At 49.3% G+C, this 68,074-nt stretch overlaps 1 protein-coding gene across 1 annotated transcript; it reads right to left on the bottom strand.

The window, feature by feature from the left end:
- Nucleotides 1–7,468: 7,468 nt before the first annotated feature.
- Nucleotides 7,469–60,309, bottom strand: zgc:162989 (uncharacterized protein LOC100037351 homolog). The gene is made up of 4 exons (XM_038784255.1): nucleotides 59,932–60,309; nucleotides 19,098–19,178; nucleotides 17,587–17,619; nucleotides 7,469–7,782 (listed from the first exon to the last, which is right to left on the bottom strand). The coding sequence occupies exons 1-4, from the start codon at nucleotides 60,109–60,111 to the stop codon at nucleotides 7,714–7,716; spliced, it is 363 nt and encodes a 120-aa protein (XP_038640183.1). The 5' UTR covers nucleotides 60,112–60,309; the 3' UTR covers nucleotides 7,469–7,713.
- Between the last annotated feature and the right edge of the window lie 7,765 nt (nucleotides 60,310–68,074).

The following is a 68,074-nucleotide window of genomic DNA, read 5'->3' as shown; positions in this document are numbered from 1 at the left end:
TTGTCGTCCCTACCTTTCTCGGTTGTGTAAGTGTACCCCAACTGGACCTGAACCATTTCCTCTTTGAAGGTTGCCCAGAGATCCGTGATAGCTATCAGGCGGCAGTCCTTGATTCCAATTTACCTGGGATGTGCTGTTCACACCCCAAAGAAATTGACACAAATTTGTTTTTTTTTTACTTTGCCCTTTTCCACAGCTAACGTAAACCTTATACAAAGAACAAAGAACAAAGAAAATTACAGCACAGGAACAGGCACTTTGGCCCTCACAGCCTGCGCCGATCCAGATCCTTTATCTAAACCTGTTGTCTATTTTCCAAGGATCTACTTCCCTCTGTTCCCCGCCCGTTCAAATATCTGTCTTGATGCATTTTAAATGATGCTATCGTGCCCGCCTCTATCACCTCCGCTGGCAAAGCATTCCAGGCACCCACCACCCTCTGCGTAAAAACCTTTCCACGCACATCTCCCTTAAACTTTCCCCCTCTCACCTTGAAATCATGACCCCCTTGTAATTGACACCCCCACTCTTGGAAAAAGCTTGTTGCTATCCACCCTAACCATACCTCTCATAATTTTGTAGACCTCAATCAGGTCCCCCCTCAACCTCTGCCTGTCCAACGAAAACAATCCTAATCGACTCAACCTTTCTTCATAGCTAGCACCCTCCATACCAGGCAACATCCTGGTGAACCTCCTCTGCATCCTCTCTAAAGCATCCACATCCTTCTGGTAATGTGGTGACCAGAACTGCATGCAGTATTCCAAATGTGGCCTAACCAAAGTCCTATACAACTGTAACATGACCTGCCGACTCTTGTACTCAGTACCCCGTCCGATGAAGGCAAGCATGCTGTCAGCCTTCTTGACCACTCTATCAACCTGCGTTGCCACCTTCAGGGTACAATGGACCTGAACTCCCAGATCTCTCTGTACATCAATTTTCCCCAGGACTCTTCCATTGACCATATAGTCCGCTCTTGAATTAGATCTTCCAAAATGCATCACCTCGCATTTGCCTGAATTGAACTCCATCTGCCATTTCTCTGCCCAACTCTCCAATCTATCTATATTTTGCTGTATTCTCTGACAGTCCTCCTCGCTATCTGCAACTCCACAAATCTTAGTATCATCTGCAAACTTGCTAATCAGACCACCTATACCTTTGTCCAGATCATTTATGTATGTTACAAACAACAGTGGTCCGAGCACGGATCCCTGTGGAACACCACTAGTCACCTTTCTCCATTTTGAGACACTCCCTTCCACCACTACTCTTATGTCTCCTGTTGCCCAGCCAGTTCTTTATCCATCTAGCTAGTACACCCTGAACCCCATACGACTTCACTTTTTCCATCAACCTGCCATGGGAAACTTTATCAAACACCTTACTGAAGTCCATGTATATGACATCTACAGCCCCTCCCTCATCAATTAACTTTGTCACTTCCTCAAACAATTCTATTAGGTTTGTAAGACATGACCTTCCCTGCACAAAACCATGCTGCCTATCACTGATAAGTCTATTTTCTTCCAAATGTGAATAAATCCTATCCCTCAGTATCTTCTCCAACAGTTTGCCTACCACTGACGTCAAGCACACAGGTCTATAATTCCCTGGATTATCCCTGCTACCCTTCTTAAACAAAGGGACAACATTAGCAATTCTCCAGTCCTCCAGGACCTCACCCGTGCTCAAGGATCTGCAAAGATATCTGTTAAGGCCCCAGCTATTTCGTCCCTCAATTCCCTCAGTAACCTGGGATAGATCCCATCCATTCCTGGGGACTTGTCCACCTTAATGCCTTTTAGAATACCCAAAACTTCCCCCTTCCTTATGACGACTTGGCCTAGAGTATTTAAACATCCATCCCTAACCTCAACATCCGTCATATCCCTCTCCTTGGTGAATACCGATGCAAAGTACTCATTAAGATTCTCACCCATTTCCTCTGACTCCACGCATAAGTTCCCTCTTTTGTCTTTGAGTGGGCCAATCCTTTCTCTAGTTACCCTCTTGCTCCTTATATACGAATAAAAGGCTTTGGGATTTTCCTTAACTCTGTTAGCCAAAGATATTTCATGACCCCTTTTAGCCCTCTTTATTGCGCGTTTGAGATTCGTCCTACTTTCCCGATATTCCTCCAAAGCTTCATCAGTTTTGAGTCGCCTCGATCTTATGTATGCTTCCTTTTTCATTTTAGCTAGTCTCACAATTCCACCCGTCATCCATGGTTCCCTAATCTTGCCATTTCTATCCCTCATTTTCACAGGCACATGTCTGTCCTGCACTCTAATCAACCTTTCCTTAAAAGACATTTCAAATGTGGATTTACCCTTAAACAGCTGCTCCCAATCCACATTCCCTAGCTCCTGCCAAATTTTGTTATACTCGGCCTTTCCCCAATTTAGTACTCTTCCTTTAGGACCACTCTTGTCTTTGTCCATGAGTATTCTAAAACTTACGGAATTGTGATCGCTATTCCCAAAGTAATCACCGACTGAAACTTCAACCACCTGGTCGGGATCATTCCCCAATACCAGGTTTAGTATGGCCCCTTCCCGAGTTGGACTATTTACATACTGCTCTAAAAAAACTCTCCTGGATGCTCCTTACAAACTCTGCTCCATCTACGCCTCCAACACTACACGAGTCCCATTCAATGTTGGGGAAGTTAAAATCTCCCATCACAACCACCCTATTGCTCCTACATTTTTCTATAATCTGTCTCCATATTTGTACCTCTACTTCATGCTCGCTTTTGGGAGGCCTGTAGTAAAGTCCCAACAATGTTACTGCACCCTTCCTATTTCTTAGCTCTACCCATATTGCCTCAGAGCTCGAAACCTCCATCGTGCCCTCCTTGATCACAGCTGTGATATAATCTCTGACTAGTAATGCAACTCCTCCATCCCTTCTACCTCCCTCTCTATCCTTCCTGAAGCATCTATACTCTGGGATATTCAGTTGCCAGTCCTGCACTTCCCTCAACCAAGTCTCAGTAATACCAACAACATCAAATTCCCAGGTACTAATCCAAGCCCTAAATTAATCTGCCTTACCTGCTACACTTCTCGCATTAAAACAAATGCACCTCAGACCACCTGTCCCATTGCGTTTATCATCTCTTCCCTGTCTACTCTTCCCCTTCGTCACATTGAGTTTATTATTTAGTACCTTACTGGCTTTAGTTGCTGCCTCTTTACTGACCTCTAACTTCCTAATCTGGTTCCCATCGCCCTGCTACATTAGTTTAAAACCTCCCCAACAGTGTTAGCACAAGCACCCCTAGGACATTGGTTCCAGTCCTGCCCAGGTGTAGACCAGGTGTATACTATAATCATTGCTGCTAAATGTTCCTCCGCTGACACTTAACCCACTTGACCCACCTCCTTCCCCAGAACCGTTTTTGGCAATGCCTTTTTCAGCATTGGACTGGAATCATTCTGATCAGGAACATTCTCCTGAACACACCTCTCCCTCTCTATCCTTTACATAATTCCTACCCACTCAATAGGCAGGATTTTTCAGTCCTGCCCGCCACCAGGATCATCCCGCCGAGTGTCAATCGGATTTTGGCTGTCTTGCCAAATCTCCCGCAGCGGGTCCTACCATGAGTAGGCCAGAAAATCACAGACTATATTGGGATAACTAATTCCCCCATTACCGATGAGCCGATTTTGCACATTTCTATAATTTCCCTGCAAACTTGCTCCTCCATACCAATGTTTTTCAAACATTTTTTCCCGGGACCCACTTCTACAAGCTGGCCGACCTTCGGGACGCATGCTGGCCATCCTTTGCGACTGATGCCAGCCAACTTTCATGACGCACCATTTTTGCTTACCTTTAATGCGACAGGTGAGCCTATTTGGTGCTCACGATCTCACTTGCCTTGTCATTTAGTTACATTTCTGCTCAGGACTTCAGCTGGTGATTCAAGTTCTCGCTGCATCCTTTGAAAAAAATCAAGAGTTTTCCCTTGAACTTGCGAAGCTTAGTCTTCAAATGCCTTTGAAGTTTTGAGGATTTTAAACTCATTTGCCAGTACTTCGCTGCATATAACATACATTGGCTTTGCACCCTTGGCACAATTAACTCAAGGGATCATCTTTACATTGCTTTGTTCCCGATTTCAGTTTTCCTCTTTGTTTAAAACGATCCATTTTCAGTTCTTCACAGTCCCGTTGATTTGCTTGCTTGCTTGCAGGTAGAAAATGGAAGAATCTCTCCTTCGTGATTTCAAGCCAAAAGCACGCATGTACAGGGCACGTGACATCAGTGTATGTTCTGGGCACATGATCTGCTCTCTGCTGCCACGTTTGGCCGGGAGACTGCACTGTTCTTTTTTTAAATTTTTATTTTAAATTTAGAAAGCCCAATTCATTTTTTTCCAATTAAGGGGCAATTTTGCATGGCCAATCCACCTACCTTGCACATCTTTTGGGCTGTGGGGGCGAAACCCACGCAAGCACGGGGAGAACGTGCAAACTCCACACGGACAGTGACCCAGAGCCGGGATCGAACCTGCGACCTCAGCACCGTGAGGCCGCAGTGCTAACCGACTGCACTGTTCTATTCAAAAGCCGGTAGTGGCCTTCGTTGTCAATTTAAAAGCTGGTCGCAGCTTCTTCTGTGATCGGGAATACCACGACAGATTGCTCTGTGACCCACCTGTGGGTCGCGACCCACAGTTTGAAAAATCCTGCTCTACATCATCCCCAGTAGTTCATGGCCTATAGAATACACTTAATTGTGTAATGGTGCCTGTACTTAACTTTAACCAGATAGATTCTGTCCTTGACTCCCCTAGGACTGCTTAGTGAGGCAAGGGAGGAAATAGCAGGGGCACTGGCAATAATGATCAATTCCTCTTTGGCCACAGGAGATGTGCCAGAGGACTGGAGGATAGCCAATGTGGTACCAATATTCAAGAAGGGAGGAATGGATAAGCTAGTCAGTCTAATTTCAGTGGTGGGGAAACTATTGGAGGCAATTCTGAGAGTCAGAATTAATCTGCATTTGGAGAGTCAGGGATTAATCAAGAACAGTTAGCATGATTGTTAAGGGCAGGTCATGTCTGACCAACTTGATTGATTTTTTTCAAAGATGTGACCAGAAGGGTAGGTGAGAGAAATGCATTTGATGTAGTCTACTTGGATTTCAGCAAGGCTTTTGATAAGGTCCCACACGGGAGACTGATAGCAAAGGTCTCCATGGGATTTAAAAATATATAAATTTAGAGTACCCAATTCACTTTTTCCAGTTAAGGGGCAATCCACCGAACCTGCATCTTTGGGTTGTGAGAGCGAAACCCACACAAACACGGGGAGAATGTGCATACTCCATCGGACAGTGACTCAGAGCCGAGATCGAACCTGGGACCTCGGCACTGCAAGGCAGCAATGCTAACCACTGCGCCACCCATGTATCTATGGGATTTAAGGAAATCTGGCAAATTGGATCCAAAATTGGCTGAATGGCAGGAAGCAGAGGCTGATGACTATGGGGTGTTTTTCTGGCTGGAAGCCTGTGTCCAGTGGGGTCCCGCAGGGATCAGTGCTGGGGCCCTTGCTGGCTGTGGTTTATAGAAATTATTGAGATATGAATGTAGGGTTGATCAGTAAATTTGCGGATGAAAATTGATGGGGTGGTAAATAGTGAGGAGGATAGCATTCTATTACAGGAGGATATACACGGGCTGGTCTGATCAGTGGCAAATGGAATTCAATTTGGATAAGTGTGAGATGATGCACTTGGGTAGGACAAACAAAGCAAAGGTCCTGGGATGCACCGAGGATCTTAGGAATCTTGGTATGCATGTCCCTTAAGGTAGCAGAGCAGGTGGATACAGCGGTTAAGAACGCATATGGTATACTTGCTTTTATTAGCCGAGGCATAGAGATTAAGAGCAGGGAGGTTATGCTGGAACTGTATAAAATGTTAGTTAGGCCACAGCTAGAGTATTGTGTGCAGCTCTGGAATCCACATTATAGGAGGGATGTGAAAGCCCTGGAAAGGTTTGAGAGGAGATTTTCTAGGCTGGAGAGTGTCAGCTATGAAGAGAGACTGGATAGACTTGGATTGACAGGAAGAAACTTTTCACCTTGGTGGAGGAGTCAATGGCCAGGGGGCATATATTTAAGGTAAGGGGCAGGAGGTTTAGAGGGGATGTGAGGAACAACATTCTACCCGTAATATCCAGTGGGACCTTTGATTTATTAACTGGCAGCATTGGGAAAGGGAACAAACCTGTGGCAATTCTGTCATGTGAGAGTACCTTTAAGAAATGGACGTTTAAGCAATGTACCTTTAAGAAATGAAGCAGCTCATATTACTGAAGTGATGTCAGAGGGGGGAGCTGAGCTGAGCTGAGATCACTTCTGTTTTTAGTTTCAGTTTGAGAAAGCAGCTGAAAAGTGCCTGGCTGGTTTGCTGTGAGCTGTTTTGAAAGGAGAAAGCCAGTTTTGAGAAAAGAGCTTGGGTGTGCCTGTGTTTGCAGTAAGCTGGATCTGCCGGAAAGAATATCTCAGAATCATTTGGGTGATTTAAACTCATAATAGTAATGTCTTTAACCTGATGTGTTTCTGTTTAAAGGTGTTAAGTCTTTTGAGGTTTGAAGGAACATTTTCAGGGATTATTTAGTGTTGTATTATTTTAAGAAAGGGGTGTTAAGGGATCCAATGTTTATTTAAGAAGGTTAAGTTGAATTCATGGAATGAACATTGTTTTGTGTTTAAAAACCCACGTATCCATAATTGTAGTACCACGCCTGGAAAACAAGCCGTGTGCTTCAAAAGCAACAATACATAAAAGTGGGGGTTGGTTGAACGCCATGATACATTTTGGGGTTCAGAAAACACCGCTCCCATAACAATTCCTCGAGCTGACACATGCTCACTGCCTCATTATGCAATCTCCATTTCATTCAGTCGGCCTCTCAGACCTCCCTGTTTTGGAATTTTCTACATTCGTCCGTCATGTAGCTTTGGGTTTCACTCATCATTTACATAATGAACAATCACGCATTTCTCTCATGCCTTTCATTACCGTAGGACATCCCAAAGCGAATGAAGCATTTTTGACATGTAGTCACGGTTATAATGCGGGAGACACAGCAGCTAATTTACGTGGGAAGCACCCACCAACATTATTACTTTAATAACAACCAAGTAAGTTAATTTTTTAAGTTGTTGGATTGGGGGGATAAACATTGACTCCCGAAATATTGCCATGGGATCTTTCACCATCCATCTTTGAGTGGGTAGACCGGGCCTTCGTATAATAATTCACCCGAAAGATGGCACCTTTGACAGTGTAGCGCTCCCTCAATATTGCACTGGGAGCGGTGGCCTGGATTGTCTGTGCAAATCCCTGGGAGTAGGACGTGAGCTAGAGGCCCGCATTTGGAAAGGTGTAAAGCACCCAGAGGTTCAAAGCTGACTTGGGCTAAACAGCAGAGCAGAAATTACACTTACATGTCACATTTTATTAACATTTAAACAAAAAAAAATCCATAAATAACCACAGACATATCTGTCTCGCTGTCTGTTTTCTTTTTAAAAATCCGCGAGTTTGACCCACAGCCTGACAGCTATTTCAGTCCTGCGATTGGTCCCTTTTTTGACCAAAACAAGGGGAGGGCAATCCTTGCCTGACCACGTGCTCTGCTCAGCCTCTGCGACTCCGTTCCATTGGTAGTGGTACTCGGTGTCATTTCTTCTGCGAGACTGTCATTTTCCGAAGGCCCTTTATTCTGATGAGCAGCTCGTTAATAAAATCCTAGACCAGGATGGGGTAAACAAAGGGGAAAAAAGTTTTATTCTCAGAGCTTTCCTTGTCAGTGGGAAGTGCCAATGTTTCTACTGCAGCAAAGTAGTTGGAGGGAGGTGGACAAGAGGACACAGCAAATTGACAGGCATGAATAAATTAAACTTAATTCTCTGCTATGTAAAGTCAATCTCCTCTAAATATCTGCTGCCCAGACCCTAATTCATGGCACGCCCTTTTTTCTCCTTGCCTCCTGCACTCGCTGACCCTATGTTGACGCCCACAAACAACATCTTGATTTTAAAATTCTCACTTATTTTCTTATCCTTCCCCGGCTGTGCCCCTCCGATACTCCGCAAACTCCTCCATCCCCACAAATTATTGCAATGTCTGGATTGCTGCAATCCTGACCTCTTGACCAACCCTTCGCTCCACCATTGGCTCAGCCATGGAATTCCGTTCCTAAACTCCGCCTCTCTTTCATCTTTCAAGACCCTCTTTAAAGCCCATCTCATTGTCCAAGCTTTTAGATACAACTCTTAATGTCCCTTTTCTTTGGCACACTCTCAACCTTTGCCTGATGGGCCAGGATTTTCCTTTCCGCCATTCGAACATAGGCCTACAGCGATTTCAGACTCAAACTCTTAATTTTTTGCAAGCAGGGATTCTGGCCCTCACCCGGGAGGAAGTCCCATCTCAGAGAGCTGGCTCTTTAGTACCTGCAGTGCCAGAAGCTGCAGCGGACAGGACTGGGTCTGCAAGCAGTCCCCCGGAGTCTAGGAATAAAGTATATTTTGCTGGTCTCAGGGTGGAGAGGCCGGGGGCGGGGGGGGGGTTGCCCAAAGTTAAAGGGGAGCTGCTGACGGAAATAATGACTGGCTACTTCGGGTCTCAATTGGGGTAAGGGTGGACAGCCTGTCGGAGGCCGCACCCACCCCAGTGTAAAATTGCAGAGAGGTTGGGGTGGATGGGATCTGAACGGGAAGCCCACCCAAGGAATTTTATACTCAAACCCCCGCCACGTGCATACAAACGCAGCGGAGTGTAAAATCCTGCCCATTGTGTCCCTGAAAAGTACCTTGGCATGTTTTACCTCATTAAAGATGCCGTGTAAATGCAGGTTGTGGTTTATTATGATCATGTAAGTCTGAACACAGTGGGTACTCACCCAGAAAGTGGAAGGTGAAGAGACAGGTCAGATTTATAACTGTTTTAAACAGAGGCCGACAGGATACTATCGGGAAAGTGAAGATGGGTATTTGTGTTGTCAGATCTGTCAACATCTGTGATGACAGACAGAAACAGAGTTAGCATAGTCCAATATTCTATTGTGTTGTCAGATTTAGATTGATATTTGAGAGAGAAAGGCACAGAGACATGAGAGAGAGTGAGTGAAAGTGAGAGGAGGAATCCCCACCCACCCCTGCCACCCACCCGGAGGGCCATACTTTCTGGCGGCGGAGGTGGTCCACCATTGGCCGACAGCGGGATCAATATCTCCAGGAATTTGGATGCCCACACCTCCGCCGCCAGGGTGCCTACCATAGGCAGGGCCGAAAGATCCCAGTGGGAAGGGAGGGTGAACTTCCTGTAAGCATCACATTCTTTGGTCCTTGGCCGTTCTATATTTCTACAGCAGGTTTGTTATATTATATAATTTTATCTTACATTACGAATGGCCTCCTTCTGCACTGTTGGGATTCTATAGATTACGTTACACTTTTATACTATTGTTACGTTACATGTTTTGGCCTCACATCGATCCAAAGACGTGCACTGAAGTTAACAGAAAATGCTGGCAAGAGAAGTAAAAATAAAATTTCCAGTCCAATGTGACCCTGAAGAATATTGGACTGTGCTAACTCTGTTTCTGTCTGTCACCACAGATGTTGACAGACTTGCTGAGTTTTTCCAACATTTTCTGCTTTTGTTCTTGATATCCGCAGGGTTTTGCTTTTATATTAGTGTGCTGATATTCTTTGATCTTGGTAACCGTTCTATATTTCGGCAACAGGACTACTTACGTTATACATTTTAGCCTCACATTGATGCAAAAGTGTGCACTGAGGTTTCTTGGGTTGCCTATGTTTTGCATTTTAACGAGTGGCAACAGGTTGCCTCCAGGGGGCAACCTTGTGCCATTTTAGCTTCACACATTGCACCGCCTCCGATGGCATTGTTCTTGTACACAGCATTTACAGCACAGAACCAGACCATTTGGCTCAAGACAACCTCCCTCCCACCTTCCTTCACATCAGCATACCCTCCAGCTCCTTTTTCCCCTCATGTTTATTGAACTCCCCCTTAAAAGCATCCATGTCATTGGCCTCAATACATGTGTTATCCAGTGGAGCTCTGAGGAAAGAAGTTTCTCCTGAATGCCTTTTTAGACTTTTTTTTAGTGCCTCTCTGATGGCCCCGGTTTTGGACTCCCCACAAGTAGAATGATCGACCATATCGAACTCTTTCATAATCTTAAAGACTTCGATCCACAGCCTTTTCTAGAAAAGAAGAGACCATCCTGTTGTGTGGTTCCTATTAGTTTGAACCCTTCTGACATTATACCTTTTTTTCCATCTTCCCTGTTACCTCAATATTCTTTTTACGATATGAAGTCCAGAACTGTACCTGGTACCCCAAGTATGGTATAACCAAGGTCTCATACACACCCCTCGACTTTGATAATCTAATAATACTTTATCTGTTTCTTATAAAAGCTGTCATCTCCTGGATGCAGAGAAACGTGAAACCGGCAGTATAACTTCCCACCTTACTGCCAACCTAATAATGTTACCATCAGGATTGTTGGAGTCAAGCTGAATTGACATGGGTGAAATTATAGTGTTGGGAGGAGAATATCACTCCCAACCAGATGCAGGATACACAACAGTGGTCTCTTTAACTCTGTCCCAACAATAGGTAGCTCAGTAATTAGCCACTGTCCATGAAGGGCCACCACTGACCCCTCTCTCCCTTAGAAAGAGAAAGATAATTGATGATTTAGCTTGAGGGACACCACTCCACATCAAGTGTGGGGCAAGGTAAGGAGACAGGCCACCTTGAACTACCACAGCCCATACAGGCATTGAACCCATGCTGTTAACATTCTGCTCTGGACACTAGCCATCTAAGCTAATCAGTCCCGCAATGTTAACAATATGGGCTTAAAGAAATAAAGACTTGGATTTATTTAGCAACTTTCTCAGCCTTAGGGAATCCCGGAGAACCTTAACGATGGATTACATACATATGGACCGGGATTCTCCGATCCCGCGGCCAAGTTCTGAAGCCGGCATCAAAAGCGGTGCGAGCGACTTCAGCGTCAAAGGGCCTGCAGGCCCAGGCATTCACCCCTTCCTACGGGGCTAGTACGGCGCCGGAGTAGGGTCCGCAGATGCACGCCATGGCCGGCGCATGTCCGCGCATGCGCACCACGGCCGACGGGGGTCCGTGTGGGTTGCCATCTCCGTGCCGGCCCCCGGGCAATATGGCGGAACCCTACAGGGGCACGGCGCGGAGGAACGCAAGCCCCCCAAAGAATTAGCCCGCCCGCCGATCGGTAGGCCCCAATCGCGGGCCTGGCCACCGTGGATGCCCCCCACAGAGTCGGATTTGCCCCCCCCCCCCCCCCCACCAGGACGGCCCCCGCAGCCAGAACTCCGAGGTCCTGCCGGGTAGAACCATGCATAACCCATGCTGGCGGGACTCAGCCGAACTCGGCGGGCACTCGGCCCGTCGAGGCGCGGAGAATCTCTGCAGGGGCCGCTTTCAACAGGGCCCCGACCGGCTTGGCGGAGATCCCACAGGCACGATTGGCACTGATTCCCAGTCACCGGAGAATCAGCGGCTTGTTTTCGGAGCAGCGTGGCGCGATTCCCGTGGCCCCCCCGCCGATTCTCCGACCCCACGCGGGGTCAGAGAATTCCGGCCATGAAGTCTAGTCACTGTCATAATGTCGGGAATCCAGTAACCAATTTGCATACAACTTCCCACCAGCGGCAAAGAGATAAATGACCAGATTGTTTACTTTTGGTTGAGGGATAAATATTGGCGAGGACTCCCCAGGTCGTCACATGGTGCCTCGGAATACTTTGCCTACCTCATGGACAGACAAGAATTTGTCTTAATATTTGATCTTAAAGATGGCATCTGCAAAAATGTAACATTCTCTCAGTACTGCATCGGAACATGGGAAGTAGGAGAAGTAGGCAATTCAGCCCTTTGAGCCTGCTCTGCCATTCAATCAGATCATGGCTGATCTCTTCCTGGCCTCAAATCCACTTCCTTGCCTATTCCCTATATCTCTTTAACATGTTGGTTTTAAACCAGAAATATATCTCTCTCCTTCTTGAAACCATTTAATGATTCAGATTCCACCGCACTATGGGGCAGCGAGTTCCACAAACTCACCACCCTCGACGAGAATTAGTTCTTCCTCATCTCAGTTATAATTTTACTGCCTCTCAACAAATATCTGTGTCCTCCCGTTCCAGATTGCCCCAGAAGGGGAAACATTTGGTCTACATTTACTTAATCAATCCCTTTTAGCATCTTATATGCCTCAAACATATCCCCTCTCATCCTTCTAAACTCCCGCGGGTATAAACCCAAACGGTTTAATCTCTCATACGTCAACCCTTTCATCCCCGGAATCAATCTGGTTAACCTCCTCTGAACTGCCTCCAATACCACCACATCCTTCCTCAAATCAGGAGACCAAAACTGGACACAATACTCCAGATGTGGTCTCACCAACACCCTATACAATTGCAACAAGTCCTTTTGCAATAAACGCTAACATTTCATGTCTTTTAATTACATTACTGTATCTGCATACTGACTTTCTGTGATTCATGAACAAAGACAAACAGATCCCTTTGCCCAGATGCATTTTGAATCTGCTTTCCATTGAGATAATAATTTGCCTTTCTATTTTATCAGCCAAAATGGATAACCTCACACTTGTCTGCAGAAAACTCCATCTGCCAAATCTTGGCCCAATCTCCTAGCATATCTAGATCTGTCTGTAAAATCTGTATCTCCTCTTCACTGCCTGCTTTCCCAACTGTTTTAGTATCATCCGCCCCCCTCCAGTCCCAGAGGCACCAACTTCCCCCGCCCCCTCCAGACCCAGGCGCACTGACCTCCATCCCCCCTCCAGTCCCAGACGCACCGCCATCCACCCCGAGTCCCAGTCGCACCGACCTTCCCCACCCCAGTCACAGACGCACCGACGTACCCCCTATAGTCCCAGACGCACTGACCTCCCTCCACAGTCCCAGACGCATCGACCTACCCCCTCCAGTCCCAGACGCACTGACCTCCCCCCTCCAGTCCCAGACACACTGACCTCCCCCACCCTCCAGTCCCAGACGCACCAACCTCCCCCCCACTCCAGTCAAAGATGCATCAACGTCCCCCTCCCTCCAGTCCCAGACGCACCGACCTCGCCCCTCCAGTCCCAGACGCACTGACCTCCCCCACCCTCCAGTCCCAGATGCACCAACCGCCACCCTCCAGTCCAGATGCACTGACTGCCACGCTCCAGTCCCAGACGCACCGACCTCCTCCCTCCAGTCCCAAATGCATCGACCTCCCCCCTCTAGTCCCAGACGCACCGACCTTCCCCCCTCCAGTCCCAGACGCACCGACCTTCCCCCCTCCAGTCCCAGACACACCGACCTTTCCCCCTCTAGTCCCAGGCGCACCGACCTCCCCCCCCCCTCCAGTCCAAGATGCACCAACCTCCCCCCTCCAGTCCAAGATGCACCAACCTCCCCCCTCCAGTCCCAGACGCACGGACCTCCTCACCTCCAGTCCCAGATGCACCGACCTCCCCCCCCCCTCCAGTCCCAGATGCACCAACCTCCCCCCTCCAGTCCCAGACGCACCGACCTCCCCCCCCCCCCTCCAGTCCCAGGCACACCGACCTCCCCCCCCCTCCAGTCCCAGACGCACCGACCTCCTCCCCTCCCTCCAGATCCAGGCGCACCGACTTCCATTCCCCCTCCAGTCCCAGACGCACCGCCATCCAACCCCCCACCCCGAGTCCCAGTCGCACCGACCTTCCCCACCCCAGTCACAGACGCACCGACGTACCCCCTATAGTCCCAGACGCACCGACCTCCCCCCTCCAGTCCCAGACGCACCGACCTCCCCCCTCCAGTCCCAGACGCACTGACCTCCCCCCTCCAGTCCCAGACGCACCAACCTCCCCCCTCCAGTCCCAGACGCACCGACCTCCCCCCTCCAGTCCCAGACGCACCAACCTCCCCCACCCTCCAGTCCAGATGCATCAACGTCCCCCCTCCCTCCAGTCCCAGACGCACCGACCTCCCCCCCCACTCCAGTCCCAGATGCACCGACCCTCCCCCTCCAGTCCCAGACGCTCCGACCTCCCCCTCCAGTCCCAGACGCACCAATCTCCCCCACCCCCCAGTCCCAGACGCACCGACCACCCCCACCCTCCAGTCCCAGAAGCACTGACCTCCCCCCCCCTCCAGTCCAGATGCACTGACCGCCACCCTCCAGTCCCAGATGCACCAACCTCCTCCCTCCAGTCCCAGACGCACCAACCTCCCCCACCCCCCAGTCCCAGACGCACCGACCTCCCCCCCCTCCAGTCCCAGACGCACCGACCTCCCCCCTCCAGTCCAGATGCACTGACCGCCACCCTCCAGTCCCAGAAGCACTGACCTCCCCCCCCCCTCCAGTCCAGATGCACTGACCTCCCCCCCCCTCCAGTCCAGATGCACTGACCGCCACCCTCCAGTCCCAGATGCACCAACCTCCTCCCTCCAGTCCCAGACGCACCAACCTCCCCCACCCCCCAGTCCCAGACGCACCGACCTCCCCCCCCCCTCCAGTCCCAGACGCACCGACCTCCCCCCTCCAGTCCAGATGCACTGACCGCCATCCTCCAGTCCCAGAAGCACTGACCTCCCCCCCCCTCCAGTCCAGATGCACTGACCGCCACCCTCCAGTCCCAGATGCACCAACCTCCTCCCTCCAGTCCCAGACGCACCGACCTCCCTCTTCCAGTCCCAGACGCACCGACCTCCCCCCCCTCCAGTCCCAGACGCACCGACCTCCCCCCATCTCCAGTCCCAGACGCACCGACCTCCCTCTTCCAGTCCCAGACGCACCGACCTCCCTCTTCCAGTCCCAGACGCACCGACCTCCCCCCACCCCAGTCCCAGACACATCGACCTCCCCCCTCCCTCCAGTTCCAGACGCACCGACCTCCCCCTACCCTTCATCTCCCCCCACCCTTCACTTCCCACCCTTCCCCGCCCCTCCCCTCCTGCTCCAACCTCCCCAAGTCCCAGACACAGTGACTCCCACCCCCAGTCCCAGACACACTAAGTTCTAACCAGTCTGAGTACTGGCACTTAAACAACCTGCATGGGAGTCATGCAGTCCATTCTGGGTCTGATGGATTATATAGTTGAAGAGGGGGGGGGGTGGAGGAGGTGGGGCAGAATAAGAGGTCAGGGATAGGTCGGAGCTAAGGAACAGGAGTAGGCCAATCAGCCCCTTGACCTGTCCCGCCATTAAATTAGATCATGGTTGATCTGTGACCTAACTCCACATACCTGTCTTTGGACCACATCCATAATATCTGCTCAACAAAATTCTATCTATCTCAGATTTTAAATGAACAACTGTTCTAGCTTCAACTGCTGCTTGTGGGAGAGAGTTCCAAACCTCTACCGCCTTTTGAGTGAAGAGGTTCTTCCTAATTTCTCTCTTGTCTTTCCCTGTTAATATATTAATCCTTCGATCAGATTACCCCTGAAGCTCCTAAATTCGAGTGAAAACAGGCCTAATTTGTGTAATCTCGTAATTTAACCCCCGTAGTCCAGGTATCATTTTTGTAACCCTGTCACAGCACTCCAAGTGGGTCTAACCAAGATTTTGTATAGCTGCAGCATAACCCCTCTGTCCTTATACTCCAATCCTCTAGATATAAAGGCTAGCATTCCATTAGCCTTATTGATTATTTTCTGCACTTGTTCCTGGCATTTTAAGGATCTATGCACCTGAACCCCCAAATCTCTTTGGACATTCAGTGTACCTAATGTCTTTCCATTTAGAAAGTACCCAGTTCTATCCATTTTTCATCCAAAATGGACAACCTCACACTATTCTTTGACAAAGAGTCACCCAGACTCAAAACGTTAGCTCCTTTCTCTCTCCACAGATGCTGTCAGACCTGCTGAGATTGTCCAGTATTTTCTGTTTTTGTTTCAGATTCTAGCATCCGCAGTAATTTGCTTTAACCTCACACCTGGTTCCATTAAATTCCATCTGCCATAATTTTGCCCATTCACCTAGTCTGCCAATATCTCCTTGCAATTTTGTGTTATCATCTAAGCTTTCTCCAATACAATAAACTTTGTATCATCAGCAAATTTGGGTATATTTTCTATGCCATCATCCAAGTCATTAATGAATAGTGTGAATAATTGAGGCCCCAATACAGATCCCTGTGGCAAACCACTGGTCACATCCACTGTGGCACACCACTTGCCAATTAGAGTGGTTAACCATTATCCCACTCTCTCGTCACCTGCCACTCAACAAATATCTACAAAGATGTCATGGACAGAGAACAAAGAGAGAGTGTTAATGGTGGCATTAAGGGCTAAATAAGTCACCTCAGTCCCAGACACTCTGGACCACCCCCCCAGTTCCAGACACACTGGGCAGGATTCTCCGACCCCCCGCCTGGTCGGAGAATTGCCGGGGGTCAGTGTGAATCCCGCCCCTGCTGGCCGCCAAATTCTCCGGGCCTCCAAAAGTCGGCGAGGCATGAGTCGCGCCGCCCGCCCCGGAAAATGGCGGGGACCGGCACGACTCAATGGGCCCCGGGGCTGCCCGAAGTCTCCGGCCCGTGATGGGACGAAGTCCCGCTGGTTTTTTTGCCAGTCCCACCGGCGTGAATCAGACTAGGTCCCTTACCGGTGGGTCCTGGTGGCGTGGGCGGGCTCCGGGGTCCTGGGAGAGGGGGGGGGGGGGGGGGGGGCACGCAGGGCGATCTGGCCACGGGGGGGGTGCCCCCACGGTGGCCTGGCCCGCGATCGGCGGCCGAGCCTGTGCCGTGGGGGCACTCTATTCCTCCGTATCGGCCGTGTCAGACTCTGCGATGGCCGACGCGTAGGTGACCCCCGCCCTGCACAGGTGCGGGGATGATGTCAGCAGCCGCTGATGCACCCGCGCATGCGCGGACTCTCTCCGGCCAGCGGAGTCCCTTCGGCCCCGGCTGGCGTGGCGCCAAAGGCCTTCCACACCGGCCGGCGGGGGCGCAAACCACTCCGGCGCCGGCCTAGCCCCTGAAGGTGAGGAGGATTCCGCACCTTTGGGGCGGGCCGACGCCGGAGTGGTTCACGCCTCTCCGTCCCGCCGTGACCCCCCGCCCCGCCGGGTACGGGAGAATCCAACCCACTGAATCCACCCCCCCCCTCTCCCCTCTCACTCCCTCCCCTCCTCCACCCAGACACACTGATAATGTTCTGTAAGGAAGGAAATCTGTCACCCTTCCGCGGTCTGGTCAAAATGTGACTCTAGACCCACAGCGATGTGGTTGACTCGTAAATGCCTTCTGGAATGGCCGAGCACGCCACCCAGTTCAAGCGTAACTAGGGGTGGGCAATAAATGCTGGTCCAGCCTGTAACGCCCACAATTAATTTTTTAAAAAACACACTGAACCATCCAGTCAGTCAGTCTGAACCACACATGTCCCATTTTGCTGTTCCTATAAGTGAAGTCATTAAGAGGGAGAGAGAGGTCACTGAGTAGAAGGTTTCACTTACATCTGTAGGTTTACAGCATTCGTGTAGCATTTCCTGTGAGAAAATAAAACAAAATGGCCAGTTTAAAGCATTGACAAGAGTAAAGATAAATTAAAAAGATCAGTTCACATTCAGTGCCACTCATCTTTACTACAGCCCACTTTCTTTCTCACAGCTCAGCTGGGCCAAGCTGCCAAGAACCATTGCAATATCAAAATCAAATGCTTGTCAGTTCCCTTTGTGTGTGACACCAGCACGTTTTAACAGGAAATAAGAAACAGGGTAAATCCCAATATGGTGATGTGTCACCTGCTCTTTATCTTTGTATCATTAAGCAATAGTTCTGTTCGATGCAAATTAAATGAGCCCAAGTCTTAATTACAGAACTGTTAACGTTCACCTTATTGAGAAATAAAGCAGCTCATTAATTGGTGTCTCTTCAATTACTCTCAGGTTTGCGAAGAGAGAAATTTAAGACATGCACATTGTGTTCCAGCTCTCTCTCGTTGAGGGTGGTTCAATAATGGGCTGTGTGATTCAATTATTGTAAAATTAATATACCCCTCACTGGAGCAAGTAACACCGCTGAATCCTAGAAGGGAGTTGGGTGGATCCACATTTGGAACTGGGCCTTTAGCCAGAAGACTCTGGGCTAAATTTTCATCACAGAGCCAAGCAAACAAGGGCCAGGTTTGTTTTCAGGTCAGAAACCTGCCTCAAGTGGAGGAGGGTGGGGGAAAGCTGATTAAAGTTCCTTAATTGGCATTCCCTGTCCAGTGAAGGGTGATATGCAGGCTCTCGAAGCTGGAGGGCCAATCAGAGGTCCTCCAGCTTCAGAAGAGTACCCTTGTGCAGGAAAAAGTAATTTACTGGGAGGGTTCCTTGACAGGAAGGTGTCCTCTCAACCACCTTTAATTAAAAACACACTGAAAATGTAGCTTCGGCTACCACTGTGCGGATAGGGCTGAGCAATCCCTCTACAGATTTGTCAATGGCTATACCTCCGAGCCCAGGCTGGCTGTAGAGCCTGTAGGTCTGCTTGAAACACTGCCTGCCCCCCCCCCCCCCCCCCATCACCCACCCGACCTGCGCTCGTCGCCAGGCAGTTGATTGCCTGCACGTTCCCCCAATTACATCAGGAGATTCCAGTTGATGTTGTTAACTTCCCAGGCCCTGAATGTGCCCCTCTCAAAACTGAGGAGTGGTCTGGAGGCCGATATACAGGACAGTGTTGGTATTTTCGGGTCCCCCATCTACCTCACCCATCATCAGCCCCATATGGCCCCGGAAATTCAGCCCTTGATCTGTAATGTGGTCATGGTATCTCATCAATGGGATCACCGAGGAGGAGATTCACATGAATGGAATCGAAGACTCCTTAATGTGAGGCACATTAAGGAGCACAATCTCTTTATTGGGTTCTCGGTGCAGAAACTCCCTGCACAGAATGGATGAAACAGATGGGATGACAGAATTGGGTTGAAACTGGATTGTTATCAATTTTAAAACGGGCATCCAGCCGCAGCAGGTACCTGGAGTTTGGAACGCTGGTCTTCATCCGAGATGTCTAGCAGTTCATCAATGTCAATCTCCAGTTCTGGGATTTCTTCCTCCTTCAGGAATAAGTTAAGTATTAATGGAAAACCTGGGAACAGTCAACTGGAGACAATGTGAGGATTGGAATCCAGTCAAGCACTGGATTCCGCATGGGTTTGTGACACTCGTATTCTTGGGAGTGGGAATGTATTCTGTGCCACCAGATTTAGCCACACAATTCTAAACACCAAAATAGGCACTACCCGGCTGTGGGCAACCTGCAGAGCAGGGGGCCTTTTGGGGCCCACTCTGAGTGCGGTCCACAAGCTATTCTGTTGACCGTTGCCCACGTGTAGGGTTGCCACATTTCACTGATTTCCACCCGCGTAGTTTTTCCCTACTGGTTTGACACACATAAAGCAAGGGCCAGTGAAGTGAGGTGTGTGCTGATTGCCGTGCACTCCCACTGTCCAAAGTGTAAATATTTCTTTTGTTTTTACCATTTAAAGTTGATGATAATTCTATAAATATATAAATGATTAAACATTTTCAGTAACTTGTTATGAAATATTCCGCGTGTATTAAATGTATTTAATCTTATTCATGGGGTCATGGTTAGTGAACAACCCTGACTGAAATGAAGGCGGGTCACTCATGTGGGCCGATCACTGGCCCTAGGTTGTCAAATCATTCATCTGGACTGTTCCGTAGTGCCATGCTGCATTGGTATTAGTGCTGTGTAGAAACATGTTTGGCCTACCATCTGCCCATACATCCTAGATTTGCTCCATGATAGCTATGTGATCTGTGTGTAAAATAATTTAGGGATGGCAATAGTGCTGGCCTAGCCAGCGAGGCCCACATCCCGTAAATTAATTTAATGGGTTACTTTAGGATTACACAATGCACTGGGAAAATGCTTCCCTTTCTTGGAGAGCTCAACCGTTGGTAAACAGATCTTTGGTTTTTGTGGAGTGTGCACATTCTCCCCATGTCTGCGTGGGTCTCACCCCCACAAACCAAAGATGTGCAGGGTAGCCGAATTGGCCACACTAAATTGCTCCTCAATTGGAAAAAAAATTGGATACTATCATGAAAAACAAAATCTTTGGTTCACGTGGATTTTCTCCGGGTGCTCCGGTTTCCTCAGTCCAAAGATGTGCAGGTTAGGTGGATCAGCCATGCTAAATTGCCCCTTCCTGTCCAAAGATGTACAGATGAGCGGAGGCACGGGGATAGGGCGGGGGAGTGGGCCTAGAGAGAGTGCTCTTTCAGAGGGTCGATGCAAATTCGATGGGCAGAATGGCCTCCTTCTGCACTGCAGGAATTCTATGGTTCTATTAGGCAGCTCATGTGCTTGAGTCTGCAGCAATGTACTCTCGCCCCCCCTCCTGCCCACCACCCACAGGTACAAACACACAACACCAATTCCCATTGATCCTTGGAACCTTAGTTCAGGCCCCTGACTAGTTTCCAGGTCAAAGTCAACAACAGAAACAACCAACAACCCACAATTGTAAACAACTCCAAGTGGGTGCCCCTTGACCCCAATAACTTTGTGCTGTCATGTGCATCAGCAGCGATCTTGATGTGCACAGAGATTATGGAAGGCGAAATGTGCTTCCTTGATACTGAGCTCTCATTAAAACAGTTTTAAAAGACATATTATATTCCAAACTCATACAAGAGTTACAAAAAACACCTGCAAACCATAATAGTTACAGTAGTTTGTAACATGTTTCCTTTATACACCCCTACTCCCCTCCTCCCCTTTACCCTCCCCCCCCCACTCCCTTCCTCCTCTTTCCTCCCCCCCCCCCCCCCCCCGCCCTCCCTCCCCAACCCAGGACAATCAGATCCTTGAAAATAGATAGGGATGGACGCCACAGCGCATTAAACCCTTCCTCTGACACCCATGGGCCAAATTTGCCCTTTTCCAAGCTCAGAAATACATACAGGTTCCCACCCACACTGCCACCCCCGGCCTTGTTGCCGACCACAGTTCAGCAAAATCCTTTGCCGAACAATTAGGGAGGCGAAGGCCACAACATCAGCCCCTTCCCCTCCTGTAGTCCCGGCAACTCCGAAACCCCCCAAATCACCACCAAGGGGCATGGCAGTATTTCAAACCCCACCAACTCCAACATCTTGAACACCGCTTCAAAAAAACTCTCCAGTTTCACATCCCCCCCCCCCCCCCCCCAGAACATATGGGCGAGGTTTGCTAGCCCTGACGACACTTCTCACAAAGATCTTCTACCCCTGGGGAAAACCCCTGATCCAGGTCGGTGTCATGTGCACCCTTAAATGTCTCTATCTTCCCTTTACCCCACTAGTTCGAAGCTAGCATCTTTTTCAGTAGCTGGGGGAAAGCGGGCAGCTCCTTCCGCACATCGTCCTGCACTTGTAGGTACCTGAATTCACTCCCCTTTGGAATTTCTCCTGGAACCTCACGGTAGCATAGTGGTTAGCATCAATGCTTCACAGCTCCAGGGTCCCAGGTTCGGTTCCCGGCTGGGTCACTATCTGTGCGGAGTCTGCACGTCCTCCCCGTGTGTGCGTGGGTTTCCTCCGGGTGCTCCGGTTTCCTCCCACAGTCCAAAGATGTGCAGGTTAGGTGGATTGGCCATGCTAAATTGCCCGTAGTGTCCTAAAAAGTAAGGTTGAGTTGTTGGGTTACGGGTATAGGGTGGATACGTGAGTTTGAGTGGGGTGATCATTGCTCGGCACAACATCGAGGGCCGAAGGGCCTGTTCTGTGCTGTACTGTTCTAAATTCTAAATTCTAAAAAATCTGCAAACTGCTCCTCTAGAAATAGGTCTCTCACTCATCCTACTCCTGCCCTCTGCCATCTCTCAACCATCATGTCCATTCATCCGGGCACAACCCTACATTTCCTGCACGGCGGGGCTAGTACTGATACCTGCCCCAACTTGTGCTTCCGTAGCTGATTCCAGATCTTTATCAATGACACCACCACTGGGCTATTAGTGTATTTCCCTAGGGCAAACGGGAGAGGGGCCGTTACCATAACCCTTAAACTTGACCCTTTACAAGGGTTCTTCTCCACCCACACCCATTCGAACACCTCCCACCCCCCCCCCCCCCCCCCCCCGCCCCCCTGGAATTCTCCGCCACCCGGGAATCGGCGGGTCGGGAATCGCGCCGCGCCAGTCGGCGGGGCCCCTGCGGCGATTCTCCGGCCCGAAGTCCCGCCGCTGTCAGTCCTCTCCCACCGACGTGGGTTAAACCACCTCTGTGCCGGGGGGAGCAGGCGGCATGAGCGGGCCCCGGGGTCCGGGGGGGGGGGGGGGCGCACGGGGCGATCGTACCCCGGGGGTGCCCCCACGGTGGCCTGGCCCGCGATCGGGGCCCACCGATCGACCGGCGGGCCTGTGCCGTGGGGGCACTCTTTCCTTCCGCCACCGCCACGGCCTCCACCATGGCGGAGGCGGAAGAGACCCCCTCCACCACGCATGCGCCGGTGGTGACATCAGCGGCCGCTGATGCTCCGGCGCATGTGCGGACTCATGCCGACCGGCGAAGGCCTTTCGGCCGGCTCCAACGCCGGCCGGCGTGGCGCCAAAGGCCGTTGGCGGCAGTCGGCGGAAGGGGAGCCACTCCGGCGTGGGCCTAGCCCCTAAAGGTGCGGAGAATTCTACACCTTTGGGGAGGCCCGACGCCGGAGTGGTTGGCGCCACTCTGCTACGCCGAGATCCCGCCCCGCCGGGTAGGGGAGAATACCGCCCCTTATTCTTTCCCATATTCAATTTGTACCCTGAGAAGTTCCTGAATTTTCCAGCAAGTCCATAATTCTTCCCATATTCTCCAACAGGTCTGCCACAAATAGCAGTAGGTCATCAGCATACAACGACACCCTATGCTCCTTGCCCCACCTCACAAGCCCCGTCATTCCTCCAAAGTCCTGAGTACAATCGCCAAAGGCTCTATTGCCAGCGCAAACAATAATGGCAACAAAGGGCACCCCTGCCTTGTTCCCCTATGTAACCGGAAATAATTAGAATCCATCCCATTCATTCACACACTCACCATAGTGGATGCATAACGTAACCATACCCTTGCCACAAACCCAAACCTCCTCAGGGTCTCAAACAAATATCCCAGTCAACTCGAGCAAAGGCCTTCTCCGTTGACACCATCACGTCCAGCACCCTACTAACTGACGAGTTCATAACCACATTCAATAATTTCCTAATGTTACTGGACAGCTGCCGCCCCTTCACAAATCCCATCTGATCTTCCGATACCACCAATCGCTTGCCAGCAACTTGGCCAGAATCTTCACATCCGTATTTAGCAACAGCCATCAAGGCACCTCCCCCTTTATTGGATAAAATCGAAGGCAGTGATCGAAGCCTGTCGAATTATTGGGTCCAAAGCTAAGGACCGCCCCAAAGGGCGCAAAATCCCAGAGGGATAAAAAGAGACACAGCCATGTGTTCGGTCTCTCTTGGCCCCTGCCTACGCCTAAAACCAAGTGTAGCATTGCGACCAGAAGTCAAGTTCAAGACCAACGATCGCTACCAGACGGATGAGCCCAGCAGAAACGAAGCCACTTCTTCTACCCAGCCACGCAAGATCCGAACAACCGCCTTGTACATCTGCCCATCTGCAAAGAGTCGGTTGCCCTGAAGTTAAGTATAGGTTGTTGTAGTTGTTAGGTGTAGTTTAACTTGTAGTGTTTTATGTTGCATGTCGAAGTAATCCTTGTGTGTAAATAAACTAATTTTGAACTTGAACTGACTAACTGGTTGTGTGATCCTTTGATCAATATCCAGCAAAGCCCTGTGGTGGTATCATTTGATACCTGGCGACTCTGAAAAACAATATTATCATTAATAACTGGCATATCTAGTTAATTTGGCAACACTAAGGAGCAATTTAGCATGGCCAATCTACCTAATCTGCACATTTGGGCAGGTTTAGCTCAATGGGCTAAATAGCTGGCTTGTAATGCAGAAAAGGCAGCAGCGTGGGTTTCAATGACCGTACCAGCCTCCTAGAACAGGTGCCGGAATGTGGCGACTAGGGGCCTAGAACGTAGAATATTTCAGCGCAGTACAGGCCCTGTGGCCCTCGATGTTGCGCTGACCTGTGAAACCAATTTGAACCACGATTCCATTATCATCCATATGTTTATCCAATGACCATTTAAATGCCCTTAATATTGAATCCACTACTGTTGCAGGCAGGGCATTCTACGCCCTTACTACTCTCGGAGTAAAGAACCTACCTCTGACCTCTGTCCTATATCTATCTCCTCTCAATTTAAAGCTATGTCCCCTCGTGCTAGCCATCACCATCCGAAGAAAAAGGCTCTCACTGTCCACCCTATCTAATCCTCTGATCATCTTGTGCCTCTATTAAGTCCCCTCTTAACCTTCTTCACTCTAACAAAAACAGCCTCAGGTCCCTCAGCCTTTCCTCAGAAGATCTTCCCTCCATACCAGGCAACATCCTGGAAAATCTCCTCTGCACCCTTTCCAATGCTTCCACATCCTTCCTATAATGCGGTGACCAGAACTGCACGCAATACTCCAAATGCGGCCGCACCAGAGTTTTGTACAGCTGCAACATGACCTGATGGCCCCGAAACTCAATCCCTCTACCAATAAAAGCTAACACACCGTACGCCTTCTTAACTTCTTAACAACCTATCAACCTGGGTGATCTATTTACGTGACACCGAGATCTCTCTGCTCATCCACACTACCAAGAATCTTACCATTAGTCCAATACTCTGTGTTCCTGTTACTCCTTCCAAAATGAATCACCCCACACTTTTCTGTATTAAACTCCATTTGCCACCTCTCAGCTCAGCTCTGCAGCTTATCTATGTCCCTCTGTAACCTGCAACATCCTTCCGCACTATCCACAACTCCACCGACTTTAGTGTCATCTGCAAATTTACTCACCCATCCTTCTACGCCCTCCTCCAGGTCTATTTATAAAAATGACAAACAGCAGTGGCCCCAAAACAGATCCTTGTGGTACACCACTAGTAACTAAACTCCAGGCTGAACATTTCCCATCAACCACCGCCCTTTGTCTTCTTCCAGCTAGCCAATTTCTGATCCAACTGCTAAATCACCCTCAATCCCATGCCTCCGTATTTTCTGCAATAGCATACCGTGAGGAACCTTATCAAACGCTTTACTGAAATCCATATACATGACATCAACTGCTTTACCCTCGTCCACCTGTTTGGTCACCTTCTCAAAGAACTCAATAAGTTTTTGAGGCACGACCTGCCCTTCACAAAACAGTGATGACTATCCCTAATCAAATTATTCCTTTCCAGATGATTATAAATCCTATCTCTTATAATCCTTTCCAAGACTTTGTCTTGGACAGTAGTGGGATGTTGTCCACAACAGAAGTAAGGCTCACTGGTCTATAGTTACCGGGGTTGTCTCTACTCCCCTTCTTGAATAAGTGGACAACATTTGCTATCCTCCAGTCTTCTGGCACTATTGCTGGAGACAATGACGACATAAAGATCAAAGCCGAAGGCTTAGCAATCTCCTCCCGAGCTTCCCAGAGAATCCTAGGATAAATCCCATCTGGACCAGGGGACTTACCTATTTTCACACATTTCAGAATTGCTAACAACTCCTCCTTATGGACCTCAATCCCATCTAGTCTCGTAGCCTGTATATCAGTATTCTCCTCGACAGCATTGTCTTTTTCCTGTGTGAATACTGATTAGAAATATTCATTGAGCGCCTCTCCTATCTCGTCAGACTCCATGCACAACATCCCACTACTGTCATTGACTGACCCTACTGTTACCCTAGTCATTCTTTTATTCCTGACATACCGATAGAAAGTTTTAGGGTTTTCCTTGATCCTACCTGTCAAAGACTTCTCATGTCCCCTCCTGGCTCTTCTTAGCTCTCTCTTTAGGTCCTTCCTAGCTAACTTGTAACTCTAAAGCGCCCTAACTGAACCTTCACATCTCATCTTTACATAAGCATCCTTCTTCCTCTTGACAAGTGATTCAACTACTTTAGTAAACCACGGTTCCCTCGCTCGACCACTTCCTCCCTGCCTGACAGGTACATACTTATCAAGGACACTCGGTAGCTGTTCCTTGAACAAGCTCCACTTTTCAATTGTGCCCATCCCCTGCAGTTTCCTTCCCCATCCTATGCATCCTAAATCTTGCCTAATCGCATCATAATTGCCTTTCCCCCAGCTATAACTCTTGCCCTGCAGTATAAACCTATCCCTTTCCATTGCTGAAGTAAACATAACTGAATTGTGGTCACTATCACCAAAGTGCTCACCTACCTCCAAATCTAACACTTGCCTGGTTCATTACCCAGTACCAAATCCAATGTGGCTCGCCTCTCGTTGGCCTATCTACATACTATGCCAGGAAACCCTCCTGCACACATTGGACAAAAACTGACCCATCTAAAGTACTCGAACTATAGCGTTTCCAGTCAATATTTCGAAAGTTAAAGTCCCCCATAACAACCACTCTGTTACTGTCCAGAATCATCTTTGCAATCCTTTCCTCTACATCTCTGGAACTTTTTGGAGGCCTATAGAAAACTCCCAACAGGGTGACCTCTCCTTTCCTGTTTCTAACCGCAGCCCATACTACCTCAGGAGACGAGTCCTCATCAAATGTCCTTTCTGCCACCATAATACTGTCCTTGACTAACAATGCTACCCCTCCCCCTCTTTTACCACCTTCCCTAAGCTTACTGAAACATCTAAAGCCCTGCAACAACCATTCCTGTCCCTTCTCTATCCATGTCTCCGAAATGGCCACAACATCAAAGTCCCAGGTACCAACCCATGCTGCAAGTTCACCCACCTTATTCCGGATGCTCCTGGCGTTGAAGTAGACACACTTCAAACCACCTTCCTGCCTGCCAGTAGACTCCTGCAACCTTGAAACCTGACTCATGACCTCACTACTCTCAACCTCCTGTACACTGGAGCTACAATTCAGGTTCCCATCCCCCTGCTGAATTAGTTTAAACCCTCCCAAAGAGCATTGGCAAATTTCCCCCCCAGGATATTGGTACCCCTCTGGTTCCCATTTGTAGAGGTCCCACCTACCGCAGAATGAATCCCAATTCTCCAGGTATCTGAATCCCTCCCTCCTGCACCATCCCTGTAGCCACGTGTTCAACTGCTCTCTCTCCCTATTCCTCATCTCACTAGCACGTGGCATGGGTAACAACCCAGAAATAATAACTCTGTTTGTCCTAGATCTAAGTTCCCACCCTAGCTCCCCAAATACCTGCCTTACATCCCCATCCTTTTTCATACCTATTTCGTCGGTGCCTATGTGCCTATGTGGACCACGACTTGGGGCTGCTCCCCCTCCTCCTTAAGGATCCAGAAAACACGATCCGCAACATCACGGACCCTGGCACCTGGGAGGCAACATACCAACCGCGAGTCTCTCTCGTTGCCACAGAATATCCTATCTGTCCCCCAAACTATGGAGTTTCCAATGACTAATGCTCTACTCCTCTCCTTCCTTTCCTTCTGAGCAACAGGGACAGACTCTGTGCCAGAGACCTGTACCCCATGGCTTACCCCTGGTAAGTCTCTTCCCCTCCCCCCACCAGTATCCAAAGGGGTCTATATGTTACTAAGAGGAACGACTACAGGGGATCACAGTAACTTCATTGAAACCTACTTGTGATAATAAGCGATTATTATTATTATTATTATTATTATTGGACTGTGGGGGGAAACCGGAGCACCCACAAGAAGTCCACGCAGACACAGGGAGAACGTGCAAACTCCACAGAGACTGTGACCCAAGGCTGGAATCGAACTTGGTGCTATGAGGCAGCAGTGCTAACCACTGTGCCACCAACTTAGTTTTAATCCTTTGTTTGAAAAATATTAGGGACAGAACAGAGGCTATTTGACTGACGGTCAAGAATCATCCAGTCAGGCAAGGAGGGTCTGTTTGTTTCTCAGTCGGCCACAGGAAAGTGGGGCACCACGAGGATGGGCATGCTGGTTGACCAATCAGCTGAGGGGAGGGGCAGTTGGAGGTGGGGAGTCAGCTGACAAAACATCTCGGACAATCTTCACAAAAATATAAGAGAACAATAAAATAGGCGACTTTCCGGTTCTTTTCGCTTGACCTGACCACAACCGGCTTTTAACTGGTCATCAATATGTTTCCAGCAGTATAAATCAATGAACTGAACCTCTTTGTGATAATTAATATGGTCAGGGGAATGGACACAAGAAGCACTTTCCACAAAATAAGCAAGGGCCAAAATGCATTTAGATCATTATTGGCAGACTGTCGAGCTTCATGTATATTAGAAGTTGGTTAGAGAGATAGTAATGGATGTATCCTTGGAGATCACACAGCAGAGGAGGCAACACTGCAACGAGGAAGTAAGCAGTCAGCCTCAAGCCGCAAGAAATTACCAGAAATTATCGTGGTTCACTACCAAAAATAGCGCATTTCATAATTAAAAATAAGCAAAACATTCTCATCTCCATCATAACTTAAAACATAATGGGTGTAGGTGTGAGAAGTGTGCACAGTTAGAGTGCGAAAGGAGCTCCTAAACTGGACTAACTGTGACATCTTTGCACGACAGGGAAGAGATAGTCAGCCATATAGGAAGTCAAGTCAAGAGTGTTATTACACTAAAAGAATGTAGTGTCGCTTTTACCACAATGAATCAAATCACAATTACCCTACCAAGGAGTTGCCCAAGGAAGATCCTGTTCATTATCCGGAGGGTTAACTGTAGTAAAGCACCTTTTAATACAGAATAATAGATGGAATGGATGAGTTACAGACTGGAATCTAATCGAGGGGTTCAGATGGTTCATAAAAAGAATAATGGACACCCGGGAGTGAATTACAGACTGGAATCTAATCGAGGAATTCAGATGGTTTATATATAGAATAATGGATACCCGGGAGTATGTTACAGACTGGAATCTAATCGAGGGGTTCAGATGGTTTATATATAGAATAATGGACACCCAGGAGTGAATTACAGACTGGAATCTAATCGAGGAATTCAGATGGTTTATATATAGAATAATGGGCACCCAGGAGGGATATAGAAATTATACAGCAGAAACAGCAACTAAATTAGCAAACTGCATATTATTGGCTCAGTGGCCGTCCAAAGCACAACAGCTGTTTTGCAAGAGTAACCAAAATATAATTAACATTGGGCATCAAATCCAATATATGTCCCACCCATGGCTGTGATCAAATGAGTCACTTGATATTGTGCTGGGCCAGAAACATCACATGGTTCATATCTGGGCTATTGTAGATTATCCTCAGTACTGGAGGAGGAGAGATTTCTCCAGGACACAGCTGTAAACAAACACACACCTATACTACAGTATCAAACAAGTACAAACGCACACTATCAAGCACATGTCAAACACACGTGCATGCAGCAATAAACAGAAGCAGATGCTGTCAACATACACAGAGACAAGCCCACTCTCTCATGCCCTTACAAGCATACGTGTATTTGTCAGAGTTATGTATGAACTCAGAAGCACACATCGAGGGCACGATTTTCCAGAAAGATTTCCAAGTGTGGTAGCGAGCAAGAACTGCAACGAGGTTCCCGGCGCTCGACCCAGCGAGGCCGGCAAGACTATTCAACGTTAATTGGTCCACTTAACAAGGCCCTACAAGCTTCTCATCGCAAATGAAGGCTCCCCAGCTGATTCGCCGGGACAACGCTCGCCAGCCCCCGACTAACAAGGTCGAGCAGCACTTCACTTGCATAGCCAACCCCAGTCAGCTCGCAACAATGTTCGGGTTTTCGGGTTTCATACTTAGGGAAGCTCCTAGATGCGGTCGAGGTCAGGAGGGATGTCCTAAGGATCCTGGAGCAAGGCTGTCTGGGATGTGGTGGCAGTGGCCGTAAGCTCGGGGAGTGGGACCGACTGGCCTCCAGTGCCATAAGAAGGTCCGATTCCTGGCTGGGTCACTGTCTGTGCGGAGTCTGCACGTCCTCCCCGTGTGTGCGTGGGTTTCCTCCGGGTGCTCTGGTTTCCTCCCACAGTCCAAAGATGTGCGGGTTAGGTGGATTGGCCATGATAAATTGCCCGTAGTGTCCTAAAAAGTAAGGTTAAGGGGGGTGTTGTTGGGTTACGGGTATAGGGTGGATACATGGGTTTGAGTAGGGTGATCATGGCTCGGCACAACATCGAGGGCCGAAGGACCTGTTCTGTGCTGTACTGTTCTATGTTCTATGTTCTAAGGTCAACGACCTACACCGGGCAGCATGGGTGAGTTGACACTAACGCCCCCTGCCCCCTCCCCGCCGAGACCTTTCTGCCCCCACGCAAGCATCCACCCCAACAACTCACCAAGCAGCCCCCAATTCTCGCTTCAACCTTCTCCCCACTCCCAACCCATCCTTCACACACCCCCTCCCACCACTGTGAACCACCCATTAATGATGCCCTCGGTGTCTCTGCAAGGGAGGCTCTCGCACAATCACTGACTGGCAGAGAGGTGGCAGACTTATGGATCCTCACCACCTTTGAGGAATGGCACTGGATGTTACAGGGGTGGTCGAGGACAGAGCGGTCACCAACGCGGAGGATGGTGGAAGCCGCAGAGGTGAGGAACCACCGGGCTCCACCTGGAGGACCTCTCAAATGTGAGTTGTTATTGACTGGCCCATCCCTCCCACTGACCACATGTCCATTCTCCCACAGGTCCTCCAGCCGACGGCACCAGCCCATCCCAGGTGGCCCCCTCCTCAGCCTCCCAGGAGAACACCTTGGAGGAGAGCTTCGAGGAAGGCACGATCGATGTATTACAGTGTCATCCCCACCCTCTGCCAGCGCAGAGATATACACCTTGGTGGGAAACTTCAGTGGTCAGGCTTCTGGGGTATAATCTGGTGAGCACCACACAGCTGATGATGCACATCAGGTGGAGGCAGGAACCCCCAGGTGGGACAGCAGGCGGGGATTTGCTGGATCCCAGGACCCTGCTGGATCCCAGCCTGATGCTGAGCTTCTGATACAGGGTTACCCGGAGCTGTTAGGGTGCAGGCAGGACTATCAGAGGAAGATGTCAGCGACATTCCAGCTGGTCCATCGCGACTGGAGGAGTCCCAGAGGCTACAGGCACAGGAGATGTTGCCGGCAATGAGTGGCATTGAGGCCAATATTCTTCGGGTGGTGACCGCACTGGAGAGCCTGGTGCGTGACGTCGGCAGCAGAGTGAAGATGTCCATGGTGTGGCGCAGTCAGTGAGGGCCATGGCTGAGGGTCTCGGCAGAATGTCTGCCGCGCTGGAGATGTCACCCAGTACCAGGTTGACCTTGATGAGGTGATGAGGGGCATGCCCCATTCTCAGGTGGGCATTGCCGAGGCGTTGCAGAGCATGGCGCAATCATGAAGGAGCATCGCTGAGGGTGTTGACACCTTGGTGTAGACATTGGGGAGCCACCGGGCTGGCAAAGCCAGATGCTGCAGGGGCAGCCGGGGCTCAACCCAGCTGCTCCTCAGTACCAAGGTGAACATGGGGCCCTATAGACATCGAGCGAGGAGGGGGCACCGAGTGCCAACCCAAACTTGTCCCATGGAGTGGGGATGGTGGCCACCAACTCCCCTGAGTTCCATCCCTCTGATGAGGCCGTGTCTCAAGGTGAGCACATCCAACAGGGTGGCACGGCTGTGCATGCACCGTCGACAAGTGAGCCAGGACCCTTCGTCCCTGGAGGACACCCACCAGGGGCATCGAAGGCCAGAGGACGAGGTAAGCAGCTGGCTGCTTCCACCTCAGATGTGCATCCTAAATGTAGCAGTAGAGCTAAGAAGGCTAAACATATTGAGGATCATTGAGGGTACCAGGGGAGGGATAATTGTATGACACGTATAACACTTGAGCACAACCAGTATGACGCCTCTGTCATTTTCTTCCGCTCTGGGTACCAACCTCCAAACCCTTGGCCTATCTCTCCAGGCATTCCCCATACCACGTGCAGGTGATGGGTGTGAGTGAGCACTCAATGGGCAGACAGAGGTCAGACTACGGCATAGGTTAAGGAGCTCAGCTTTCTGTGGGTTATCACCCCCCTGTCCTCGGCAGTGACCCGCTGACAGTGCTGACACAATCCCAGCACCCGGAGTGATGCGGCACAGACCCTGGGAGGGTGGGTAAGGTAGCGATGACGGACCAAGCCATGTCCGATGTGAAGCGGGCGAGTATGAACGCCTCCCTAGCCGTCTGGGATTGACGGCCCCCTGCCACTGCCGTCAGTGCTGAAGCCTCCGGCTGGTCCTCCAGTTCCCTTGGCTCGGCCTTCCCTTGCTGGTCTGAAGCTGCCTCATCATCCTCGTCCTCCGCAGAGGTGGCCACATCTTCCTCAGCCCCAACCTCCACCTCGACGCCCCGCTGCTGTGCCAGGTTGTGGTGGACACAGCAATGCACCACCGGAGCGGTCGAGGCATCGGAACCGGCACTCGAGGAGTCCGCTGCACCGCTCAATCACAGCCAGAGTGGCCCATCCTGGGTCATCCTCGAAGAGGCAGAGGGTCCTCCACCTCTTGCCAAACACAGGGGCAGCAAGCCCAGCGCCCCTGAGCTCTTTGCCTGTGAGCAAAGATGGCTGCTTACCCCCAATACACCCCGCAGACGTCCTTCCGCCAGGCTCACGTTTTTCAAAAGGTGTACTAATTGACACCAGCATGATCACTTGCTAGGGAGGCCAATCAATCACAGGAGGCCGTTGGATATGGGGTTGCTCCCATTACTTGTATGGAAATTGGGCCACGCTACGGCAGGATTACGATGAAAATGGCCAATTTTGCGCAGGACTGCACTGCCTCGCTAGGAGTAAGGGAACTAGCTCAGAGGAAGGAAGAGACGAGGGCAGCAGAGTGCAGGAGAGGGTGAGCAGGTGACAGAGAAGGCATAGTGGAATGGGCACAGGAGGGGGGTCACCACACTAGCGGGGAAAGTTCGCGCCAGGAAACGTGAGAGAAATGGGGGATCGCGGCACATCTCCCAGCGGGGAGAGACCGCCAAGGCGGGGGGGGGGGGGGGGGGTTGACATTGGGCCCACAGGGGCACAAAGTGATATGGAAGAGAAGGGCTCTGGACTAGCTTCAGCGGGTCAGGTTCGGGAAGATGGAACAAGATGGCACCGCAAGCATCCACTTTGGAAGGTCCCTGAACAAAGGGAAACCCCGGCGTGCAGGGTCTCACACACATGGCGTACACACAGTTGGCAGCCTTATTGGGTGGCCTCTGGACAAAGAGGAACCCCGGAGCGCACCCACCAGCTAAATATTTCTCTTTATTAATTTCGAGTACCCAATTCATTTTTTCCAATTAAGGGGCAATTTAGCGTGTCCAATCCACCTACCCGCACATCTTTGGGTTGTGGGGGCAAAACCCACGCAGACACGGGGAGAATGTGCAAACTCCACACGGACAGTGACCCAGAGCCGGGATCGAACCTGGGACCTCGGCGCCGTGAGGCAACAGGGCTAACCCACTGTGCCACCATGCTGCCCCCCCACCAGGTAAGTATGATTGATCCTGCAGGAAGGGTGGGGGGGGGGCAGAAACCCCCACACCAGGATAGTCACCTGGAACACTAGGGGACTTAACACCCCAGTGAAAAGATCCAGAATCTTCGCCACTAAAAAGTCTGAAGGCCGATATAATCTTCCTCCAAAAGTCACACCGGAGGGAGAACAACCGACTGTGGGTCAAGAAGGGTTGGGTGGGACACACCTACCATTCCATGGACAGGATAAGGGCTGGGTGGGGGCGGGACAGGAAGGGGGGTAGCAATTTTAATAAACAGGAGATCAGTGTTCATGCGGATAAACGCGGTTACGGACCAAGTGGGGAGCGGTATGTCGTGGTTAGCGGTGTCTCGACAGAGCACCGGTAGTCCTGGTGAACGTGTGTGTGCCCAATTGGGATGGCACGGAATTTATAAAGAAGACCATGGCACAAATCCCCGACATAGATATGTTCATTGAGGCGGGGGGTCTTTGACCGTGTACAGGACCCACTGATGGACAGTGGGGAAAACAGAAGGCTTGACTAGGGAACTGGGAACTCTTATGGAGCAGATGGGGGCAGTGGACCCATGGCAGTTCATGCACCCAGGTGAGGAGTTTTCATTCTTTTCACCAGAACACAGGGTCCACACCCACATCGGCTTTTTTGTTTTGGGGAAAACGAAAAAGATGCTTCCAGAAATAGTCAGAGCGGAGTAATCCGCAATGGTAATCTCCGACCTCGCTCCACATTTCATGGTTGTGAGGTTAGAGACGGGTCGTGCCCAATGCCCGACGTGGAGGTCGGACATGACCTTTAGGGCAGCACAGTCGCATGGTGGATAGCACTGTGGCTTCATAGCACCAGGCTGTTCGTGCAGAGTCTGCACATTCTCTCCTTCTCTGGGTGGGTTTCCTCGGAGTACTCTGGTTTCTTCCCACAGCCCAAAGATGTGCAGGTTAGGTGCATTGGCCATGCTAAATTGCCCTTAGTGTCCAAAAGGGTTAGGAGGGGTTATTGGGTTAGGGGGATAGGGTGGAAGTGAGGGCTTAAATGGGTCGGTGCAGACTCAATGGGCCGAATGGCCTCCTTCTGCACTGTATGTTCTTTGTGCTTGCCCGACAAGGTCTTCTGCCAGAAAACATCACAGGCCTTGGTTATGAACAACTAGAATGGGGAAGGCTCACTGGGAGGCACTCAAAGTGTAATAAGGGGAGACATTATTGCCTACAAGGCTCGTAGAGACAGGGAAGCGAGAGCGGCTAGGCAACAACTAATCGAATCCATCTTGGAGGTCAACAGAAGACACTCCGATGCCCCGACGGTAGAACTTCTGGCGGAGAGGAAACGGCTAAACTGGACTTTAACCTGTTATCCAGCAGGAATGTAGTGTACCAACTCAGCCAGGCATGGGGGACCTTTTATGAGCACGGAGAGAAGGCTGGCCCCCTGCTGGCTCACCAGCTGAGAAAGCAAGCGTCCAGAAGGGAATTAGTCCAGGTAAAGACAGCAGAAGCGGACTGGTAGCCGAACCAAAAAAAGGTCAGTTAAGCATTTGAGGCCATTTACTGGGGCCTGCACACCTCTGAGCATTCCCGCCCCCCCCCCCCCCCCCTCCCTCCCCGACGGGAACGGGAACTCGGGGATGAAGCAGCTTCGACAGACTGGACATGCCAGTCGTGGGGACGATAGACAGAGGGAGTTGGAAGCACCAATAGGTCTGGGACAGTCATGGGGAGCATTAGTTCCAGATGGGGAAGGTGCCAGGACCCGATGGGTTCCCGGCAGACGTTTACGAAAAATTTGCACCGGCACATGCGGGAGATGTTTACAGATTCACCAGTGAGGGGCACCGTGCCTCCAACGCTAACACGAGTCACCACCCAAAAAAGATAAAGACCTAATGGAATGTGGGTCATACAGACCCATTTTGCTGCTCAATGTAGACACGAAAACACTCACAAAAGTCCTGATCAAGAGACAGGAGAACTGTGTTGCGGAGGTGGTCGCAGAGGACCAGGCAGGCTTTGTTAAGGGTAGACAGCTAACTGCGAATATGAGATGGCTGCTGAATGTGATATTGATCCCATCTGGGGAGAGAAAGCAGAGGTGATTGTCTCTCTGGATGCAGAGAAGGCCTTCGACAGAGTCGAGTGGAAGTACCTCATTGAGGGACAAGAGTGGTTTGGGCTGGGGACGGGCTTCACCTCATGAGTGCAACTCCTGTTCCACAGCCCCAAGGCGAGCGTTCGGACCAACACCACCAGCTCTTAATGCTTCCAGCTGCACAGAGGCACAAGGCAGGGATGCCCGCTGTCGCCGCTCCAGCTCGCCCTGGCAATCAAGCCACTGGTGATCGCCCTGACACGAGAGGCTGGAGGGGAATCCAAAGAGGAGGCAGACAGCGCAGAGTCTCACTCAATGCGGATGACCTGCTCCTCTATATCTCAGACCCACAGAACAGCGTGAAAGAAATCACGAAGGTCCTGGGAGAGTTCAGAGCCTTCTCGGGCTACAAACTCAATCTGGACAAAAACAAAGTTTTCCCGGTGAATCCGAGAGGGGGAGGGACAGAGGGGGAGGATTTACCCCAATTTGAGAGTAGCCCAAAACAAATTCTGCTACCTGGGAATCCAGATAGCCCACGACGGGACACAGATCCACAAGTGGAATCTGACCAGTCTGATGGAGGAAGTAGAAAAGGACCTACAGAGATGGGAAGCACTCCCGCTCTCCCTGGCAGAGACGGTGCAGACGATCAAGACGAATGTGCTGCCCATGTTCCTCACCCTGTTCAGGTCCACATCCCCAATGCCTTTTTTCAAGCAATAATCAAATGTTATGGTGTTTGTGTGGGAGGGGAAGATCCAAGAATCCCCAAAACAGTACCACAAAGGAGAAGAAGCATGGGAGGCCTGGCCCCCCCAAACTTGCAATATTACCACTGGGCAGCCACGGCCAAGAGTGTGAGGGGATGGGTGAGGATTGAGGAGTCCTCCTGTACAGGAACGACCCTCCGCGCCCTCGCCACGACAGCACTCCCATCCCCACCAGCAAAACCCTCAACCAGCCCAGTGGTAGTAGGAACACTAAGAACCTGGATCCAGGTGAGGCAGCACTTCAGTCTGACCGAGGTATCCAACACGGCCCCAATCTGCAGCCACCACAGGTTCCCGCCAACTATGCTAGATGCCACCTTTAAGAGGTGGAGACAGGACGGGGGGGGGGGGGGGGGGGACACTGACATTTAGGGACTTCTACACGGGGGACAGACTAGCGGCCTAGAGGAGCTGACGGAGAGATTGGAACTACCGAATGGACAAGAACTCCAACAGCTGCAAGTCACAAACATTCTTCACAAGGAGACGATGAGGTACCCAGGAACCCCGAGAGACACAACGTTGGAGCAGTTACTGGATGCTGACAGTCTGGGGAAGGGGAACTGCGTGGACATATACGGACAACTGTTAGAAAGGACACACTCCACACTGGACAAAATTAGAGACAAATGGGAGAAAGAGCTAGGTTCAGAACTAGGGTGGGGTCTCTGGAGCAAAGCACTGAGCAGAGCCAACTCCATCTCCTCCTGCGAGGCTAAGCCTAATACAGCTAAAAGTGGTGCACAGAGCGCACCTGAGCAGGTTCTTCCTGGAGGTGGAGGATAAATGTGAGCGGTGCCAGGGAGGCCCGGCCAACCACGCCCACCTGTTCTGGGCCTGCCCCAGACTTGTCAGGTTTCGGACAACCTTCTTCGAGGCAATGTCCAAGGTTGCTGGGGTGAGGGTGGAGCCGTGCCCGTGAGTGGCAACTTCGGGGCATCGGACCAGCCAGAACTACATATGGTGAAGGGATCCGACACCCTTGCTTTGCTTCCCTAATCGCCCGCCGAAGAATCCTGCTCGGCAGGCGATCAACAGCACCACCCACAGCTGCACACTGGCTGGCAGACCTATCGGAATTTCTCCGTCGAGAAGATTAAGTTCACCACCCGAGGGTCTGAAGATGGCTTTCACAAAGCGCGGGTGCCATTCATCAGCCTGTTCCAAGCCCTGTTGGAAGACAACAATTGATAGTGCGGGGTAGGGGGGAGGGGCGGAGGGCACATGGCAGCCACCGGGACCACAGAGAGCAGACTGACATGGGGGGGGGGGGGGGGGGGGGGGAACAGGCAGGGAGAGACCGGAGGAAACACCAGGGGGGAGGCCAGACAGTGACTGACATGGGCACCGGAGGGCCCAACACAAGGCCACACCCAAAAAAAACCTTCAAAAAGCAGGCAGGCAAGATGGGAAGAGTGGAAAAGGAGGGAGGATTGCGCCGAAAAGGAACAAATGTAAACTGTGTGGTGAATGTATAACATATAAATCCACACTGTATATCACTGTGTCCCTGTGGGCTCCATCTGTGAGCCGTTGTGCGGCTCTGCCCACAGGGGGAGATGAGGAGCATGTACAGGGCTCTGCCCTTGGCTCCGCCCCAGCTGGAAGTATAAAGTGCTGCGGTCTTGCGAGCCTGCCTTCAGTTCAGCTAGTCGCAGGCAGGCTCAGTTGTAAGTCGATTAAAGCCACAGTTTACTTCAACTCGTGTCTCTGAGTGAATTGATGGTCGCATCAAACTGTAACTGTCTCATCTATCTCTAACAAGTCTACAAATGTAAAACTTCAATAAAAATATATTTTTCAAAATACACGCATGCAAAAAAACTCACACTCACAAATGCACAGACACACATATGCACTCTCTAGTCGTCTCTCAATGGGGATCAAGTGTGTGAGCTCTGAGCTCAAACATATTCTCATCCAATGCACACATGCACTTCCTTGCGTCACAAGAGTGATCAGAATTGTGGATCTCACCTAACTCTTTTCTCTATCCTCTGTCACCACAAGATTAAGATCAATTATATTCGCCTTATTTCCGCCCCAGCCGAGATCAGCTATCTTTGCACTGATTCACACTCAAACCTGACTGAGGCTGTATCTAAGGAAAGAGGAAGGATGTGCTGGCTTTGGAAAGGGTCCAAAGGAGGTTCACAAGAATGATCCCTGGAATGAAGAGCTTGTTGTATGAGGAACGGTTGAGGACTCTGGGTCTGTACCCGTTGGAATTTAGAAGGATGAGGGGGGGATCTTATTGAAACTTACAGGATACTGTGAGGCCTAGATAGAGTGGACGTGGAGAGGATGTCTCCATTTGTAGGAAAAACCAGAACCAGAGGACACCATCTCAGACTAAAGGGACGATCTTTTAAAACAGAGATGAGGAGCAATTTCTTCAGCCAGAGGATGATGAATCTGTGGAACTCTTTGCTGCAGAAGGCTGTGGAGGCCAAATCACTGAGTGTCTTTAAGACAGATAGATAGGTTCTTGATTAATAAGGGGATCAGGAGTTATGGGATAAGACAGGAGAATGGGGGTGAGAAAATATCAGCCACGATTAAATGGCGAAACAGATTTGATGGGCCGAGTGGCCTAATTCTGCTTCCATGTCTTATGGCACGCCAATACATTTATCAGCTGAGGTTAAGAGATGAGGAGGGGTATATATTTTGAATGAAGAGAGTTCACTTGTTCCCCCCTCCACAAATATCCCTTGTTTCCTTGCTGTCCTTGAAGAGGGAATGACCTGCCCATCAGATTGCTGTGGTGAGGAAGGAGGGAGGCTATCAACCACCAATGCTATTCTTCACAGTAGACAAGAAAGCACAACTGGAGATGATAGCATAATGGTAATATCACTGGACTAGTAATCCAGATGTTTATGCTCAGAGGACACGGGTTCAAATCCCATGAGGCAGATGGTGGAATTTAAATTCAATTGATAAAACCTGGGCCAAAATCTCAAATGTAGTACTAGCTCACTGCCGTCCTTAGCTAGTCTGTCCTATATGTGAATGTGGTTGACTCTTAACTCCCTCCTCGCAAGCCACTCAGTTCTAGGTCCGGTAGGGATGGGCAACAGATGCTGACCCTGTCAGCAATGCCCACATCCCATCAAATTTTTAAAAATGTATCAGGTTATCATGCAGCTTGCATTCAGCATCCAAAACTATGTGAGGCTGTGGTCATGTTACTGGGCTAGCTAGCTGTGAAAACCCATCATAGTGGTTTGAGGGTTACTGAACGTGTAGCAGCTGAACTGTTCTAAAGACCTCACTCGTTCACAGTGCGGACTCTTAACTGCGCACTGAAGTGGCCTAGCATGCAGGTTGCTGAGTTATATCAAACCAACAGTCCCAGAAGGCCCACCATCAACTCCCTTCGGGCAACCAGGGAAATGTAATAAATACTGGACCTTGCCACATCCCAAGCAGGAGAAAAAAATGCGAGGCTTCCATTGTTAATGTTCTACTTATTGAGCTGATGTTATCAAGGCCCCGGAATGTTCCATGTCGTGTCAGCCACTGCTGGCATCATACGATGAGGAAAACTGAAGGTCACTGTGTTCGTCCAACAAAAAAAAACTCAATTCAATATCCATTCCACACAGAGTCCTTTCATTTACAATGTGAAGGAAAGCACCAACGGCGGAAAGCTTTGCAGAAGGAAGCTTTGTTCAAAGACATTTAACCCTCTCTCAGGTTTAATAGCAGAATCGAGTGTAAACACTGGATCCTAGTTTCAAGTGCCTATGCTGCGTCTCAACGTATTGCCTGGCTCACCCACTCATCTCTGAGTTAGCACGTTGCACATTTAAGTCACACTCCAGAGACTTGAGCCCATAATTCAAACTGACACCACCAGCGCTGCACTGCCTGAGGTGACGTCTTTCAGATTAGATGTTGAGCCAATAGTCTGCCCTCTTGCTAGATGTAAAGATCAAATGGAATTAATTTGATCAAGAGCACAGGGTTTCTTCCCAGCATATCGGCTAATATTGATCCCTTGGCACTGAAATAGATTGTCCCATAGCTGTTTGGAAAACTTCAGTGGATAAATTGACTGCCATAGTTCTTCCACTACAATAGTGACTTCATTAGAAAAAGTGCAAGCTTGGGCTGTGAGGTCTTTTGTGACGTCCTGGAGTTGTGTTCAAGTAATGGGGAAAATTGAGGCCTGGAAATGCAATCAACCACGTATTGCCAAAGGGAGCTGGAAAAGGCTCAGCTCTAGAATGAATGAAGTGGGAATCCAGGGGAGGAACAAAAACAGAGATTTGGAGCATACTCTTCAGCTGTGAGGCTGGTCAAGGTGCTTCATGGTGAAACACACTGATCTTCAGGCAGAGGAGCAGCACTCAGCTGAAATGATGGTGGACAATGGACAAAGCAAAGCGCTTGGAAGGAAAGTTTAACACAATGCAATATGTTAAACTCCTAGCACGTGGAACTAAAGAAGTTACTGTTGGGATCAAGGGAATAATGGGAAACAGAGTGAAGTGAAGTGCAATTTATGAAGTGCATTATATATATTGTTTTAGTATTTATAGGCACAGATGGAGGCCATTCGGCCCAGCAGTTTGAAAGAATTATTGGTTCCATTGCTCCCACTGTTTTTCCATAACTCTGCAAATGTTTCCTTCTCAAACATTCATTAAATTTTCTTTTCAAGTTACAATTGAATTTGCTTCCTCTATGTTTCAGGCAGATCACAACATATTGCTGTTTAAATTTTCTTTCCCTCATGTTGCCTCTGATTGTTTTACCAAACACAATCACGTCAATTCTTCACACCTCCTGGATATATTTAGTCTGTGTCCCCTGGTTACTCGCCCTATTGCCTGCAGAAACAGTTACTCCTTATTTATTCCCTCAGAACTACTCAATTTGAGCACTCGAGGGTAATCGAACTTGGGGAGGTGCGAATTTAGATGTGGCAGCCATTTTAAGCCTTGGATTCGTACACAGGGCAAGGGGGTGGGACGGGGCCGCCCCATTCACTTATCATCATCCTGAAATCAACCAAATCGAACCTCACGAGTATTTCGGCTCACCTCTGCCCCAGCGAAGGCAGTGATCCACACAAGATCACTTTACCAGGCGGAAGTACAGACTGGGTCATATAACTCTGTTAGCCCTCCCCTCAGTTTGTATCACACCAGGCACTCTCTATCCCTGGTTATGTCACAGAGAGGGAGTTAAACTGAGGGGTACATTTCTCCAGGGAAGGAGTTACGCTGAGGGCTGTATTCTTCCATTCACTTTCCTCACCTAGGTGCCCTAAGGCAGACTTTAGTCTGTGTCCACAGCCAGTAATTCCTGGAATACATCTCTAGTCTGTCACCAGAGGCTGATAGCATAGGGGCACAACTCCACATCAAGTGTGACTGACCAGGAGTCTCTCCCGTTCTTAGCACCAGCCATTGGCATGTTTGGAAGTATTTCCAGGTTGACATATTCAACCTTGAGTGACCACTCCGTGAACGTACCTTAATTGTCCATCAAGTCCTGGGGTGGAACTTGAACCCGGAGCTTCTGGTTCAGAGACAGGGATGCTACACACTGTATCACAAGACTTCCTGAGGGCTGTTTACAGGTGGTGTTACCATGAGGTGATGTTGAGTGGGGATTTAAAGGGGGTAGAAATGCCCTTGTTGGAAAGCCTTAATTGACATGTCAGAGATTAGCAATGAAGCTTTGCATAACGGGGGAGCTAAGTGAGGGAGTTCAGAAATGCGGCAAAGACTTACTGAAGGGGAGACCATGGCGAGCTCAAATGTAACACTGACAAATAAGTGTTAACCTTCACTGGCAAATTTCCAATGGGATTAATCTCTGACCCATCGCCTCCTCCAATTATCCTGGAATCACTGAAGACTAGCCGGTGGTAAATTTAACAGCACCCGAGGAATGCAACAAACACTCATGGAGGGAAATGCTTCACTGGTTAGACCGTTGCACCTTTGAGTGGAATAACCTCATGTGGAAGCATTCAGGAGCAGTGAGACCGAACAGTAACTGGAAACAACATGAGTGGGAATCCAGGACTAATGACTAACTTCTGTACCTTATCTTCCGCTGAGCAGGAAATAAATTCTACATTGGGGGATTTTTCTGATCTTTTGATGGACTTTGCTTCTCTCCTGGTAAAATAAGTGCTCACTCTTTGGGCCTCTTTCACTTGCCGTACCATGGCTGGCTGTGTCTCCAGCTGCTGAAGCCTCCCGTTTTACAGCTGCCTCCTTAAATCCCTGTCATCCCTCAACAGCTTCCATTAAACCTCCCACTATGGCCAGATTTTGGCCTACTCCCTTGTGCTTGGTGTCAAATTTTATTTGGTTATCCTCCCCTGAAGTGCATTGGGATGTTTTGCTACATTCAGGTGTTATATAAATGTACGTTGTTGTTGTTTTCTCAGCTGCCAAATCCCAGCACTGGTATTTCGCCCAATTCTTCATCTGTGGCCACCAGCAGCAAGCACAGCCAATTGCAGGGGAGTGTCACACTCAACCTTTGCCCACCTGTTCACACTTTACAGGAGGGATTCACCAGACAGCATCATGTGCAAGACTCTCAGTCTCTTTGTTTTTCACTCCGATGGCTTGGTGAAGGTGGGGGCTGGTGGGGAGCTGAAGCCAGTTAAAACGGTTGTTACCAGGTTATGGGGAAGATGGCTTGTTGCTGGGCAATGCCACTTTAATACCACAGCAAGCGTGTGCTGGAAATAGACACAAAAATAAAATCCAAGTCTGAATCACTGACAGTGAGCATCTTGATTTTTGGCAAGGATGTAATTCCTTTCCAAAATTCCTCACCACCTGCCTGTTCATTCTATTCCCTTTTGGTCGAAGGGATGTTTCTCCCCCTTGTTCCTAGTGGACTGTACCACTAAATGATGTCATATGCTGCCCTTTACCTAATGACATCATCCAGTGGACCAATTCATATGAAAAATGGGGTGCAATGTTTAGTGGCCATTGTTGCCTTGGATACTGCTGTGCCAGATGAGGACATCAGCTAACTCATTATGAGTTTGGGCAGCACAAGTGGCTAGCACTGTGACTTCACTGCGCCAGGATCCCAGGGTCGATTCCCCGCAGGGTCACTGTCTGTGCGGAGTTTGCACGTTCTCCCGCTGTGTGCGTGGGTTTCCTCCGGGTGCTCCGGTTTCCTCCCACAATCCAAAGACTTGCAGGTTAGGTGGATTGGGCATAATAAATTACCCTTAGTGACCAAAAAGGTTAGGAGGGGTTATTGGGTTACGGGGATAGGGTGGAAGTGAGGGCTTAAGTGGGTTGGTGCAGACTCGATGAGCTGAATGGCCTCCTTCTGCACTGTATGTTCCATGTTCTATGAAGTGGGAAGCATTGAGTTCAACAATTTTAGACTGAACTTTCGCCTACACCTCAATTCCATTTTTGTTTTTATTTCCTTGTTTTGTCCCAATACAACCTCTCCCTACCTTCACAGGACCATTTGTCACTTGTTTTTCATTTTTGCTTTCACAGAGCACTGACCTTTGTTCTCCTATTAACACGTTCTGCTATCTTATCTTTATGCCACTATTATAACTTTTTTAGTCCTTAACGCCACCATTAACACTCTTTGTTTTGTGTCCATGACATCATTGTCAGTCTCCATTAGTTACAACCAATTCCTGACCTTCTATTCTGCCCCACCTCCTGCACTCCCCTCTTCAACTATATAATCCATCAACTGCATCGCTCGCACACAGGTTGTTCAAGAGCCAGTACGCGGACCCATCTGAATGCAGCAAACTCCATCCCTCAAGAGTACAAAAAAGACCATTTCTCCCTCATCTGAGGAGAGTAAACGGCTGCCCTTCCCTCGGAGTACAGCAAACACCATCCCTCCAGCAGTGTGAGCAATCCCTCTCTCCCTCGGAGTAGAGCACACCGCATTCCATCAGGATTCCTCCAGATTCCTCAGAAATTCTGTCACTCCAAGTGGGTGGCATGGTAGCACAATGGTTGGCACTGTTGATTCACAGTGCCAGGGCCCCAGGTTCTATTCCCGACTTGGGCCATTGTCTGTGCAAAGTCTGCACATTCTCCCACTGTCTGTGTGGGCTTCCTCCGAGTCCTCTGGTTTCCTCCCAAAAGACGTGCTTGTTAGGTGAATTGGACATTCTGAATAAACGGGCCCCGGAGTGTGGCGACTAGGTGATTTTCACAGTAACTTCATTGCAGTGTTAATGTAAGCCTACTTGTGACACTAATAAAGATAAAGTTTGGCCTCTTGCATACCCCCTATTTTACATCTTCATCAAGGCTCAAACGCAACAACCTACATAGCACCGAAACATGGCAAAACGTACAGTGGCACTTCACAGCAGAATTATAAAACACTTGACCCTCAAGGGAGATATTGGAACATGTGACAACAAAGAGGTACGTTTCCAGGAACACCTTAGGAAGGTAGAGAGATTAGTGAGGGAATTTTAGAGAATTTGAATTGGCAGCAGTCACCAATGTACTAGAGACAGGAATCCCGAATCGGACTGGGACAATGAATGTTCCATCCATCCCCACCCAAAAGAAAAAGGCAGGAATTACTAGGACCCAAACAGTAACCAACATAAGGAAGTGATCAAGTGGAGTTGAAGTAAAAATTATTAGATTTGATTCTGGTCTTTTGAATTAACGTAAAACTATAAATCTGATTTGTATTGTGGTCTTACCCTGCACACCTTTCTTTCCCTTAGTCCTCTTTTATTGTATGAGTGCAAAAAAAAGGGCTGGTATTGTGAAAACCCTTCCCGCAATTTGTGCATGCGTAAAATAAACCAATCCTCTTATTTGATCTTATCTCATGTTTGCTGTGGGATTATTAATAGAGGATTGGATCACTCCAAACTGAAGGGTTGGGGAAAATATGCCACCACTTATAAAGATAAAAGTCATGGCCAGAATTCCCCACCTGAAAAATGAAAAATGAAAATGAAAATCGCTTATTGTCACGAGTAGGCTTCAAATGAAGTTACTGTGAAAAGCCCCTAGTCGCCACATTCCGGCGCCTGTTCGGAGAGGTTGTTACAGGAATCGAACCGTGCTGCTGGCCTGCTTTCAAAGCCAGCAATTTAGCGTTGTGCTAAACAGCACCTGTTCGCTAGCTGCGGAATTCTCTGTTCCCGCTGGCAGCGCACCCCCGCTCACGGGTTTTCCAGGAGTGTGGGGTGGTCTCAAAGGGAAGTCCCATTGACAAGCGGCAGGAGTAGAGAATCTTGCCGCCAGCGAATGCCGCGGCCAAATTCTCCGTCCTCACTAACAGCAGTAGTGGGGCGGACCTACAACGAAGAATCCAGCCCCATCAATCGAAAACATGGATGCGATTTACCAGCCTCGCCGCACCCGACTTGGTGCTGCGATGGGGCAACTGAATCTTGCGAGAGGCCTCTCACGAGATTCGCGACATCTCGCTACATTTAACTGAACCGCACGAGATGTCGTGATCTAGATCTCGTCTGCGGTTGGCGGCACCCGGGACCCAAGGCTATGTCTGGCACACCTCACCACAGCACCGTTTAGCACTCATTTTCACAAACGTGGACCAGGCAAACTGGCACCTGGAGGAGTCGCTCAGGCCAGTAGAGACCCCAGGGGATTGGGCATTGGCAGGGTGGTACCCTGCCATTCTAGCTGTCACTTGGGCACCTTGGCACTGCCAGTTTGGCACCCTGGCAGTGCCCCATCAGCCTGGCAAGTGGCACTGCCAGGCTGGTGGGGCACTGCCAGGGTGCCAGATTGGCAGTGCCAAGGTGCCCAGGTGCCAGATTGCCCATGCCAAGGATTGTGCCTGGGGGTGCCTTGCCCTTAAGAGGTGGGGTGAGGGGGGGGAAAGGGGGGGGGGCTCAAGGACGCAGAAGAAGGTCCAGAGGCCACAGTGGGGTCATTGATGGGGGCTCGAAAGATCAAGGCTGCCTTTATAAACGGCACACCGATCCACAAGTAGTCTTCCTGCACTGCCGTCAATCCAGGAAATGACTAAAGTACAGCCTCGACAGGGCATTCCTCGCCGAGGTGGAAAAAAACAGCAAAGTGCTGTTGATTGGCGGTGTCGTTCTTGGTGCTGCAGACGTCGAGAAACACCCTGCGAAACACGCCCGAAAGTGGAGTCTGAACCTTTTTGTTTAATCACGCCCCCGTTTTCTGTTCATGGACAGGTAATGAGAGGAGAAATCAGGTCACCTAACATTCATACAAACCTATGGATTCTCACTTCCTCAGACCCTGCTTCCCATTCTGTTCTAATCCCCCAGTTTCTTTGTCGTCATCGCATTTTTTTGGCAATGCAATCGTCTACACCTGCGTCTCTGCTAAATCTTTCTTTTTCCTCAACTGAGGATACCCCCAAGCATGGATGACAGGGCCCCCCACCATGCCTGTTCTAGTTCATCCCATCTCCTCTCTTCCAGAACCATAGTAGGGCTGTGCCTTCATTTTCCACCCCAGCAACTTCAGCATTCAATAGATCATCACCTGCCATTTCTGCCATCTCCAGCATAACACTACTGCCAATCACATCTCCCCCTGCCCTCACTGCTCAGCATTTGGATAGAACCATTCCCTCCCCAACACACAGGTTTACTCGGAAGAGAAAATGCTGGAAATTCTCAGCAAGTCTGGCAGCATCTGTAGGGAGAGAAAAGAGCTAACGTTTCGAGTCCGATGACTCTTTGTCAGAGCTTAGCTGCCAGACTTGCTGAGATTTTCCAGCATTTTCAATTTAGAATATTGTATTTGTTGTTCACATTATTGTTTCTATCCCATAGTCTGCTGAGTGCTTTGGGAGACGCCTCTGCTCAGTCCATAACTGACCCCAATCTTCCTGTTGCTATTCCTTTCCATTCTCCACCTTCCTCCCACTCTGACCTTTCTGTCCTTGGCCTGTGTTCCAATGAAGCTCAACACAATCTCAGGGAACAGCACCTCATCCTTCAACTCAACACTTAAATATCACCTCTCAACTCAGTCATAATATCCACTCATTAATATAATGAGATGCAGACAGGCAGTGATTGACACACAGGATGACCAATGAACACAGAACAACCAATCACCAGACAGGGCACCACCACTATAAAGCCCATGGGGCATTAAGACTCTCCCTCTCTCAGGACCCAGATACTGAGACAGTCAGAGTGTACAAGCTAGTGAGCACTATCACCATGCGGTAGCTAGTAAGTCTGGTCAAGCCAATAAGAGGTCATCAGTTAGATTAGTAGAGTGTGAACCCACAGCTGAACATGTACAGCAGTCCACTAGTTAAATAAAACAGTATTGGATCATCTCCTGTGTCAGACGTCTGTTTCTAGCTTCACTGCATCCAGTTGCAGTCAACGTCGAACCAACCTGCCTCACAGAACAAATTCGACACTGAGCTCAACAATTTTAGATTGTAACCTGAGACTCCATTTTGTTTTGCATCTTTTCATGCCCACTGGTTCAGTTTTTCTCATCACTATCTTTACTCATTCACTGTGCATTCTGACTGCTGCTACCCAGCCATTCGCACCACATCTAGTTACATCTTTTGTTTCCTTACTTAATCCATTCTCACTCCCGTTGGTTTTTGTACCGTGAAGTCATTTGCCATTTCATCTCTCCTGCACTCCACTCTATCACAGATCTTCCCTTCCTCTTGCTTAAGACCCATTCATTTCTATTCTTCTTTAGTTCTGATGGAAGTTTATCCACCAGAAATGTTGGGCAAAATTCTCCCAAAACGGGAGAAATCGTCAAACCGCCGTAAAACCCGGGCGGGTTTTACGGCATCGCGCCCCTTCCCGACGGGGGACCGATTCTGGTCCCCCGTCGGGGCTAGCAGCCCGACGTCGGAGGCTCCGACAAGTCGGGCTTAACGAAAATCGTTAAGCCCGCTTGTCGGACTTAGCGCCGGCTGACGCGTCATATGACGTCAGCCGCGCATGCGCAGGTGGGAAGACTCCACCCGCGCGTGCGCGGGTGACGTCATCGCGTTTTTGCGCGAAACCCGCGCATGCGCGGTCCGGGTTGCCCCTCAGCCGCCCCACGTATTGATACTGCGGGGCGGCGGAAGGACAAAGAGTGCGCGGGCATCGGGCCCGCTGCCCGCGATCGGTGCCCACCGATCGCGGGCCCATGGCACCCTTGGCACGGCCGTGGTACTGCCGTGCCAATCGGTGCCATGGTTATTTTTTTCCAGGTAGTCACGACGTTTTTACGAACGGCAGGACCAGGTGTGTTTGCCGTTCGTAAAAAGGTCGTAAAGGGCTGGGACTTCGGCCCTTCTAACAGCTGTGAATCGCTGCCGGCCGTAAAAAAACGGCGGCAGCGATTCGTGTCGGGATTTCGGCGGAGGGGTGGGAGAATAGCGGGAGGGCGTCAAAAAAGTCGGGAAGGCCCTCCCGCTATTCTCCCACCCGTCGTGGGGGGCGGAGAATTTCGCCCGTTAACTCTGTTTCTTTCTGTACAGATGCTGCCTGACCTGCGGAATATTTCCGGCAATTTCTGTTTTTTTAAATTTCAGATTTCCAACACAGGACTTTGGTCTTGCACTGGAATGCTGTTCCAAGTTATTTTAGCTCGCATACAAAACACTTTGTCCTCCTTCTCATTAAATATAAATGTCACCACATGGGCTGGTTTAGCACAGGGCTAAAGAGCTGGCTTTTAAAGCAGACCAAGGCAGGCCAGTAGCACAGTTCAATTCCCGTACCAGCCTCCCCGAACAGGCGCCGGAATGTGGCGACTAGGGGCTGTTTGGTCTGCTTAAAAGCCAGTGATTTAGCCCTGTGCTAAACAGCCCCAGCTTCGATCCCAGATTTGATCCCGGCTCTGGGTCACTGTCCGTGTGGAGTTTGCGCATTCTCCCCGTGTTTGCGTGGGTTTCGCTCCCACAACCCAAAGATGTGGAGGCTAGGTGGATTGGCCACGCTAAATTCCCCCTTAATTGGAAAAAATGAATTGGGTACTCTAAATTTATAAAAACAAAATGCTATATAAAATATATGATTTGTTCTTTGTTGTTTCTTGAATGCCCCCCAAACCCCGAAGAATGAAAGGCTAGTTCAGCTCTCCTATTCTTTTTTCCCCTTTCCCTAACTCAACTTCGTCAGCTCAGCTGCAGTCCTGTGTCCAATCTTCAGTCAGCTCGATGCCCAATCAGAACCCAAATGGATTAATTCCCGATCGGTGTTCAATCAGATTAATTCCCAATCTGCACCTGATTTGATACATTCCAGTGATTGAGCGCAATTCAGTGGACTTGAGTTAAAGTCCACTAAATGGCACCTTTAGTGATGTGTTTCATGGTGGCTGCAGCACCGAGGAACCCCCTGCTATTCAATGGCAATTTACCGTTTTTTGGATTCGGGGAGATTTCCTGCTGGCGAGTCCTTGATCAGGGGGCTATTTTAGAAGGCTGTCCCGATCTCTCTCTTCCCCCCCCCCCCCCCCCTCTACTTTTAGGTTCTCTGCCATGTTTGTGACCACCCTCTCCCCCCATCTCCCCAACTCCAGGGAGGACCCCGGGAGTCCCCCCTCCTACCCAACAAGGCCCCCCCCCTCCCCCCCCAGGCCCGATTCCTGGCAGTGCCAACCAATCACCTGGGCACACTAGCACTGCCATACTGGCACCCTGGAATTGCCTCTGCCACCCTTGCAGTGCCTGGGTGCCAGAGAGAGAGCCAGGTTGCCGCACTGCCCTATGCCCGACCAGCCGGCAGTCTCCAATGGCATGGGAGATCCACCCTCCAGGTGTTGTTACGCCCGGTCCACATTTGTGCGGACCAGTTCTAAACAGCGCCCTGGCGAGGTCTTGCATTCACAGCCATTGAATCCTGGGCACTGGGTAAATCCGGCAAACATATATTTAAATGAGCTGTACACCGGAGAGTGCGATCCAGACTGCGATTCTGTGGAATCTTGTGAGATGTTTTGAGCGCCGTGAATCTCGTGAGAGGTCTCTTGGGAGATTCGACGGCCTTGTCCTGACACCACGTCGGGCCCGATGAGACCGCTGAATCGTGTCCATTGTCTATTTGGATAAAAGCTTTGATCACTGCCCAATTGGATCCAATTCCCCGTCTGATTGACTCCATTTTTGATCAATGTCAGATTGGCTCCATTTTCGATCATAGACAGATTGGCTACATTCTCGATCAATGTCAGATTGACTCCATTCTCGATCAATGTCAGTTTGACTCCATTCTCGATCAATGTCAGATTGACTCCATTCTCGATCAATGTCAGTTTGACTCCATTATCGATCAATGTCAGATTGGCTCCATTCTCGATCAATGTCAGATTGACTCCATTCTCGATCAATGTCAGTTTGACTCCATTATCGATCAATGTCAGTTTGACTCCATTATCGATCATAGACAGATTGGCTACATTCTCGATCAATGTCAGATTGACTCCATTCTCGATCAATGTCAGTTTGACTCCATTCTCGATCAATGTCAGATTGACTCCATTCTCGATCAATGTCAGATTGACTCCATTCTCGATCAATGTCAGATTGACTCCATTCTCGATCAATGTCAGTTTGACTCCATTATCGATCAATGTCAGATTGGCTTCATTCTCGATCAATGTCAGATTGGCTCCATTCTCAATCAATGTCAGATTGGCTCCATTCTCAATCAATGTCAGATTGGCTCCATTCTCAATCAATGTCAGATTGGCTCCATTCTCGATCAATGTCATATTCCTCCATTCCCGATCAATGTCTGATTGGCTCCATTCTTGATCAATGTCAGATTGGCTCCATTCTCAATCAATGTCAGATTGGCTCCATTCTCAATCAATGTCAGATTGGCTCCATTCTCAATCAATGTCAGATTGGCTCCATTCTCGATCAATGTCAGATTGGCTCCATTCTCAATCAATGTCAGATTGGCTCCATTCTCAATCAATGTCAGATTGGCTCCATTCTCGATCAATGTCAGATTGGCTCAATTCTCAATCAATGTCAGATTGGCTCCATTCTCAATCAATGTCAGATTGGCTCCATTCTCGATCAATGTCTGATTGGCTCCATTCTTGATCAATGTCTGATTGGCTCCATTCTCGATCAATGTCTGATTGGTTCCATTCTCGAACAATGTCAGATTGGTTCCATTCTCGATCAATGTCTGATTGATTCCATTCTCGATCAATGTCAGATTAGCTCCATTCTCGATCAATGTCTGATTGATTCCATTCTCGATCAATGTCAGATTGGTTCCATTCTCGATCAATGTCAGATTAGCTCCATTCTCGATCAATGTCCGATTGATTCCATTCTCGATCAATGTCAGATTAGCTCCATTCTCGATCAATGTCTGATTGATTCCATTCTCGATCAATGTCAGATTAGCTCCATTCTCGATCAATGTCTGATTGGTTCCATTCTTGATCAACAACAGATTGGCTGCTTTATCGATCAATGACAGATCGGATTCATCCTGAATATCTGACTCGATCTGTTTCCACTCAGCCTCCACTTGGATCCATTTCAGATCATCATCCAACTGGATTGATTCATTCCTGGCCAGTGTCTGGTTAGATCCATTCTAATGTCAATGGCTGGTTGGACCCAATTCTGACCAGTTTTCACCATTGGGTCAACAGATCAGAGTCAAAACCATGGCTCAAAGAATGCATTTGACAAAATTCCGCATAAGAGATTATTGTGCAAAATTAAAGCAAAATTAAAGGATTGGGGGAAATATATTGAGGTGGTTAGAAAACTGATTGGCAGGGAGGAAACAAAGAGTAGGGATTAATGGGTCCTTTTCAAATTGGCAGGCAGTAACTAGTGTGGTACCGCAGGGATCGGTGCTGGGACCCCAGCTAATCACAATATATATTAATGATTTGGGTGAGGGAACAAAATATAACATCTCAAAGTTTGTTGATGATACCAAATTAGGTGGGTGGGTGAATTGTGACGAGGATGCAGGGATCCTACAGCAAGATCTGGACAGGTTGGGCGAGTGGGCAAATGAATGGCAGATGCAGTATAATTTGGAAAAGTGTGAGGTTATTCATTTTGGAAGCAAAAACAGGAAGGCAGATTACTACCTGAATGGTTGTAAATTGGGAGAGGGGAGTGTGCAGCGGGACCTGGGTGTCCTTGTGCACCATTCGCTGAAGGTAAGCATGCAGGTGCAGCAGGCGGTAAAGAAGGCTAATGGTATGTTGGCCTTCATTGCGAGAGGTTTCGAGTATAGAAGCAGGGATGTGTTGCTGCAATTGTGCAGGGCCTTGGTGAGGCCACACTTGGAGTATTGTGTGCAGTTTTGGTCTCCTTCTCTGAGGAAGGATGTTCTTGCTCTCGAGGGAGTGCAGCGAAGGTTTACCAGACTGATTCCAGGGATGTCGGGACTGTCATATGAGGAGAGATTGACGAGGTTGAGATTGTTCTCGCTGGAGTTCAGAGGGATGAGGGGGGATCTCAGAGACTTATAAAATTCTAACAGGACTAGACAGGGAAGATGTTACCATGATGGGTGTGTCCAGAACCAGGGGTCACAGCTTGAGAATTCAGGGTAAACCATTTCAAACGGAGATAAGGAGACATTTTTTACACAGAGTGGTGAACCTGTGGAGTTCATTTTCACAGGAAGTAGTTGATGCTAAAACTTTGAATATATTCAAGAGGCGGCTGGATGTAGCACTTGGGGAGAATGGGGTCAAAGGCTATGGGGAGAAAGCAGGATTAGGCTTTTGAGTTGGATGATCAGCCATGATCGTGATGAATGGCGGAGCAGGCTTGAAGGGCCAAAAGGCCTCCTACTGCTCCTATCTTCTATGTATCTATGTATCTAATGGTGTGGAAGGCAGGAGGTTTGATTCATGGGACACTGGCACCAATGCCCCAAAAGGGAGCTGTTCCATTCGACGGAGCCTCACTTAAAACGGGTTTGGCTCAGCATTCTAGCAACTCACAGATCCAGAGCTGCAGATAGGGTTTAACTAAAAATGGTGTTGGCAAGAGTTTTAAGTCCTTGGAAATTTATAAACCAAAAGAGAAAATGTGAGGCTACAGAACAGCTTGGCAGTTTGGGTAGAGATGATCAGAGTGTGACAGGAAGGGACAAAAGATTTAATGATAATAGATCATCGGCAAATAAGGTCAAATCAGCGGAAATGGTAATAAGTTAAAATTAAAGGCAGTGTATCTTAATGCACAAAACGTTCATAACAAAATATATAAATTATCAAAGCAATTTTTATCCAATTGCGATTACAGAACCATGGTACATGGTGATCAAAGTTAAGAACAAAATGTTCTCAGGTACTCGGCTTATTGAATGACAGACAAAAATATGGAAAAGAGGTGAAGTGGGAAGTGTGTGGGTCATTTTCTTGCTGGCTTTTTGTGCCTTAAATGAACGTAAATTTGTTGTAAACCATGTATTAATTATTTAAATGCTGACCATTTCCTGTCTACAATCATACCTTTTAATGTAGTTCGCCAATCTCTCACAGCCAACTTAATTCTCAAACTTTCCTTTGTTTAGACCTTACTTTCAGATTGTAATACATCACTTTCAGGGACAAGATACAAGAGGAACTTACAACAAAGGCAATGGAATAATTGTGGAAAACCTCAATCTTCGTATAGAATCATAAGATCATAGAATCCGACAGTGCAGGAGGTCATTCAGCCCATCGAGTCTGCACCGACCATCCGCAAGGGCACTCTACCTCAGTCCACTCCTCTGCCCACCCTGCCCTATCCCCGTAACCCCACCTAACCTATACATCCCTGGGTACTAAGGCACAACTTTAGCAAAGCCAATCCACATGCCTTGCACATCTTTGGACTGTGGGAGGAAACCGGAGCACCCGGAGGAAACCCACGCAGGCATGGGGAGAAAGTGCAAACTCCACACAGTCAGCCAAGGTCTGAATTGAATGAGGGTCCCTGGCACTGTGAGGCAGCAGTGCTTGGCACTGTGCCACCCTGCCGCCCTCAGGCTGGACAAATCAAATAGCCAAAAATAGTTTGGGAGACAAGTGGATGGAGTGCTTTCAATATAATTTCCTGGAACAATGCAACATAAAATAAACCAGGAAACAAGTTATTTTACATCTAGTTTTGCACAAGGAGACTGGTTTAATTAGTAATCTCACAGCAAAGGATCCTCTGGCAAAAGAGTGATTATATTATAGGTTCTCACATTGAGTTGATGGTGATATACATATTGAACTTAGAAGAAGCCTATCAAGAGAATATGAGGGGTGAGTTGCCTAAAATGGATTGGGAAGATGGTAGACACACAATAAGAATATTTCAAGAGATATTTAATATTTTTCAACTAATCTGAGAAACTAAAACCTCACAGGAAAATAAATAAATAAATCCATCCATGGCTACCTAGAGGGATTAGAATAGTGTTAAATTAAAAGAAGTTTATAATATTGCCAAGAAGAGATGGAAGATTGAGGACTAAAGATTTACAGACCGACAATGGATGACCAAAAATCAAAAACTGATTGTGAGGGAAAAAATAAAATATGAGCGAGTCAGAAATGTTTTAAAAAGCACAGATGGTAAATGCTTCTGACTTGTGTAAAAAGGAATTTTTAAAGAAATGAAATATGCGAGGAGGCTGATATTGGAAAAATTTATAATAGGGGATAAGGACAAAAGGCACAGATATTAAACAATTATTTTGTGAGTCTTCACAGTGGACGACACAAAGTGATATCAGAAATAATGGGGAACCAAGGGTCCCTTTTTAATAAAGGAGATTAAAGTAATTAATATCATTTTAAAAATTTGAGAAAATAATTAGGTTAAAACCCAAATATTTCCTGCACCAAGCATAGATAATGGGCGGGATTCTCTCACCCCGGGGCCCGGGCCAGAGAATCGGCGGGACAGGCGCGAACCATGCCACGCTGCCCCGATGCCGGTCGGCGCGGCGCGAGTCGAGGGCAGCTCTACGCGGCTCCCCCCAGCGATTCTACGCCCGGGGTGGGCCAAGCGGCCACGCAAAAAAGCCGAGTGCCGCCAGCGCCATCCACACCTGCTCTTACCTGCCGGGACCTCGGCATGGATGCATCCAGGGGCGGCTTGGTTTTGGGGGGGGGGGGGGGGGGGGGGGGGGGGGTCCTACCCCGGGGGGGCCTCCGCTGTGGCCTGGCCCGCGATCGGGGGCCTACAGATCGGCAGGATGGCCTCTCAAGCTGGGGGCCTCTTTTGTTCCGCGCCGGCCCCTGTAGCCCTACAGCATGTTGCGTCGGGGCTGGCGCGGAGAGGGGAGCCACCGCGCATGTGCGACAATCGCAGTGGTCCCACTGCGCATGAGCAGACCCGCGGCGCCCATCTGACGCCCGTTTCAGGAGCTGAAGCGGTATGGGACGCGTTCGTACCGTGCTAGCCCCCTGTAGGGGTAAGAATCGCTGCTCCTGAGGCTATGTTGACACTGTCGAGAAACGCGACGGCATTGCCGACGGTTTCAACACTTAGCCTCAGGATCAGAGAATCCCACCCAATGGATATGCTGGTTAGAAGTTTCCAAAATTTCTTACATTCTGGAACGGCCCTAATGAATTAGAAGCTAGGAAACGTAACATCGATATTCAGGAAAGGAGGGAAAGAAAAAACGGGGACCACTTGCAGGTTAGCCTAACATTAATCATCGGGAAAGTGCTGGAATTGATTAATATGGAGGCAATATCAGGGCACTTTTTTTAATAGTCATCTTTATTAGTGTCACAAGTAGGCTTACATTAACACTGCAATGAAGTTACTGTGAAAATCTTGTCGGCACACTACGGCACCTGTTCGGGTACACTGAGGGAGAATTCAGAATGCCCAATTCACCTAACAAGCACGTCTTTCGGCACTTGTGGGAGGAAACCCACGCAGACATGGGGAGAACCTGCAGACTCCGCACAGACAGTGACCCAAGCCGGGAATTGAACCCGTCTCCTTGGGGCTGTGGTGCAACAGTGCTAACCACTGTGCTACCGTACCACCCACTTAGAAAATAATAATATAGTTAGACAGAATGAACATAGTTTTATGGAAGGAAACGTTGATTAACAAATCTCTTTGATATTTTTGAGGACGTAACTCGCAGGGTGGATAAAGGAGAACCATTGGATGTGTTTTGTATTTAGGTTTTCAAAAGACACTCAATAAGGTGCCACAAAAAATTATGTTACACAAGATTTTAAAAATGTCTTTTAAATTTGAAGTGTCCAATTCATTTTTTTTCCAATTAAGGTGCAATTTAGCATGGCCAATCCACCCCTACCCTGCGCATCTTTGGGTTGTGGGGGTGAGACCCACGCAGACACGGAGAGAATGTGCAAACTTCACACGGACAGTGACCCGGGGTCGGGGGTTGAACCCGGGTCCTCAGCGCAGTGAGGCAGCAGTGCTAACCGCTGCACCACCGTGCTGCCATTTTGTTACCCAAGATAAGGGCTGATAGGGTTGGTGATAATATATTAGCATGGATAGAGGAATGGCTAAGAAGGCAGAAAATAGAGAATAGGAATATATAGGACATTTTCAAATTGACATGAAATGAGTGGAGTGCCACAGGGGTCGGTGCTGGGGTCTCAGCTATTTGTAATCTATTTCAGCGATTCAGATGGGAGGGACCATACCCAACGTGTACAAGTTTGCTTACAAGACAAAGTTAGATGGGAAGTTAATGAGGACACAAAAAAGGATGTAGATAGGATTGAGTGGACAAGAAGTTAAGGAATGGCGGGTATTATATGGGGAAGTATGAGGTTATTTGCTTCAGCAGGAGTAGAAAAACAGAATAGATTTTTTTTAAAGGGGGAGTATCTATTAAATGTTTGTGTTGAAAAAGATTTGGGTGTCCTTCTACCACAATTACAGAAAACTGGCACGTAAAGACAGTAAGCCATTTTGATGCCATATATTATGTTCAGTTTTATTACAGGATTGGAGCATAAGAAGTCTTCCTACAATTGTAAAGGGTGTGAGTGAGATTGCACCTGGAGTACTGTGCACAGTTTTGGCCTCTGTATGCAAGGAAGCATACACATGCCTTAGAACGGCAGTAATGAATTGATTCCTGCAATGTGGAGACTTTCCTACGAGGAGAGATTGTGCAGACTGGCCTTTATTTTCTACAGGTTGGATGAATGCAGCACAATCGCATTGTAACGGTTAAAAAAAATCTTTGGGATATTGACAGATTCTGAGAAGATTTCCCCTGGCTTGGATTCTCGAACACTGGGGCGCAGTCTCAGAATAAGGAACCATTTAGAGTTGCAATGAAGAGGAATTTCTTCAGTCAAAGGGTTGCGAATCTTTGGAATTCTCTACTGCAGAGAGTTGCGGACGCTGAGTCATTGAGTATCTTCAAGGTCGAGTACGATAAGATTTTTCAACGCCGGGAGAATCAAGGGATATGGAGAACGGGCAGGAAAGTGGAGCTGAGGTCGAACGTCAGCCATGATCTTATTGCATGGCAGAACTGCCTCACAGATTCATTTCTCTAATTCCTGCATCTTATCTTATGATCGGATCCTTTCCCCATCGCTGTTTGATTGAATCCATTCCTAATCAATGTCCAGCTGGATGCAATCCTGGCCCATTGGATCAAGTTCAATGTGATCCACTCCCATTACAGACCGGTGTCTGATGTTGTAACCAATTGCTCGGAAACTACTTCCAATTCCATTTACATTCAGTAATGAACTATGTCCATTGCAATGTTGTTTAATGCCTGACTACTCCTGGTTAATATTTGCCTGGATTCACATCTCCTCCTGTTTAGTGAGTTATTTCAAATTTTATTTCCCCACAATTTGAACCACCAATTACATGTTCACTCTCCATTATATCACATCTTATCAATAAGTAACTGTTAAATATGTTTTTTTTAAGAACAATGTCCAACTTCAAACTAACAATGAGACAAAGAATCCTTTTACAGATACCATTCGGCGCCGTGTTGCAGTCAACTGAATAGAATTGGGTAGAGTTCATGGAGTTATGGGGATACCTTTGCATTGCCCTAATGCTTGTGAGTGGCAACTTGCCAGACATGACCATGAACCTATTTTGGCAGATCAGCCACTCCCGCAGACCCCTACAAAATCTTAAAGGTCACACTACCATACTCCCACGATGGCATGCTCCCACATCCACATTCCATCATACCTACATGAACTCACATTCCTACATACACTCTCACACTCCCAAACCCCGATACACCCCCACAAACATACACTCTCCAACACATCCACAAACATACATCTCACACTCCCAAACCCCGATATATCCCAGAAACTCACATTCTCCCGTACATCCACACTCATATTCCCACACACGTCCACATTGCCACACATCCCCACATCTCACACTCCCAAAACCCCACATTCGCCCATACACCCACACACTCACACACGTCCACATTCCCAGACTCTACACACCCACCCTCAAACATAAACGCCACACTCCCAAACCCTAATACACCCCACAAACTCACTCTCCCACACATCCACACACACACTCATACACCCATTCACTCACCCTAGCCCTCACACAATCACACCCACAGCACATTGGCACAGTGGTTAGCACTGCTGCCTCACAGCACCAGGGACCCAGGTTTGATTCCAACCTTGGGTGACTGTGTGGAGTTTGCACATTCTCTCCTTGTCTGTGTGGATTTTCTCAGGGTGCTCGGGTTTCCTCCCATGGTTCAAAGATGTGCAGGTTAAGTGGATTGGCCATGATCAATGCTTGGGCGGGGTTACTGGAATGGGGTGGGGGTTACGGGAATGAAATGGGGGTTACGGGCCGAGGTGGAGTGCTCTTTCAGAGGCTGTCTGTGCAGACTCAATGGGTTGAATAGCCTCCTTCTGCACTGGAGGATTCTATGATTCTACACACTTACACGCTCACAGATCCACACTCATGCACCCACTCACTCACATACCCACACACATCTGCACACCCATTCACACACCCAGACTCTCATATTCCCACATTCTTCCTACACCCACATACCCAGAGATCCACAGACATATAAACACAGAGCTTTGACTGAGTTCTCTCATTCATCATCTGTATGAACCTTGTAATTAAACTGATTCAGCCATTTGGAAAAGACAGCAGATTCCATTCCAAAACAGCAGCGTCGTGTTACAGATGTTTTACTCATTCATCCAATTTGAGATTCTCAGATCTTCACACTGCTGTGATGAAGGCGTACTACAAATGGTTTGCATTGGCACATTTTAGACTAGGTCTTCACATAAGACAGTCCAGCTGCTGGAAGATGGCTGGAGAAGGTCGGTTTTATTCTCTGCAGCCCGCCAGGTGTTAACGATTATTTTTTTTTTAAACCGGCATAAGCTCTTTAGCAACAGGGCCAAACCCGAGTCAAGGTGAAGGATGAGCTCACCGACCCCTCACCTCACATCCGTACAACTGGTGAAGCTGGAAGTCAAGCCACTCCTCGATGTCCAGTCTCCTCTGCAGGTCCTTCCTGTCGTACCGGACTGTGAACTTGCCCAGTTTCCGCTGCGATTGAGGCTCCTCTTCTTTGTTTGGGGACTGAAAGTAAACACGGGACTGTGTGCTGGGCTCCGCCATCGTGGGACTGCCCTGGTCAAACACCTCGAGCGGTTTGAGCTGCAGCAACCCTGCCTGTGAGCTGGAGAGCGGAGTGCAGCCGTCACTCTCTACTCCCTCCCCCTTCCCTTCACTGGCAGATGGGAGACACCAGCACCACAACACACAGTCTGTCTGCCAGTCTGGACATACAATACCCTGAGGAGGAAACAACACAATGGCGCAGTCCCAGTCGTTCTAGCATGTTACATTCAGCGATTAGTGTGGCAATAAAATGATACAGATTAAAATAAACCAATCAACATTTCCATATGTGATGTAACCAATAAAGCAACACACATTTCACCACTTGGAATGGCAGCCCTATTCCTTAAGATTGTAAGGAATTCCATCCTTAAACCTTTAAATAATTTGTCTTTTGGGATTCTCTCTGACCAAGGTTTTCCTGATCGGCCCTCATACCCCACCTCTCCGAATTTTATTTCATAACACTTGGGGTGTTTTTCTGTGTTCGAGGTGCTACAATGCACACTCAAATTGCTGTTGTTTCATTCACAAATTTCTAGTTTATTGCAGAATCAAACCCGTACTCTGGACAAACAGGAATGAGTAACTCAATACCAAGCAATGTATAAAAACCTCAATCTTTATTGGGCAACCATTCGACAATGATTAAAAGAAAATGAAAGAAAAATAACTTTTTGAAAACAAATAAAAAACACAAATGTAAAAAGAAAGGAAGACAACTTTGCATACGTGCTATACATACATATCACAAAGGCATACTATATCACAAATAAATACTATAAAACTATGTGGCAAATACATACTTGCCATACTATATCACAAATACATACTATATCATAAATACATACTGAACATATATCCTATATCACAAATACATACTATAAAACTATGTGACAAATACATACTTGCCGCACTATATCACAAATACATACTGTACACACAATGGGCCAAATTCGTCCACCTCGCCCGCTACAAGATTGCCACGGGTGGGACGCGGAACATGCAACGGTCCATTGACCTCGGGCGGGAATTTCCGTTCGCCAGGCTGGCACGTTTGGCAGGGTGTTTCGCGACAACCACGTTGGCGATATCGCGGCCCATATTCAGTGGCAATTAGTGCCACAAATGAGCCGCATGATATTCCCGACATCACTGGGCGCCTCAGCATCGCACCACCAACAAGGGTGAGCTGCTTTTAAACACTCCCTCACCACTCACTCCCAGTCAGCACACAAACATGGCAACACGCAGCCTTGCTCCTCGCTTTGGGGGTGGCGACCGGGCCAAGCTTCTCTACGCTGTGGGTGAGATCTGGTCTACCCTGTTCCCCCGAGGGGGTCAGAGGACCATCAGCAGGGTCAGCAATGCTGCCTGGGAGGCAGTGGCAGTGGCTGTCGGTGTGGGCAGCATGACCAGGAAGACCACCGTCCAATGTGGAAGAAGAGCAACAACCTCCACTGAGCTGCACGGGTAAGTTACCACCTCTCTCCTGGCATCAGTTCCGCCTGCCACCCCTCAAGTTCCCAAACCCCCCAATCCATTGGCTGACACCTCGCACCCTCCCCACATCCGAACTTCGTGCTTGTTCCTCAGGACCCCCTGGTACCCACCAATGCAACTCTTTCTGTCCAGGTGCGGTGCCCACACATGCCACCTCCTATAGACACCCTGATTCATCAAGTGTGCAGCTTACAATGCCCTCTCCTAGTCCCTGCAGGAGAAGACAGCCCATAATAAGAGGGAAAGGACCAGACCGGGGTGAGAACGGGTTGGAGTCCCAGACATTCAAGTTCTCACCCATGATGAATAGGCCCTGGAAATCGTGGGGTTGTCCGAGGAAAGAGCAGTCATTGATATTGAGGTCGGCCTGCGCTGCTGAGGTGAGGATCCACTGCCCCTTCACCCAGGTGACCTGTCTCAAGTAGCTCATGTCAGACAAAATGGTCTTTTCCTCTCACTGACCACATGCCCACTGTGCCGCAAGATCTCCATCTGATGAGGCCGGGCCATCCGGAGTCGTTTCCCGCCCCCCCCCCCCCCCGGCCACCCAAGAGACCACCTCAGAGGAGACGTCCAAGGAGACCACTGTTGAGGCATCACAGCTATTAGCTGCACCTTCCACCAGCTCAGAGACACACACATTAGTGTGTGCAACATTAGTGCACAGGCTTGTGGGACACAATCTGGTGACCACCGTACAGTTCCTGATGCTCATCAGGTGGAGGCAGGAGCATCCAAGGGAAGCAGCAGTCAGACCATCTGGATCCCAGGACACAGCAAGGTCCCAGCCAGATGTCAAGCCTCTGGACAAGGTTTTCCAAGAGCTGATGCAGATGATAGGACTCAGCAACTACAAAGCCAATTGGAGGAGTCCCAAAGGCTGCAGGTCCGGAGATGATGCCAACACTGCTGCCTGGTGACCACAGTGGAAAACCTGGAGCACGATGTCCACATCTTCAGTGGTGGTGTCCAAGACATGGAAATGGGGGAGGGGAAATTGGAGATGAGGAGGAAAATGGGGAGGGGGAGGGGGGAGATGACAGACCCAGCCTCGTCCTGGAAGAATATGGAGATGAGAGGGCAACCCTGGTCCTCCCTGCATGTCCTTGCAAATCCTCCAGCTCCTCCTTGGGCTCATCCTCCAGTCCCTCCTGGACTGCTTCCTCCTTAGATGGGGCCACATGTCCCCAGCCTCGTCCTGCTCTCCTCCTCCAACATGTCCCCCAGCTGCTGTGCCAAATTGTGGTGGGCACAGCAAACCACCACAAAGCGGGAGACCCTCTGCGGGGTGTTGTCATGGGTACCATCAGACCGGTCCAGGCATCGGAACCACATTTTCAGCAGACTGATGCACTGTTCAGTGATAGCAATGCTGGCAATGTGGGCCTCATTGTCATGGGTCTCTGCCTCGGTCTCAGGCCTTCACACCAGCGTCATCAGCCATGACATCAGCAGGGACCCCTTGTCCCGCACGGGGCATGGTCCCCAAAGACACCGGAGATCTCCAAGTGCCCCAGGATGTAGCTGTCATGTACGCTCCCTTTCCTGTGGAACCCCTTCCTGTTAATATAGGGCACTTCCTGATGTCCTGATGCTTGCAGGGCGACATGTGTGCCAGCGATCGCCCTCTGGATCTGGGGCAGCAAATCCCCGGGCACATTAGTGGGCCTGGTCCAGCTGGAAGGTTGGATACCCGGGCATACAGGGCATCTGTCACCTCCCGGATGCACCTATGGGTGGAAGGTTGGGAAATGTCGCAGTTCCCCGCTCAACCTCTGGAATCACCTGATGGCATAAAGGTTGCGGGTTGCAGTCAGCTTCACGGGCACTGGGACTGGGTGTCCTCCTCCTCCACAGGGTGCCACGTCTGCAAGGACATAGTACAGGTGCCGCACTGTCTCTCTGTTGAGACGCAGTCTTCTGCGGCACATAGTGTCTCTCAGCTCATTGAATGTCCAACAACACCTGTACAGCTTGGGCCATCGTTGGTCTCCCCATCTGGGTCCCTCCCCAGTCTTCCGGGTGTGCGGCAGCCCCCTGCACATGTGGGGCAACCTCCATTCTGTGTTGTCGCTGCTGCTGCCATCGGTGTCTGCCCACCTCGACTTCTACAAATGGCGTGAGCGCAGCCTCCACGGGATCGACTCCAGCAATCATCATTTTATCTGGAAAGACTTGGAGAAGGAGAGAGATGGACAATCAGTGACGGTTCCATCCCGGGATCCTCAAATCCCCCAAGCCTCCCCCACCCTTAGGTGTCCCTCCTTCTCTCAGAGTGCTATCCAGCGAACCAGATGTGCTCTGCACACTCACCCCTGGCCACATTAGGAGTGCCTAGATCCCAGACCCTGGCTGGGAAGCATTAGGGAGACGGTGCTCAGCTTCCCTCCCCAATCCACACACACTTGCCCATTGGTCGTGAGAGGATTCTCAGTGCCCTTTCGTGTTTGATTATTGGCAGCTGGGTCTATTGTGCTGGTGCTCCTTGAGTTCAAGCCCACTGTTAAGGCATTAAGGTATGCTGGACATGCAGTGCCCTAATCATCCTTTGAGACATTGCACTTGTGCCCTCGAGGAGGCACTTGAGAGTTGAGAATATTTTGTTTATTAAATAACGAACAGTAACAAAGATTTGAAAATCAACTATGTAACATTCCACATATCACACTAACCATTAAACAACAAGGAAACATCTCCATTCCACATTGGACCAATATAAAGCTTTATCAGCTAATTTTCACACAAAATAACACACATGGGGTGGAATCCTCGGTTTCGCCAGCAGCGCACTCGCGCCCACGGATTTCCCGACGGCGTGGGGGTGGCCACATTGGGAAACCCCATTGGCTGGCTGCTGGGATGGAGAATCCCGCTGCCGGAGGGGCAGTGCCGCACCAGAAAACGGGTCTGGTGGGACAGAGAATCCTACCCATGGTATCACCCGCACAGGTTCCTCAACAGAATCCGCCGGGTAATATGTCAACATGTCCAAAACTTTGTCATCGAAATGATCTATCCATCAATGTGTGACTTGTTGCATGTATCAGTGCCATTCTCTGTCCAGGAGCCGCAGCTATGCAGGTTCTCTCACGCAGCCCAATCTCACCGGAACCAAACCCTGGCATCCACATAATTCCACAGGTGCTCAAAGTGCAGGTGAACATCCTTGACTTCCAGCGTGTTTAAACCATGGTGCTGTGTTCGTTACATGCAGCACTTACCACACCAGCAACAGAAACATAAGCAATCTGCATTGGGCAAGCACGGTGGCGCAGTGGGTAACACTGCTGCCTACGGCGCTGAGGACGCAGGTTCAATCCCGGCCCCGGGTCACTGTCTGTGTGGAGTTTTCATATTCTCCCCGTGTCTGCGTGGGTTTCGCCCCCACAAGATGTGCAGGTTAGGTGGATTGGCCACACTAAATTGCCCCTTTATTAGAAAAAAAATAATTGGGTATTCTAAATTTTTTTTTTTTTAAATAATCTGCAAAAGCATTTCTGAATGGCATTAGCAGGTGGCCCATTTGGAACAATGTCGCGCACCAGGTCCCGCAGCGTCTTCTTGCTTCAAACCCAATTCTGGACAATTCAAGCCTTCTGGACTCGTACGTCTCCCTGAGCCCAGTGTTCCAGGCCCCAGATAGTTCTTATTCTGGGTCCGACGGTGCAATCAGGAAAGGTGATTGGGCGGGGAATCAGTCATGAGGCCAATATCGTGGCCGCGCAGGGCGGCTGCCAAAATGCCATGCTCCGGGAGTGCCTCAACAACAGCGTCAATGCATTTTACTCTGCACGTACAGTAAACGCCGTCTGCATATCATTAGCGGGCCTGATCTGGTATTCTTCTGGGCCTCCTCAATGCTCCATCGCCACCGGAAGGAGTTACCAACGGCGTGTTTCACTTGTGGTTTCAAAAATGAGGAAACAGGCGCTGTGGCTGATGAGGGAGAGAGAGGAGGGAGGACATGCAGAGGTATAAACATAGGCCGCCAGTCCTGCCACTGGTAGGGCTGGCCATGGGGGAGACTCGGGGGTGCAGCGTGGAGGTGATGGGGGTGACCAGGGGATGGGCTGTGAGGCTGTGGTGATCCCCCACCGGACGGGGTGACCAGGCACGGATCACCATTGCCGCGTCCTGCAAGGCAGCCACCTTGCTGTGCATCCCACTGACTGCCCACCGTGGCCCGTGGTTGTGCAGAATGATACCGGCCATATGGCTGCCCCCACCCCACCACCCTTGCATTCCACCCATCACCCTCCACCCCACCAACCTTCGCCCCCCCCTCCCCCAAACCGGACGCCACACATCAGCACATGGCCCATCCAAGGGCAATGCCCACAGTAGCCCCGACATAGGCCGCAGAGTGAACCACTTTCATGGGTAGCACCTTACAGCAGGGATGGGCACCAGGGCCAGAGGCCCTCACAGTGCCGGGTACCAACGGGGCAGAGTGCAAGGGGGAAAGGACAGGTGTGGGTGTGAGTTTGGGAGAGGGAGGGGGGGACTTACGGGTGCAGAGTCTACAATGCAGACTGAAGCTACCATGGCGCCCGTTGTAACTGGTTGGGCACAGGGCTACGCACCATGCTATTATGTCTGACATTTGCCCCCTACAGACAATGGACTTCGGAATTCAACCAGGAATGCTGACCTCCATCCCAGTTGCCGCAGCCCTGGGGGATGCACTGCGGGTTTATGAGCTGGAGCTTCTCGAAGAGGACTCTGCAGCAGCAGAGCCTGCCCCAGAGGAACAGGAGGCAGCCGGTGAGGATGGGAGCCTGTTGCCCAACAGGCCGAGGAGGAAGAGGTGGAAAGGAGGCGCCGCATCAAGCCCCGTGTGTACGGGCAGCGCCTGCCAGTCAATGACCTGCCAGACCGGGCATGCTGTCGGCTGAACAGGCAGACAGTGCGACATATCTGCCAGATCATGGCACATCTGGCACCGCGGGGGTATGGGGGAAGACATCTGCTCCGGTGGCTGTACTATCAAGGTGACTGTAACCCTGAACTCCACAGGGTCCTTCCAAGCGCTGAATGGGGACCTGTCTGGAATCAGCTGAAGGCCTCGGGTACCCACCTCCCTGCATAGCTCCCGCCGTCCTGAGCCAGAAGGCCGGATGAGAAAGAGTGTCTGGGTTTCAAGGTAGGAAGCTGGGAGTGAAGTGGCAAACTGACTCTGAATGCTATGCAGTGGAAGATCAGACCCATCAATCCAATTCCCTTTGAAAGGCTCGATTGAACCTGCCTGCATAATGTATGTTTCCACCGTTTCCTATTGGAGAGTGCCCCCTGCTGGTGAAGGAAACTGCTCCTTTTGGTGGACAGCAACTCCTACTGATGCAGGAAGATCCTCCTATTGGTGAAAAGAGTGCCACCTATAGGTGTAGGGACCTCCTCCTATTGGTGATTAAAGTTCCTCCTGCAGTTGAAGAGAGTGTCTATTATTAGCGGAGGGCAACGTCCTCGATGTGGCACGGACGCAATCCAGAATGTACCATTCAGCGAAATTCAAGCTGCACAGAACCTCAGTGGGGAGTGCCACACATTGGCAAAGAGAGTGACTCTGGTTGGGGAGATCACCATATAGAACTGAACAACTTTTTATTATGTTAAAAATATATTTTATTCATAAAATAGCTGAAAGGTCATTACAAACATTTTAAAGTGGCCATCACATAAAATGCAGTAACAGTCATGTTTTCGACAGACATCAGTTTTTACTCTGAGGAGCTTCAATACAATCAAAAGAACATTGCAGACATTTCAAAACATCATTACCAATGGTGTGATGGTGTTTACGTTGTTCTACCTAGATCAAGATGCATTCTGAGGTGCTTCAACACAATTATGCTCTGTGTAATATTCACCATATACATTCAATGTGAATCGTACTGTGATGAATGATATCTGTATAGCTGTACCTTACCTTTAATGCAATGGCCCCTTTAAGACCGGGCTTGGAACCCTGGGGGACTCCGCCTCTGGCTCCGCCCCCAGGAGACTGTATATAAGGTTACGCTGAGTGGGCAGTGTGCTGTGAGGACACTTCTCAGCAGCTGTCTGGTTCTCTGGTAATTAAAGCCTTTAAATTACCAATCTTCTTTCCTGTGTCATAATTGAGGGTATCTCAATTTAATTACCAGACTACATCAAGATGGACAGTGGTCTAAAGCCGGAGAAGCTCAATCTAGCCGCTCGGTCGCCGGAGGCTGCTGAAATTTTTAAATACTGGCTCCGGTGCTTTGAGGCCTATCTGAATTCCTCAGAGACTGAAGTTGGCGGCCCTCGCAAGCTGAGCTTACTACATGCCCGGGTGGGCCACCGACCCTCCTCCGTGATCAAGAAAGCTACGACGTACGAAACTGCAGTCGAAATACTAAAGAAGTGCTTCGTAAAGCCAATAAACGAGGTACACGCCAGACATTTGCTGTTGACCTGCCGCCAGCGCTCCGGGGAA

This window comes from Scyliorhinus canicula, chromosome 2, assembly GCF_902713615.1.
Source record: "Scyliorhinus canicula chromosome 2, sScyCan1.1, whole genome shotgun sequence".
Lineage (NCBI taxonomy): Eukaryota > Metazoa > Chordata > Chondrichthyes > Carcharhiniformes > Scyliorhinidae > Scyliorhinus > Scyliorhinus canicula.
Note: the sequence above shows the minus strand (reverse complement) of the source record. Positions and strands in the feature narration are given on the sequence as shown.

Bases quoted from the DNA above. Each gene is read 5' to 3' on its own strand.
- zgc:162989 (XM_038784255.1), bottom strand. From the start codon at position 60,111: ATGGCGGAGCCCAGCACACAGTCCCGTGTTTACTTTCAGTCCCCAAAC. The intron at 17,620-19,097 runs GTACCTGCTGCG...ATTTTCTCACAG, and splicing joins ACCAGCGTTCCAAACTCCAG to GAAATGCTACACGAATGCTG. The intron at 7,783-17,586 runs GTAAGTGAAACC...ATCCTGGTCTAG, and splicing joins AATGCTGTAAACCTACAGAT to GATTTTATTAACGAGCTGCT.